Below are 72089 nucleotides of genomic sequence, written 5' to 3'. Positions count from 1 at the left end.
CTCTCCTGGGCTGCCTTCCTCAGATTTGCCTCCATAGCGCATTGGGCTTGCAGCTGACTCTCCTTCTCCCGGAGGTTATCTCTCTCCTTCCTCAATTTATCTCTTTCCTCCTTCAACTCTTTCTCATATTTTTCATAAATGAGAAGTCTCCCCTCCAACTCCTCAACCCTCGAGGATGCCCCCAAAGAGCTGAGGGGAGTCTTCTCAAAAATGTCCAAAAGTTTGCCACAAACACCCGCTGCCCTAAAGCTCTCCTCGGCCATGGTGGTGAGGTGGTTTTGAACAGAAACATCATCCATACTTATAAAAGGATAGATGTTCTTTCGAACGAATGCCTGAGCATCCGCCTTAACCCCACCATCAAAAGAAGAAGAGCCAGACTCTGAAGTCTTGCGCTTCTTCTTCTCGGGCTCAGTAAGAGTTTGGGCAGAGGGGAGTGGTCGAGGCAAACTGGAGGAAGAAATAATAATTGGTTGAGAGGGAGTACCGACATTCTTAGGAGGAGGAGGAGGAGGAGGAGGAGGAGAGATGACTGCCTTGGCACCTCCGGACCTAGCCCGGGACTTTGCTTTGGCCTCCTGGACCCTCTGGTAGGACTCCTGGGCATTCCTCTTGGCCATATCTACAAAGAAGCAACCAAGTTACAAGTCGGTAAAATGCAAGTCGGCAGAAAACAACTCGGAAATAAAGAATGCATGCACTACCTAGTTGAGATTGAACAAAAGTCGGTGTTCCCTGGAGAATTTTCCTGGTGTCCAAGTATGGGGCCCTCCCCCACGCTTCTCAAAAAAACCCCACGATGGCCGCCTCCACCTCATCCAGGTCATCAGGACCATATTTTTCACAAGAGGAAGGCGGCGACCAATAAAGGGGGAAGCGAGGGGAGGAACGCTCATCCAGGAAAAAGGGGTGGTGACCCTCCACAGATTGTACTTTGAAGAAGAAGTTTTTGAAGTCATGAAAAGACTCGTCGAAAAGGGTGAAAATCCTCCGACCTTGTATGGCTCGGAAGGATACCCATTGCTGTTTGTTGTTTAGCCCACTAAAGGGCTTAGTCATATGAAAAAGATAAAAGAAAATCCTCAGAGAAGTCGGGAAGTCCAGGGCATGGCTTATAAACTGATAGATCTTCAAAAAACCCCAAGAATTGGGGTGAAGTTGAGTAGGGGCAACTCTACAGTGATGCAAAACAGAAATCTCGAAATCCGAGAAAGGAAGAAAAACACCCAAGCGGGTGATCATGCATTCATACATAAAGAAAAAATGAGGGGCCGCCTCATTCTCTCTCCCAAAACAGACCCGGTCTTCAGGACCCGGGATTATCAATTCATATTTAGGTTCGTCTTCCTCCGAGGTACAGAGCCGATGATGAGTACGAAGGTGAGTAACAAACTCCGCATCCACCAACGGCTCTTCCCCCAGAACTGTAACATCAACCCAATCTACGGAGACCATTTTTTCTTTTCCTAAAGGTAAATGAAGAAAACCTACAAAAGGAAAAAAGGAAAAAGAAAAATCAAGAAGGTCTCTAGAAAGGAGAAAAGAACCAAGTAAAATCTACAAAACTATTCCTCTACGAAACTAAGTCATGCAAAAGACGAAGAAAAGAAACTGACCTCTTTTTGAAAATGAGGAAGCAGAAGTCTCCAAAGCTCGAAAGTATAGCACGTACGAACAAAGAAACAGAAGTTTGAAAAGATTGCAGAAACGGAAAATGGAAAGAGAGGGAAAGTATTTATAAACATGCCAAGGGACATAATGGTAAAAACGGGGCAGTCATTAATGAGATTGCACCGTTACCAAAGCCCTCAATACTTCCCCAACGGACACGACGCTTGAATTGACGTAACTGTCAGAAACAAAAGGTCGCGAAAATCACATCGGTTTCTAAGACCCGTGTTTCCTTCAAACAAGTCGACTACGAACCCGAGTTAATACTTGAACCCAAACTTTAAAGAAAAATTTGGGCTCAAGTAGGGGCACTGTTCATACCCTGGCCCAATGCAAAGGCCCAGATCCAACAAAAAGGCCTAACCTGAAGGATTAGAGCCTAGCTAAGTACCGACCTTCACATAAGAAGTCGGTATCAACCACGACTTGGTCTGAAGAAGTCGGATGTGAGATTAGCTGGCTGATAAACACTCATTCAAATGGGTAACCGCCCCTAAAATCTCTCTAACCGCTTCATAAAGCCATATCTTAACCTCCCCAAGATAATAGGGATGGTTAGCATCCTAAAGATACGACACTACTCCAACGGTGGTTATTGGCTCACCACTATAAATACTCTGACACCCCTCAGGTATCTCTAAGTCCAATACTCTCTAGACCTGCTTACACTCTTGCTAACTTAGGCATCGGAGTGTCTTTGCAGGTACCACCCCCCATTCATTCGCGAGCACAAGTCGGACGGAGCCTCCCGAGTTGCAGATCTTCCCGGAGTTCTCCTCCTTCACACACTTGGGCCGCCAAACGCCATCCACCTATTTAATCTCCGGTTACCTACCGTAACAGTGTTAAAATTTAATCAACTTAAAATGATCAATAGTTAGAAAATTTTTATTATTTGCAGTTAATGAAACTCATCTTTTATGTTTAATATTATTTTTCACATATATAAAATATTATTTGAGAGCTCATGCCAATAGCTATCCTAGATGTATTTTGGTTTTGAAATATTATTAGAAGTTAGTAGAATGATAACCTATTGACATATGATCTAGAGGTTTTATGAACTTCGTTTCATGAATGGCATCTATATATGAATTTTCTATCATTTTGTAACAATCTAAGAGTAAAACATGTATCCTTGTAAATATAATATGGATCATCACTCTTGTTGTCTTTATGACTCCAATTATCATACATTTTCTTTGACTATTTAAGAGAAGTAGTTGTTGGTAATTATCTTTATCATTTCTTAAAGAAACATTGGTTAAAATTTCACTTATAAAGTATTGTGAACAATTATATATGCATAGGAAATTATTCTTTTGATAAAGTGAACAACAATGATAGAATTTTGTAATTTGTATAACACAAAATTATAATAGCTAAAAATTATTTAAATATTTTTTTCGTATCAACATATTAAATAAAATAGATGCAGGGTACATGTTAAGATTTCAAATTTAAATAATTGAATATATGGAAACAACTTTGAATAGAAGGTCATCGTTACTTGCAAGCACATGGGTTAACCTTAACTTTTAATTGTAAAATATTTTTTTCCAAATAAATTTGACATAAGTTAAATTTTATGTATGAGAATATGACCTGTAATTTGGCCCAAAAATATATATTTGTAATATTTTGTCTTTTCAACAATACCATACACATAAGAAGATTCTTTGTAATGTAAATCATAGATTGGTCATTTTCCAAACGAAATGAAGGTCTAGTTAGAGATGGTTCTTTCTTTTAGATGCTATAGCCAAATAATTGTTATATTGCATCACATGCTCAAAATGCATATACAATTGAAATAATTCCTAATTTTATCAACATGAATTTTTCTAAATGAATCACCAATATTATATATAGTGGTTGTTAAACAATTGTTGCCCTTATGTTTAGTTTGACATTTTAGTTTTAAACAGCTCATTTAAGTTTGAAGTTGTGTATTTAACTCTCAGAAGGGATTTTCTTGTAGCTCGGCTATGGATGGTCATACATTAGTTTGATGACGTTGGTCATCTCTTGAGTACATGCGTTGTTGTTTGGCACAAACATATCAACAATTTACAAACAAACCAATGTGGTAATATAAATTTAAACTTCAAAAGAAAATAACCATAATATATAGAGATTTGTTTTTAGAAATTTCAGCAGAGTTTTATCTATAACTGGAATGCGCCACAAACTCTATCCATCAACAATTAACTTAAACAGCACCAGTTGTCAACAATCAATGAACAATAGTCAATAATCAAGAAGCAATATCCATAAATCCACTAAATCTACTAAACTAGAATCAATAATCAAGAACCAATAATCAGGATATATCAAACACTTTCAGCAGTTCAAAGCTACAATCCTAAATCCACTAAAACTAAAATCAATAATCAAGAATCACTAATCATGATATATCAAATAATTTTAGCAATTCAAACCTACAACCCTAAATCCATTAACACCATAATCAATAATCAAGAATCATTAATCAAGAATTATCAAACACTTTCAGCATATAAAAGACTTAAAGTAGTACTTATGACGTTCTCCAATCAAGCCAAATCGTCATCCGTATGATGGGAGATGGTAGAGGGGCATCAGCTGGCTGGCTTCCGTGGAAGGATTTTGGCATCACGGCGTCCGTTGCTAGAGGCGACATCGCCGAGACAGTGGGCTGCTGAGTGGATGGAGGTGGCGTTGTTGCCGTAGATGCAGGGACATAGTTGGGATTAGGCACCATGATGAACGGCTCTTCCGATGCACCTGCAACCTATGATGTCGCCAGGGTAGTCGAATTAGAGGAAGAAGATCCAAAATTATGAATTCAAGTGCGAAAACAAAGTGAACTTGCACTATAATAAAAACGCTAAGTACTGATGAGCGGATATTTTATACACTTTTTGGCACTATTTTCTCAGTATTTTTAGTATGTTTTGTTAAGTTTTATTATGTTTTAGTGCAAAAATCACTTTTTATATGCTACTTTGAGTCTTTGTGGTTTTTATATGATTTTAGGTGATTTTTGGATTAATCTGGCAAGTTTTGGAAAATTTTGATTCAGAGGCAAAGAAAGGACTGCAGATGCTGTCAATCTTGACCTCCGTGCATTAAAACAAGCATTTCTGGAGCTAAAGAGGTTCAATTGACGCACTCTTAACGGTGTTAGAAAGCTACCTTTCAGGGATTTCCATCAATATATAGTAGTTTATACTTTACTTTGAAAATAATGACCTAAAATGGGCATTGAATGCCCAAATCATCCCCTGCCCGGCATTCAACTCCCCAAAAGGAGCAAGCTCGACGTTGAACGCCCAAAATGAACCAAATCCGGTGTTCAACACCCTGGACACCAATGTAGTTTGAGTTGATGCCATCCTATAATGAAGTAAAAGAAGCTTTTTAGTCATGTGGCTCTACTAAAGCACCCGGTCTTAACGGGTTAACATGTTTTTTGTGAAAAAATCTTGGGAGATCATTGGGATGGAGTTCACGAAATCATTTTTTGACTTCTTCAAACTGGGATTTCTACACAGGAACTTAAACATGACATGGGTAACCTTAGCCTCAAAGATATATGTGCCAGAAGAAATGAAGGACGTTAGACCAATAAGTATGATGGGAAGCGTATATAAGGTAATATCAAAGGTTTTGGTCCTAAGGATAAATAAAGTGATGAGCTCCTTGGTAGGAGAAGTGCAATCTGCTTTCATACAAGATAGGCAGATTCTCGATGGTGCATTAATCGCATCAGAAATAGTTGCTTAGTTGAAAAAAGGCAAGAGAGGAGTAATAATTAAGCTTGACTTCAAGAAAGCATATGACACTGTGAGATGGTCATTCATGGATCAGGTTCTAAAACTTATGGGTTTTGGTGATATTTGGAGGAAATGGATAGTCGACTGCTCAATACAGTGGCCATGTCGATCATTGTAAATGGATAACCAACAGAGCCTTTTGCTATGGAGAAGGGATTGCATCTTGGCACTCCAATTTTGTCGTTCCTATTTATTTTGGTGGATGAGGTTTTGAATAAGATGTTTACAAGAGCAAGGGATATAAAAATCATCTCTAGCCTGGAAGTTGGTAGAGACAAGGTGCTTTTATCGCATTTACAATTTCTAGCGATACAATATTGTTTTGCCCACCGAATAGGAAGGTTTTATGAAATTTCAATGGGATACTAGCCTGTTTTGGGATGATGTTGGGACTAGTGATTAACTATTAGAAGTCCACCCTCATTCCTATCAATGTGCCTGAGAAAGTTGCATATGATTTGGCAGAGGTCATGAACTGTCTGCTTGGGAGACTACCAATCACATATTTAGGTATTCCTTTGGGAGTTAATCCCAAGCGTATTGAAACTAGGAAGCCGATCATTAAAAAGATAGAGAAGAAACTGTCAAAATGAAAGTCAGGGTTACTTTCAAGAGCGGGTAGGTTGACAATTATCAAATTGGTAATAAATAATTTACCGTTCTACTATTTGAGCTTATTCAAACAACCTAAGGTAGTGGCTAAGAAGATTATTTCTCTACAATAAAATTTTTTTGGGGTACAAAATAAGGGCGAACAAATTTACTAATCGTAGTATGGAGCACTATACAGAAGCCAAAGGAGCATGGATGGCTTTCTTTATTTTTTTTCCCTCGAGCTCTCGATTATTAGTAGACTATTAATTGATTATAACTGAATTTTTGTGATATGAGTTGGAGTATGTTTGATTATTATACTAAATGAGTTTTATTATGCTCAATTTTTAAAAATGATATTATGGCATAGTTGATATCTACATCATGTTTGATTATAACTGGATTTTTGTGATATGATTTAGAGTCTGTTTGATTATTCTTAGCTTTTAAAATATGATATTACAGCATGCTTGATTATATCATACTTGATATTTGATTGTTGAGTTTTAACTTTTTTACTTTTTGAATTTGATTGGATTTTGGTTGTTTAATTTGCTAGTTTTGAAAAATGCGAAAGAAGACTGCACCAAAACGAGTGAAAAGAGAACAAAAAATGATTGTTGAACTAAAATTTTGGAGCTAGAAAAGGGTTATCAATTCCATGAAAAAATGAAAGAGAGAAAACAAAAGAAAAAACAGCATAAGGAAGCCCCAAAGATTGTCAATAAAAAGGAAAGAAAGAAAAAAGAAAAGAAAGGGTTGGATACCCCGAAGGAGACAAAAGCACAAACTAGGAGCCTCCCAATTTAGTCTGTATGAAAATACTGGGATTGAAACTTTAGAAAAATAATTTGAGATGAAATAAGGAAAGTTTGAGAAAAATTTGGAACATATCAAGGGGGAAAGAATTGATTGTAAAAATTTTCTACTGAATTTTTACTATTGAATTTGACTATTATGTTAGCAATTTTTTTACTACTGAATTTGATTATTATGTTTATTGAGTTTGATTATACCCAGGTTTAGTGCTATATTTGACTACTGAGTTTGATTATACATGTTTACTGAGTTTGATTATACTCAGGTTCAATGCTATATTTTGCTATTGAATTTGATTATATGTGTTTACTTAGTTTGATTATACTCAGGTTTAGTGCTATATTCAAAGTTTGATTATACATATTTACTGAGTTTCATTATACTCAGGTTTAGTGTTATATTTGACTATTGAGTTTGATTATATGTGTTTATTGAGTTTGATTATACTCATGTTCAGTGCTATATTTGACTACTGAATTTGATTATACATATTTGCTGAGTTTGATTATACATGACTATTGAGTTTGGTTATCTTTTTCATGGTACAATCTAAAACTTAATGAAATGTAAATCTTGATGCAGAAGGAAGTTAAGTTAAAAGTTTAAAATGGTTCCCTGTACATATATATAAATTAAATGAAGCCATCTTTAATTAATTGAAGCATCAACATCAATCCTATTTATTAGTTACATTAGTTATTAGTACTTGTAACTCTTTTTGGATATAAAACAATAAAAACATTAGTCCTGTTATAGAATTTGAGTATATGACATCAAATCCATATGTAGATATCAAATTTCTGATCACTGTAAATTTTAAATGCTGTCTTAACCAAAGTGATTTATACATTCCAAATGAATGAGCCCCAAATCAACCACGAGAAGAATGGAGACTGCATACATCAATAACATTTGAAACAAGGCAACTTTAATGTGAAAAAAGGATTATATTTCTAAACCAATAATAACTCTGAATCTTAGATAACTCAGAATGTTGAGTGTAAATTCACTAATCACATGTAAAATCAAAATTAAAACTATTATAAAGGAAAAAAATGCAAGAGTTCTATTGCAACATGTAAAATCAAAATTAAAACTATTACAAAGATATTCACAAAGGTTAACACATATTCCAGCTTCTTATCCCTTTTCACAATAATCTTAGCTTTACAATTTTGTTTGGAAGTTAGATTTGTCTTCTTTAGTGGATCAATTTTTTATCTTTGATAACTATCTCTAGAATATACCAAGATTTGGTATGTAATCTGTCTATTTTGATTCCACTTAATAGTTCTTATATTCCATGAAAAAACAACCCTCTTTACATAATTGGTATAAAATGCTTCATAATCTTTTAAAGAGGAAAATGCAATTCCTATGCTTGGAACAACCTAAAACATAGATAATAAAAAATTTAAAATCAAATTAGAAATTAAAAATGGATAATAAAAAATTAAAATCAAATTAGAGCCATATGCATATGTAAAATTTCCTCAATGACTTATGTAAAACTCGTAAAATTAACAAATAATTAGTCAATAAATTAATTTTTAATCCAAAAAATTAGAAAATTGAATTTTATAGTTTACTGAGGTAGAACTAATTAAAATAGGAATTTTGACACTAATTTTAAATAATTTGGCCCAAAATTAGGCTGAATGGGCCAAACCAGGCCCGTATTGGGCCCAAGGCCCAACCTAACTCAAATAAAACCTAGAGAGCTTCAGCTCTCTTCCCCCTTTCTTGATGAAGCACACTGGAAAATACCTCTATGGAAAGGAAGAACACCTTCCAAAATTACAAACCCTCACTTATCAATCAAATCCACATAACTTTTGATCCGGAGCTCCGATCGTCGCACCGTTTGTGGCCACGTGACCAGTGGGTCAAGCTCTATAAAACCCATAGGACAATTTGGTTTGTATATCACTAACTCTTTTAAACCATTAATGATTATGAACCATAGTTGATTTTGTGGAATTTATGTGGAACTAGAGTGAGATATATGTGTTGGAGCAAATTGGGTGATATCAGTGACTAGGAAGTGGACCGTGGAGGTTAGATCTTCGTTTGGTGAGAATTTGAGACTTTGGACATTTGAGGAGCAGAGGTATTTTGTGGTGCTTTGGCATTAGGGAGAAATCGACCAAGGTATGGTTTCGGTTTCTCGTATTTAATATGTAATGTCTTATGAAAACTTAGGCTAGATGACTATAGGATAGGTTGAAATGTATGAATATGTTTAATACTTAGCACCTTTGATGATGATTGTAATATGAATTGAGTATTTGTTGGATGATTGTTGTTTATAAAGATAATAGGATGTTAAGTAATGAGGTAATGATGATTGACATAATGATATGAATATATATATTGAGTAGATGGATGATAATCTTGTTGGTATATTTAAGAAATTGATGCATGAGATTGTTAAAATTGAGGAAGGATAGGATGTGGAGGTTGTTGAGGTATCGAAAAAGTATACTGTGTGATGATTTTGAGTGTGGTAGGTTGAGTTTGAGTTGGTATATGTAGATTGTTGTTATATGATTATTGATGAATATTGATTTGAAGTATGATGAAGTGAGAATCTTAAATGAGTTGAGGAATTGAGAATTGAATAGTTTAAATAGTTGAATGAATGATTAAAGGTTGATAATCATTTGGAATTGGTTTTGAGTGTTTTGGAAGTGTCTTGGTTGATAGTGGTTTGATTTAAATGAAAATTTGGTAAAAATAGAAGTAGGTGTTTATGAGGAAAAATTTGGTTTTTAGCTGAACTTCGACAGGCCATAACCTGGCTTCTAGACTCCCAAATTGTTTCAAACTTGTTTCATATGAATATTGGGTTTGTGAAGTTTACGCCGTTTGAAGAACAGATGAAAAATGTTTTAAAACAAAAAAGTTATGCGCGTTGGAAATTTAGAGTGCAAAGTTGAAAATTCTACAGCATTCAGCATTTTTGCTGTTCTGCATACCTTGCGTATGCGATCACTGCACACGATGCGACCAACCTATTCAGGTTGGGTACCTCGAGTACGCGAGCAGGGTGCTTGTGTATACGAGCATAGAAAATTGTACGCCCACGCGTACGTGTGACCTTTTAAAAATGCACTCCCACGCGTACGTGTGACCCCTATTTTCAGCAAAGTGAATTTTATGTTGTAAAACCTAATTTCGAACTTCTAAAACCTCTATTTTTACTCCCCAGTGCCCTAAGTCTTAAATTAATCATAGGAAGGAAGTTGAATATTGAGAGGATAATAACTTGTGAGTGAAGAAAGATTGTAAAGGGGTGATGTAAGTTGAAAAGTTTAACGGGAAGGCTGGTTCGTAAATAAATGTGATTGCGGGCCCGGGTAGTAGGCAGTGGCGAGGTCCACTTGCTTCGGGTATGAGATGAGGAAGAAGAAGTATGAAAACTGAGTTAATTATGAATTTTGGATGAGATACCTGGGTAGTAGCAAGGATGGTGGTTCGTCCCGCTTGCTCCAGGTTAATGTTTGAAATTTGATAACAATGATGATTGATTTAAGCAGAATGAATATATGTTTGAGACCCTGGGCAGTAGCAAGGATGGTGGTTCGTCCCGCTTGCTCTAGGTCAGAGATTGTGATGCTTGAGTAGTAACGACAGTAGTGGTTATTCCACTTGCTCCAGGTTGAGCTTTTAAACACCCGCCTGGGTAGTAGCCGCAGTAGTGGTTATTCCACTGGCTCTGGGTTGAGCGAGTAGTAGCAAGGGGGTTGTAGCTCAAACCCACTTGCTCCGTGATGGGTGTTTCAATCCATGGTTAGCTACCAGGACGTATTGGGTTGGTTATATAACCGACAGAAAATATCATCAGCCATAGGACAGGCATATATCATATGCATATTGTTTGAATTGCTTGCTTGTGCATTAATTAGGATTGCCTAAGTGATTATAATATGCTATTTGTTATATTTTCTATCTGTATTACTTGTACTCTACATGTGTTTGCCATTGTCTGCTTGTTTGTCTTTGTATTTTCATCGGAGATGGAGGAACAGAGGAAAGGCGGAGAGATTTAAGGTTCTAGTTAAGTTTTGGTTAGATCTAAGGAATTGGTTAAGTTTAAAAAGCCTTAGAGAACCACCCTGATTCATGGTTTCTATTTTTGTCCTTTAAGTTTTATAATATGAATGTCGGCGTTCTAGGATTGCCTCTGAAATTTTCAGGACCTTATATCTTATGTGCGCGGCACCTTTACCATGCTATGTTGTTGATTTTTAAATGTAGGTCGAGAGGTACCTCGCTAAGCATCTGGAATTCTGCAGTGAAGTGGATTTTAGGGGTCTATTTTAATGTATAGTTTATATATGATTATATTTATAGAACTCTCCTGATAACTTGTATTATTTTGCACCTCTTAGAGGTTTATGGAGAACCAAGATTTATTATATATGTATTTTGGGTTCTGGGTTAAGTATATACATGTATGTAAATATTCTCTGGCCAGCTTTAGCTCCGCAGGCTGAGTTAAGAGCTTGTTATTTTGTATTCTTGACCCTCTGTTCTTACTTTATATATATATATATATATATATATATATATATATATATATATATATATATATATATATATATATATATATATATATATATATATATGTTTGTGAACTCTAGTTTTCTTCGTACGACAGTAATCTCTTTTCTGAGCGTTGCGCTTTTAATTTTGCGATTTTCTTTTTACCCATTCTTCATGGCTCCTAGTATACTACACTCTTTCGACTATTATACATATTTATATTTTATTTTAGAGGTTGTAGCGCCTCGCTACTTCTATTTTACATCCTAGGTATAAAGCTCTTTCTGGTAGGGTGTTACAACTTACATGTATAATCAAACTCACTAGTCAAATATAGCACTGAACTTGAGTATAATCAAACTCAGTAAACATGATAATCAAACGCAGCAGTCAAATATAGCACTAAATCCCCACACATTCATAGAATCAGCATCGTCATCTGATCTAAGCAAATGCAAAAATTTTAAATGTGTACACTACCAATTTTACTCCAATCCAGGGGCTAAACATTTTTCTCATTACACAAATTTATAACATAAATTTTTAAGGATGTAATCACACAACATACATGATGTAGTTGGGAAGCATTTCTTTCTGGAACCAAATAAAAGTACCTAAATGACGTAATGAAGCCACAAATCAGAAGCATTTGCATAATTAGATACATAGATCACCAAAACTCAACACACAGAATACATGGATCAGTTGGAGCAACTAGACTTTCCATCAGAAATCAAATATGTAGTTAAACCATTCAGGAATAAAAAATGGATAATCAAAAAATTGAAATCAAATCAATAATAAAAAATTAACATACGAAGTAAATGAAACACAAACTTCACCATTTGAGCTTGTGGATTCCATTAAATCAAAAGTTATAATAAAAAACCTAAGATAACAAGAACCAAAAACAACACTAAGAAGAGTTTTTATGAACTGCGAGATTGAAGTAGAACAGAGGGAAGCGTGGAGAAGAGAAAAAAGCGAGGAGTAAGGTTGGCGCGATCGAAGAGAAGAGAAGTGAGGAGTGAGGTTGGCACGATCAAAGAGAAGAGAAGTGAGGTGCATGAAATAGAACTCCTCTGTCGAGAAGAGAAGAAATCACGATTGAATTTGGCGCGATGAAAAAACTCCTAGCGTGTTGTATTGTCTTTGAATCCTAGTGCATCTTTATACGTAACCATATTTTTTACTGTATTCTAGTGAGAGTGGCTGAATTAGTGGCTGAAAAGTAATATATCAATAACATTTTTGATGATGCTAATTGGAATAGCATTTTACCCTCTCTCTCCTTCTATATTCTCTCCTTAATATAGTTACTCGGAGCATAACCTCTTTAGAACAAATCATCATATCTGACAATTTCTGAGGTACATATATTATTACCTTCTATCATTTTTTTTATTAAAAACTAATCATTTATCTAAAAAAAAATATTTGAGACTAAATTAAAATTTAGTACAAACTATTTTTTTGAACACCTCAGAAAATAAATATTCACTCCAAAACAGGTTTTGAATTGATTAATTAACTCTTGCTGTTGGTTAGGGACGAGGAGAATACATTTTGAATATAATAAAATGTTAAAAATTTTTAAAATATTAAAATGATATTGATCTCCTTCAAAATGTATCACCAATTCACCAACACAATTTTATTTGTCTTTCCGAATAAAGTAATAGTAAAATCACATAACTTGAAGGGTTTGACTTTTATATATTGGTTAAAATAAAAAAATAATCAGTTATTTTATTCTTATTTTTTATTTTATTTTATTATTTTGTTAGAGAATTTAGCTTTACTTAGATTATAAATAGATAAGATACATGAAAAAACAGATAAATTTTAACAAAAAACAAAAACAAAAACAAAACAAGAAATTGGATATGATTAAGAAAACTAATATACGGTTAAGACAAGGTTGAATACAATGAAGGCAAATTTTGGTGTCTTGTTGTTGTTTGTTAAAGATATGAATATATTAGCTGTCATTAACGTAAAAGATTTATATATAAAGGAGAAAAAATACAGAGTTTGAACCAATAAAATACAAGAAAATAACTTCGGACTTCTGAGACCAAAAAAAGGAGCATAATACCACATATCTGATCTGAGAAATTTTCTATAGAAGTTTAACATTAGAGTGAACTTATTTTCTCTCAACTTTTTCTATAGTACAAGTACGTAACATATTTTATCTGATTAATTTATCTCAATCTTTTTTGGATTGTACTTTTTCTTTATATAACAATAAATAATAATGATATGATAAGATATAATCCTAGTTGTTTCTGTGTTGCTGATCGTAACTCTATAGGATTAATTAGGAACAATAATAATTACCTTTTTGATAAGGTGTTAAGATCGGGATAAAAAAAAAGATATTATTGATTAATTATTGTTGAGATCAAATTTTACTTTATAATTGAAAGTCTGCATGATGTTATGAAATGCATGAAATTAATTGTATGTATAAATAAACAATTCTTGATGGAATAATAATATTTTCAGCGTGGCTGGAGTGCAAGTGGTAGAGGTAAGCTAGAAATCATCAATAGGGTTGACATTAGATTAATAAGGTGATCAGTAAGAATGGAAGGAGGGCCGGAGGCAGCGAGTAAGCAAGAGTTCATGGAATTCTGGAAAAGAGCAACCAGTTCGCCCTACATCATGCGCCTTGCTCTATCGGCTGGAATTGGAGGTCTCCTCTTTGGCTACGACACCGGTGTTATCTCAGGAGCCTTGCTTTACATTCGTGAGGACTTTGTAGAAGTTGATAAGAAATTATGGTTGCAGGAAGTCATTGTAAGTATGGCTGTAGCGGGAGCCATCATTGGTGCTGCACTTGGTGGATGGATGAACGACACGCTCGGCCGTAAGACCTCTATCTTAGGGGCTGATATTGTTTTCTTTCTTGGCGCAATAGTCATGGCTGTTGCCCCTGCTCCTTGGGTCCTCGTTGTTGGAAGAATTTTGGTTGGTTTTGGAGTTGGCATAGCTTCCATGACTTCTCCTCTCTATATCTCAGAAGCCTCCCCAGCTGCTATTAGAGGAGCTCTCGTTTGTATCAATGGTCTCCTAATCACCTTTGGCCAATTCCTCTCCTACCTTATCAACCTCGCATTCACCAAGGTATATATATTTACTCGGATAATAACTAAAAAAGATTAGATAATTTAACATATTTGACTAAAATGTTTACCATAATATGCAGACTCCTGGAACGTGGCGTTGGATGCTTGGGGTGGCCGGACTTCCGGCGGTGGTTCAGTTTGTTTTGATGCTGACCCTGCCTGAGTCACCGAGGTGGTTGTACAACCAGGGGAAAGAAAATGAGTCAAGGAAAATCCTGGAAAAGATTTACAAAGCAGATGAGGTTGAAGGGGAGATAAAAGCGATGAGAGAAGCGGTAGAACAAGAGAAGCAAGAGGAAGGGTTGATCGGTCAAACCCTTGGAGAGAAAATGAAGGCTGCTTTCAGCAACGTCGCTGTTCGAAGAGGATTGTATGCAGGTGTGACTGCTCAAGTCGCTCAACAATTCATTGGCATCAACACCGTCATGTATTACAGCCCAACCATTGTTCAGTTTGCCGGCATTGCATCAAAATCTACCGCACTTGCACTCTCCCTCGTCACATCTGGTCTCAACGCTATTGGATCTATCCTCAGCATGCTTTGCATCGATAAATATGGAAGGAGAAAGCTCATGCTCCTATCCCTTATTGCAATCATCATTTGCCTCCTTACTCTCACCGGAGTTTTCTATCAGGCAGCTACCACCGCTCCTCCAATTGACAACGTTGACACCCTCAGCTTCGGTGCTAATGCTACATGCCAAGCTTATCTTGATGCTCCCAATGTCTCTTCATGGAACTGCATGAAATGTTTGAAAGCTGAATGTGCCTTCTGTGCCAGCACTGGGGGCAATGTAAGTTCATCACTTCCATCTCTTTCAACTTATATATATCTATGTATTAGTCTAATCTAATCTAACATAATCAATGAACATGATGCAGCATCTTCCGGGAGCGTGCCTGGCGGAAACAAAGGAAGTCAGAGCAGTGTGCGGTGAGCAAAAGCGCGTGTGGTTTTCTGATGGATGCCCAAGCAAAATTGGAGTACTTGCAGTTATAGTGTTGGGACTATATATCCTAGCGTACTCTCCTGGAATGGGATCAGTGCCTTGGGTTTTGAACTCAGAGATTTATCCATTGAGATTCAGGGGAATTTGTGGAGGCATAGCAGCAGTTTCAAACTGGTGTGCTAATCTCATAGTGAGTTTAACATTCTTGTCACTCATTCATGCACTTGGGGCTGCAGGAACATTCCTCCTCTTTGCTGGATTTTCCACAATTGGACTAGTTGCCATCTATCTATTGGTACCAGAAACCAAAGGACTTCAGTTTGAAGAGGTTGAGAAGTTGCTTCAGAAAGGTTTCAACCCTTGTGATTGCACCAATCCAAAGATAGACGAAGAGAAAGCAAGTACTAGTAATTAAATAAAACGATATGATACGATGAAGCTGCTAGTTATCTTTCCATATAGATCAAGAATCGGACGATTCTCTTTTCTAGGAATGGAAATTAAAGGAGGAGATAAATATAATTGCTGTTTCAGTGCGTGCATTCTCTTCTTCAAAATCCATGCTGACAGAGCGATAGAGAATTTCTTCATGTATGTCAGATTTGTATCCAACACATTAAATAAGAAAAGAGGCACGTTGTATGAATACTTTTATGAAAAAATCTATGGAGCCAGTAGTTTTATTAAAATTTGGCCACCACTTAACCTGCAATAAAAAAATGAGTAATTTCATATTATTAGATATAATCTCACACCATTAAAAATACTAATGATAGCTATTTTGTTTTCTATACATCTTTAGCTTTTTCATAGTTACAATAAAATCACAAAACATTATCTTTATATAATTAATTTTTTTTTACAATAAGCCAGTGACGAATTATTCTGCCACCATAACAATATAGAATATTAAAATAGTCAAATATTTTTCTAGTTCACACAAAAATATATAAAGAATTTAACCTCTTATTTATTCTATTTATTTTTACTATTAGATTAAAACGTGCTGATATAAAAAGAGAATACAATTTCTTTGAAAAAAAAATTTCTCGATATATACATTAAAAAATTTAAATAATTTATTTTTAACAAAAAGTTTCAAATTAAGCACATAATTAACATATATTTTAGAGAATTAGGTTAAAATTTTCATAAATTATTTTCTTTCTCCCAAGTCTTCATTCCAGAGCGAGTCCAATACCACATTACAATTTACAACTTCAACAAAAACTCACCGAAACTATCATAAACTAAGTTGTTATTACATGGGTGCATGACTTTTAGGCTTTAATTTTTACACAAGTTCAATAAATTATCGAATTTTTAAGCAATATATACGTTATTTAGTAAATTTGTGGTACTAAGTGAAAAATGTTAAAAATCAACACTTAAAGGAAAACCAATAAGTGTATGTCAGTTAGATAATTTTTTTTTTCTCAAAAAATTTAACACCTCGCTATGTTGTTCACCAGTTTAATTAACTAATATTAACTTAACATTATATTAAACTAAACATCATTATTTGTAACCACTATAAATAAATAAGTAAAATCCTAGGCCATTATTCTTTCGGGTTCTAAATAGGAAAAAATAATTTCATCTAAACTTATATTACGCTTGAAAGACATACTAATTGTTGCCCCTAGATTGAAAAATCAACGGTATCGAGTCATTTTACTTAGAGTAAAGTGACAATTAAGTTTTTTATGACTTTAACTTTGGTCTAATTAGTCTTTGAAAAAAAAATATCAATTAGCTAGATCCTTCATGATAGTAAAAGATAGACATGAATATCCTTTTGTCAGTAGATAGTGCGAAATAAAAGAAGTTGCTCATGTATTTTATTATTTACAGTGGTGTGTATTTTGTTGTTGTCATATGAGTATAGAAAGAATATAGTTTTAGATATAAAAAGATTCATTACTTTTTGAGTTTGTCTATAGCCTTCAATAACTGCTCTTTATTTATCATGAATCTTATAAAAATAGAAGAAGTTTCGTTCAAAAAATTGTTATCTACGTAATAATCTTTTATAAATAAATATGTCATATTAGTTAATAATACATATAAGTACAACTATTAAGTTTTATATGTAATGAATTGACAGAAAGACAAAATTTACTCATTTTTTATCATAAAAGATTAAATTGATACTTTTTTATCCTTCAGAGACATTAATTTGATGTCAAAATCTTTATACACTTAATTGTCATTCTACTTTTTGGTTATTTAGAATGATACTTTAATAACTAGAATTCCGTAGTATATATTATATAATAGGTGAATTCTACTCAACCCCTTCTAAAATAACATGTAAGTTACTCTTTACGATGTGTCACACTTTAATTGGTCATTATCTTAACCATAGTTTGGTTATTTTTTAATTTATTATTTTAGATGGATAATTGTATAAAATTTTAAAATATTAAAATTCTACCCCGTTAATTGAAGCACGTTCTCACGCAATTTCTTTTTACAGTGCATCATTCCTTAACGGGTCATTGAATTCTCATGGCTCGTAACTTCTCCGTTCTTCCCAGTATAGCCAGCGCTGATTTCATTTCTATCTCTTGTCCTCTCACTCAATCCCCTTTTTTTTGCCATGACCCATGAATTACTTCTTACCAACATCAACATCATTAATGGTTAGTTCAGTTATTAAATTTTTTGTTTCATTCAAAAAATATATCTTTATTTAATTACACGATGAAATATATATTTATATTAAATATAATATAATAAAATAAATCTATTCAAAATACTTAAAAGTATATTTAAAATCATGAACATATAAATATAATAATAAAATTTGTACTCTAACCAAGTAAACATATTTTTTATTATACATAAATTATTTAAAAAATAAATATATTAAAATTAATAATACAAATTTAAAATAATAAAATCCAATTTTTTTTACTGTATTTTTTATAATATTTTTATTTTTTAATTTACAATTTATTAGTACTTTATTATTTAATTAATGATTAAATAAATTATTTTTATAAAAAATTATTTTTTATACTATCTTCGAGAAGAGACCAATATAATAGTTTAAAAAATAACGTAAAAATAAAATTTTAAATAAAAATATTTAATATTAAAATTTTTAAATACAAAAATAATTTGTATAAATATTTAAAAGATAAATATAAATATAAGTATAAAATAAATAAAACAGATAAAATGGGAGTACTAATGAGAAATAAATAATTATTTTTGTCTTCTTTATTTATTTTAAACATATATTTCATATTTATATCTTGAATATCTATACAATTTGTTTTTGTATTTAAAAATTTTAATATTAACTATTTTTTATTTAAAATATCATTTTTACATTAATTTTTAAACTGTTATATTGGTCTCTTCTTTAAGATTATACAAAAAATGATTTCTCATGAAAATAATTTGTTTAATCATTAATTAAATAATAAAATATTAATAAATTAAAAATTAAAAGAATAAAAATACTATAAAAAATACTTGTAAAAAAGTTGAATTTAATCATTTTAAATTTGTGTTATTAATTTTAACAATTTATATTTTTTTAAATAATTTATGTATGATAAAAGATATATTTACTTGTTTAGAGTACAAATTTTTATTATTATATTTGTATATTCCTGATTTTAATTATACTTTTAAGTACTCTGAATAGATTTATTTTATTATATTATTTTACATGAATATATATTCCATATATTATTTTTAATAAAAAAATTTAATAACCAAACTAACCATTAATTATGTTGGTAAGGAGTGATCAACGGCAAAAAAAAAGAATTGAGCGAGAGGACAGGAGATAGCAATGAAGTCGGCGCTGGCTATACTGGGAAGAACGAAAAAGTTACAAGCCATGAGAATTCAACGACTCGTTAAGGAATGATGCACTGTAGAAAGAAATTGCAACTAAGTCAGCGTTGCTTACGGGATAGAATTTTAATATTTGAAGAAATTAACAATTACCTATGTAAAATAATAAATTACAAAATAACCTAACTATAGTTAAGATAATAATCAATTAAAGTAAAACACATCATGAAGAGTAACTTACATGTTATTTTAGAGAGGGTTGGGTAGAATTCACCTATATAATATATATAATATATATGGAGGAGACCTATGTCGTTTGATGACATCGTGGTTTGTTGTGCAGATCTTGAATTTTATAACTTTATTTGTTCGGTTTAATTTTTGATGTAGAAATTAACTAAGAAAGAATAGGGTAAACAGCACAGCAGCGTGAACAAGTGGCATGGTGGGTCCTATAAAGAAACAAAATATCAAGTGCGTTGAATCAGTGTGGGTTCCACTCCTACATGCCATCCACGGTCCCTTCACACGCCATTCCATTTCTTACACATTGACTATTGTAGACTTTCCCGGTTTCTTTATTGAACCGCAAAATATTTAGTCCAATTTCTTGTTAATTTGTTATTTAACCATTAGTTATAGGGGGTGCACATGAAGAAATAGCAATTACATGAAAAAAAAAATCTAAAGTGAGAACCTAGATAGACACTTTCACCTAGCCAGCTATATAAATTTTAAAAGTTAAAACTAAACCCTAACACCAAATGAATTGAATTTGGATCTTTTAAATTTTAAATTTTTATTTTAAAGAGTAAAGTGTGATTTCTTACCCTTAAATGATTTCTTTCTTATATTTTTTATTGGTCCCACCTATAAAATAAATGGTAAGATATCACACTTTACCTTCTAAAATAAAATTCAAAATTTAGAAGATCAAAATCTAAATAAATTAAATCAGGGCTTAACTTGTCAAACATCCTGAGAGCCTGTAAGTATGAATACAAATATTTATTTGTTAATTAAACGAAGAATGATATATACACTATGTTAAATTAAAACTTTCGATTCTAGAGAAATAGAAACTTAGTTGATGAAAAATGGCAAAAGATTAAATGGTCCAATAACATTTGGACCATTAAATAATTTCAATAATAAAATATATTTTTTAAAAATTTTAATAATTATCAAATAATTTTTATTTAATTTTATTTATTAATGAATTTTTTATATATTATTTAATTTTAAAATTTATTCTTTATTTTATAAATTATCATTTTTGATTTCTTAAGTGTATCATTACCAATTAGAAACAACAACATAATAGATTTTCTATTAATAGTAAATTCCATAAATAATTTTTTCACAATATGAATCAACGAGATTTTATGTGATTTGTTGTTTTGATCCGTTAGCTGCGATAGAAAAATTGTGTTTGCTAGTAATTTAATCATTTATTTTGACACCAATCGATTATTAAGTAACAACTGATATCAAATAACTCGATTGGAAACTTATATTAATTGATTTAATAGATAAATAAATCCATTTTTTTGTGAATACCAATCGATTGTGTAACACTCTACCACGTATAGTCTTATGCTATAGTCATAAAATTGAAGTGGCGAGGTATTACGACCTCTAAAAATAAAATCATATATATAATATAGGTGAACTGAATATATATTCGAGGAGTCTTGAAAGAAAGCTTAAACAATAAGTCACAAAAATAAAAGCGCATCGCTCGCGTGAACATAAACTGAGAAAACAGAAAAGGATAATACATAAGTATAAAGAGTAGAATGTCAAGAGTTACAAAATACCGAACCTCCGACTCAACCTGCGAAGTTAAGGTTGGCCGGAGTATAAATACATAGATATACATAACCCAAAATATCCCAAAACAGATAAAACAACAACCTGTTTCTCCACATCGACCTCTAAGAGGAACAAAATAAAGTTATACATACAAAGGAGAATCTAACTACAGAATATAAAGCATAAGCTCAAAATACAGAGTCCCAAATGTAACACTTCGCTTGCAGAATGAACTCCAGATACTTACCGAGGTGCCTCTCGACCTGCATCTATAAACAACAACATATGTATGGTATGAGAACTAGAGGTTCTCAGCATGGTAACAATGCTCACATAAATAAGATATAAGGTCCCGGAAAAGACAGAGGCAATCCTAGAACTCCAACACTCAAATTGTAAAACTTAAAGATTTAGAACGGAAACCATAAACAGGAGTGGTTCTCTAAGTCTCCTAACTTAACCAAACTCTAACCAAAACCCTTAATCCTTTACCTTCCTCCAGTCCTCCAAACTGCGGTGGAACCACACAGACAAATAAACAGACAAAGGCAAACACAATTAGAGTACAAGTAATGCAGTGGGAAATATCACCATTAACAATGCTGCTTTGCTATTAAAATGGTGGTGGAGATACTCAACAAAGGATAAATTAATGTGGAAGAAAATTATATCTTTGTGCAATGTGGTCCCATTAGATGAACCAGTTAATGAGCATAATGCACCTAAGTCTAGTAGATCGTAGAAGGATATCATAAATAGAGTTAGAAGTAACCAACTATGTAAAGAATTAAGCTTAACAAGTCTTAGAATGTGTGTTGAAAATGGTGAAAAATCAAAATGATGGGAAGATAAGTTACTGGGTGAGTAGAGCCTCAAAGAAAAAATTCCCAAAGCTTTATTTGATTTCTGCTCAACAAGCAAAAATTATTGCTAACCATGGTTTTTGGGATGGCTTTAGGTGGGTGTGGAACCTAAGATGAAGAAGACACTCTTTTTAATGGGAATGTAAACACTGAGGAATTACTATTATAATTACATAAAGTATGTTTAAATGAAGGTACAAAAGATAAGCTTATTTGGAGTTACTTAGAGGACAGAAGTTTCTCAATAAAGACGTTCATCACTTCAGTGGCGTCAAAGGCGTTGGACTTTGCTAAAACACGTCATACTTTTGATAAAATCTGGTGAGGAGCAGTACCTCCGAGGGTGGGGATGGATGATGAGCTGGTTTCTGATCTTAGGCAAGCACAACATGATGAAAAGACTTGCCTAGATTAATGTGGTAGGTGCAGATGAGATAACCTGTGTTTTATGTATTTTAGAGAACGAAGATATAGATCACCTCTTCATCCATTGTAACTATGTTTCTTGTTTGTGGTATAAAGCCTTGGTTGTAGGCGGTATTACATGGGTTAAGCCAAAGGAGGTGAGAAGTTTATTTGAATCTTGCTGTGAGCAAGAAGGGGTGAGAAAGGGGAGGAAAAAGTGGATAAATTGTTGGTTTACAATAGTATGGGTGATATGAAGAATTGGAAACCAATTTATTTTTGAAAGAAAAGATACATCGTGGGAGGATGCATGGAAATTTATTGTGTATTAGCTAAAAGAATGGGAAATGCTTAACTAAAAAATAAAACAAAGACAATCAACTACTGTTGAAGGGGCTGCCAGTAGTCTAGGACCCATTGTGAACATTGAATTTGAATGTTCTTGGTGGATTCATGCACAATATGTTACTTTAAAATAATATATGGCAGTGGATGGCTATCTTGTGAATGTTGAAAATAATATTGTTGTGCTTTTATGTGAGTTTCTAAATGCATATTCTCAAGTTAATGCTTTGGTAGAGTGCATTGAAACATCCATCTAATTTTTGCTGGAGAAGTATAATGTGTCTCTAGAGCGGGGTGATTTTCAAAACCAATGATGCAGTCTTGGTGAGATGAGCCAAAGGACAAGGTGAGAACTATTGGAGGCTAAATTTTAAAAGAAATAAATTGAAAAATTTTCTACAAAGTTTTAATAATATCAAGGTTCAATATGCTTCACACAAGGAGTTCAAATTCATCAACAATTGAAGAAGAATGGTCAATAAATAAAATGAGAATAGTAAAGCCTTGTGGTGCTAATCTATGTTTTTCTAATATGCAATAAACATATTATGTTTGATTGTCTAGAAGTGGTCTTCATGGTTGCGGGACTTCGCCTATACTGTTGGTATTTGCTACTAGAAGATTTTTTTCATGAATTTTCACGTTTTTCTCCATGCCTCCTCTTCTTCTTCTTCTTTTTCCGTGCCTCTTCTTCTTCTTCTTCTTCTTCTTCTTCTTCTTTCTCCGTACCTCTTCTTTTTCTTCGTAATTTTTCTCTCTCGTTATCGTTGTCATCAACACCACCTCTTCCTCCTCCTCCTCTTTCTCCTTCTTTTTTCATTGAAATTTCTTCTCCTCTTTTTTTTTCTCTTTCTGCTTCATCATCAGTTATCTCATTGTTGAAGATAATAAATAATTCAGGTTCAAATTATCAATTGAACCAGAACGAAATTGATTATTGTTTTGAATCTAATCAAGTGGCTAAGGTGTGGTTCAATTTAGAAAAAAAAATATAGCATTAGAGGAAATATTTTTCTGCAGTAAATTTGGGTGTAGCACAAAGATATTTAGGTGTAACACGAAGATATTTGGGTGTATTTTAAGAATTTTTTGGTGTATTTTTATTTTGATAAGCTCTGCATAATTCAAAACTCTTCTTCTTCCTCCTTCTCATCTTCTACTGTTTCTTCTTTTTTTTATCATCATCACCATCTTCTTCTTCTTTTTTTCTTATTCATCTTTTTCTCTTTATTTTACCTTCTCAAGTTTCTTCTTGTTTTACTCTCTTAACAAGAATAAAAATAAAAAAATTAAACAAAGAAGAAGAAGAAGAAACACATAATGCTGCAAAATTACTTAGAAGATGATGAACTTACATTTATTTAACTAAAAGAAAGAAAGAAATAAGGAAAAGAAGAAGAAGAAAAAAACACAGTATTAGAGAAAATATTTTTCTGTATTTGCAGCAAATTTGAGTGTAACACGAAGATATTTGGGTGTATTTTAAAAATTTTTGGGTGTATTTTTATTCTAACATAATTCAAAACTCTTAATCTTCCTCATCTTCATCTTATACTGCTTCTTCTTCCTCATCTTCTTATTTCGTTTTCTTATAATTCTTGGGAGAAAAAATCAAATAAAGAAGAAAAAAATACATAATGTTGCAAAATCATGCAGCAACAATAACAGTAATAAAAAAAAACAATGATGAAGATGAAACACGCGAAGAAAAAGGAGATAAAACACAAAGAAGAAGGAGAAGAAGAAAAAGGAAGAAGAGGAGGAGAATGAAGAACGTGAAGAAGAAGTGTCTTTCATAATGGTGAGTGAGAGCATGTTTTGGAAATGGTTGACTGATGCACGTGTTATCATGCTCCAATGGGTGAATGTAATTTTTGTTAGACTTTGACGAACTTGTAAGACTTATAAGCCAAAAAAATTTGTATGTGTAGCATAACTCTTGTTGTATTCATTTCATTGTGGTCATCAAACGAAGTTCTCATTTATCATTTGATATATATGATTCGAGATTTATAGTTGACTTGTCCTCTTTATCATCAAATATGATGTGAAATTCATATCAAATCTAATTGTAAAATAAAGTGAGTCAAGTTAATGTCAAAAAATAAATGATAATCTCTCAAAATATAATAATATTGGAAAGAGATGTTTAAACTTGAACTGGAAATTAAGGCACGTCTTCATTTGAGAAAGTTGAGTGCAACAACGTGGCTTTCAAGTTTCAACAACCTTATGTCTCGTGAAAAAGTTGTATACTCCTTAGCTGAAAAGTGAAAATTGAAAACTGAAAATTCATACACACACCATGACTAACATTTTTTTTCACTTAATTTCATGCCATCAATGATGGTTAGATCAAATTTACATCATATCCAAATTATTAGAGATTTCATGATTTGAACTACCTAACATTAACCAACTAATTTATTTCAATGATAACCAATCAATTTTGATGTTAGTGAAAGTTGAGGGTGGAACTTTAAAGTTAAAATATCCAAATATTCAATGGTTGAGATTGAGATAAATATATGATTTCATGTGTAGGATATAAATGACAAATATGATTTTTGGTATGGTCATGGCATGTGTCAACCATAGCATCTACTAGTCTTGTCACTTCAATTCTTGATTTTCTACTTGTGGTGTTATTTCATATAGCAATATTACTTCATATTAGGACCTTAATGATTTGATTTTGTTTATGAAAATTAAGGCATAAACTTAGTATTAGGTCGTTCGACAATTGACTAATAAGGAAGGTTGAAACGTTGTTAAACAGCAATTATTTTTATGATTATCAATCAATCGGACAACAAAACCATGGGCTAAATAAAGCAATTTAATTAATGCATATATACATTACCATGATGTGTGAGATATTATATCAATTCAGACTGAATGGAATGTTGACTTAGTTCAAATGAGATTCATATTTTATTTAAGGGTTTACCCAACATGTGTCCTAACAATACATATTAAAATTATTAATTAAAAAATTTAATATAAAAAAATAAGTAAAATTTAGTTTTCAATGCAAATGTTGTATATTTATTAAAAATAAAACATTTAAAAAAAAATTAATAGTAATCTTAAGAGAGTTTTTACTCTATTTTACCAAGCATACCCTTATGGCAAGGTGTTAATCCTCTATCTCAAAATAATATGTGGTGTTAGTTTCATCAGAAAAGTGTGCTATATTGTGACAGCATATCTTCAGCGAATGCATATATGTAGTAGTTATATGGTAATCATCAAAGGGTCTTATTCACTACGTTTTTAGAAGTATCTGAATCATGTCCTTGTATACTAAAGAGGAGTGTCTTATGACATATAGAACTGAATATTTTGTATTTGCATAAATTTGTTCAGTAGTTAGTATATATTAAAAAAAATTAAATATTTTAAGAATACTGGTATTTCAATAATTTTAATAATTTATCTCGACCATATATATATTTTATAGTTGAGGTCAAGTTAAAAGTTAAAACTACTAGAAATATAGTATTCTTGAGATACCTAAAATGCTTTGGTATATATATTATGCTCAAGTAAGTATTCACACATTCCAAACCAGATTCTTAAGGTTAAAAATAATGAGTTACTCAATTGAAGTAGCTTTCAATACCTTATTTTCCACATAGTTAATGTACTACTAATATCAGATGTTATGCTGCAACTTGACGTTGTATTTATTATGTGAAGATATTATCCACTTCAAGAAAATTAGAGCGTGGATGTGAATAGTATATTGATTTGAAAGAATACTAATACATATAACTTGTGTTTGTATTCTTTATAATCATTTTTCTTTCGTACAGTAGACAGATGCAAACTTTTACACGACTAAACATGGTATAAAATCTAAGTAAAACGAAATTCACAGTCAATTCAACAACAAACAATAATAGCAAAACTTTATTCCACTAGGTGAATTCTGCTGTATTTTGTATGAATCAAACAACGTCGTTAAATTCTATCGCATATCTTATCGACTGTTTATACATAAATTCTTTTTTACCATTTTATATATAGTCTTATCAAATTTTTCTCTGTCTTTTGATCCTTTTATCTTTTATTTCATTCATTTTCCTAACTGAATATTCTGTCGTTGTTCTATCCACGTGTCCAAATTACTTGAGACAAAATTTTACTATTTTTTCAACGATAAACGTTATTTCAATTTATAGTCAATTCGATGTTAAAAAATTGTTTTATCTGCAAAACAAAATGAATTCACTTAAAATCTCTATATTATTAGAATTACTCTGCAAAAAGGGAAAGTTTGCATGTGTGGTTCATATTATCACATAGCAAACGTGGAGAATTGGCCACGTCTCTACATTTTGTGTTTGTCTTTCTTATTTTAACAAAGACAAAAAGCCATAGTGCCATTGGAGAGAGGGGGGCATGTGCTTTGTATTTTGTAAAGTTTGAGGGCAGCATGATATCAGATTTGGAATTATATTTCCAAAAAGAGTATATAATAATGTTCAATTCATTGGATGAGAATATTATATATATAATTGCATACATACATACATTAATTATCATAGCTTAAAAGTCAAAATTCAGTGATGTCTGATATAAACTCACTATAAGTTTCATTCAAGATGGTAAATATAAATTGGGAAAAAAAAGTTACTTAACTCAAACTTCTAAATAAATGAACTTGCAGTGTCATTATCATGAGTCTATTTCAATAGTATGGTTGAGATTCCATTTGATTTATTGTTGTATTGAAACAAAATATTCTAGTGGCCCTACTGCATACTAATGAGCACTCTCTATGATTGCAAATAACACACAATCTATGAGGTCAAGAAGATTAGAAGAAGAAAAATAAAATAGCTTCATACAACTTGTGTAGTGTAACTCTGAAGTGAGTTATTCTACAGAAAAATTTGCATAACATTGAAAGAAAATGACATCAATGAACATGACAAATAACACATCCCTTCAATTACAACAGTTGTGGTCCTCTTCCAAAATTGATTGTTTGATACCATTTCTTACTCTCTTATCCTACACACACTGTGACTCTCTTATCCTGCGCACCCCCTCCCTCCCCTTTCTGCTACTTTGTCCAATAGAGACAAAAAACTTAAAAAAAAAAAAACAAAAAAAAAAACAAAAGATTAAAATTCCTTATACATAGACACCCTTCTAAAAATTTCTCCATTTTCATTCTCTAAAGTTGAACCATAATAATAGAAATAATAATATCAATATTTTGCAACCATGTCATCATCAAGTGGAACCATTTGGAGCTATGAAGAAGAGAAAGCATTTGAGAATGCCATAGCCATGCATTGGATTGAAGAAGACTCAAAAGAGCAATGGGAGAAGATTGGTGAAGAAGTTCCAAGCAAAACCATAGAAGAATTGAAGCAACATTACCAGTTACTAGTGGAAGATGTAACTGCAATAGAAGCTGGTCAAATACCATTCCCAAACTATACATCAGAAGAAACTACATCTTCAAGTAAAGATCTCCATGGATCTTCCAAGTCTTCAAATTCTGATAAGAGATCAAATTGTAACTATGGAAGTGGATTCTCTGGCTTAGGACATGATTCCTCAACCTCTCATAATGGTAAAGGATCCTTGTCAAGATCATCAGAACAAGAAAGGAGAAAAGGAATTCCATGGACAGAAGAAGAACACAGGTAACTGACTTTCTTTCCAATTTGGAATTTTGGATTCCTTAAACATACTCTATGAGCTATTTGTACTAAATTTCACAAAGTTTGTGATGTTTCGAAACATGGGTAACTAACAAAATTTGTTTTTTTTAAGGCTATTCTTACTTGGTCTAGACAAGTTTGGAAAAGGAGATTGGAGAAGCATTTCAAGGAACTTTGTGATTTCAAGGACTCCAACACAAGTAGCAAGTCATGCACAAAAGTACTTCATAAGATTGAACTCAATGAATAGAGATAGAAGAAGGTCTAGTATCCATGACATTACAAGTGTCAACAATGGAGATGTGGCCAATAATCAAGCACCAATTACAGGACAGCATGGAGGCACAACAATCTCATCAAGCACAATAGCTATGGGACAATCAATGAAGCATAGAGCACAACCACACCATCATCATCATCATATACCTGCTGGTTTAGGCATGTATGGTGCACCAGTTGGGCACCCTGTGGCTGCTCCTCATGGCCATATGGCATCTGCAGTTGGAACTCCGGTCATGCTTCCTCCCGGACCGCACCCTCATCCGCATCCACATCCTCATCATCCACCTTATGTTGTTCCTCTTGCTTATCCAATGGCACCTCCAACAATGCACCAATAACAAACTCTTTTAGTTTTGGTTTCTGTAGTTAGTTTTTTTAGTATGGACTCAGAGCAAACTTGTGTTAAACTTGAAACACAAGGGAATGAAGATAGTAGGGTCTGTGATGTTAAATTCTAGTCCACTCTAAAGTAGTTAAGTGTAGTCTATGCATAGAGTTTGTTAAATCCAATGGTTATGGTTATTAGTTTATATGGATTAGAGTCTGTTTTCTAGTTTGCTTTCACCCTATCCCTGTTAGGTGATGGGTGTGATGCTGAGAATTTCATCTTGGTGTATATGAAGATATGTATATGTAAACTTAAATACTGAGAAGTTGAAGCAAATAAATTTATTTCTGATCTTATCAATATCTCCCTAACTTCAAGACCTCACCTCAGTTTTTTGTGGCCTTAGAGCATAGTCAATATGTTCTGATATGGGAATAGGTACGCGGTACGCCACATTTAAAATATTTTATATAAAAAATATACTTATAAGTTATAAAGTTTTAGTATATAGATGAAATGTCAATTGATACGCAGTAGGTTACTTAATTGGTGAATTCATGTAACTATGTTTTAGAGTGCTATTAGAAGACACAACAAGGTATAACTGCATCCTTTTATACAGAAAAATAAAAGATTTCGTTATTGGTGAGTGCTATTGGAGGAGAAAGTAGTGGGAAAGTCATAGAAAGGAAAGAATTGGTGGCTCAAAGTATTGAAAACTATGTGATGTCTTTCTATGCTATTATTACATCAGTCTCCATTCTCTCACTCATTGCACAGGTAGACAGGTATTACTGGAAGCTTCAAATTATTTCAGACAAGATCCACATATTCGGTTCAATAAAATTTAAGTTCATCTATCTAATTCGCTCAACATCCTTAGATTTCATTATAAAATCAAATGCCGCAGCTGATATTTATGAGTTACCCTGACCAAATGGCAGCTAGATATCATTCAGACTGAGGTAAATTACATCAATCTCCCCTTTAACCAGTGATATTAGGCATTTATTTATAAGCACAAGATATTAACAAGGACACGAAAATACAAAATTCTATTTGATAGAGAAGATGTAGATACAAAAAAATGTGTCAGGAAAAAAATACAAAGGCAGTAGTAAGATATACAAAACACTAATTTTAATCTCTATTCTTTATGTTATAATATCTTGTTTTATTTTCAAAATCAAATGTAGCCTTACATACAATGTTCTCTTTTAAAAAATAGAAAAGCATCTTACAAAGGTCACTGTGATTTTATAAATATCATGTGTATGATTACCCTCCAATGATTTTGGTATAATTTGTCCTCTAAAGAGGGTTAGTTTGGGTTCGATTTGTGGATCTTTCACTATGATGTATTATGCTTAGTTTCATTAATTGTGCTGTGTTAATTTGGTGAATAAAACCTTTTGCTGCACATGAGCTTTAAATATAGTGTCTTTCAATTTGGTATTCTATAGGATGGATAATCAACAAGGCACCCCACATCCCTAAGGCTGTGTTTGAAAGGAAGACGGAGATTGAGAGATTGAGACTAGGAGATAGAGAGACTATGAGTGAATTAAGTCTCTGTATTGTTATTGGTGTAAAATGTGTTGAATTGAGTTATGTATCAATATTATGTTTAATTTAAAATAAATATGGAGATTGAGGAGTATATTTAGATTTTAAAAAGTTAAATAAAGATATTTTTTATAAAAAAAAAAATATTATTGAAATTTCAGTCTCCATCTTCAAATTTTCAATCTCTTGTGTCCCCACTTTTTGAAGATACTGAAAAGACTGAAATTTTGGAGACGGAAACTGAAATTTTAATTCCAGTATCTTACCACCAAACACAATACTAAATCTCAATCCCCCAATCTCAGTCTTCCTAACTAAACGCCAAGTTAATGTTTGTTTCCAGAGACTACAACTAAGATTATGACAGCGTTTGTTTGCGAGACAGAGCAGACACTAGAAGACTGAGACTTAATATTGTATTTAGTAGTTAGAGCCTGAAATTAAATTTTCAATTTCGTAACACAAAATTCAATCTCTTCAGTAGAAGACTGAAATTTCTAAAGACAAATACTAAAATCTTAACAATTTTTTCAAAAATACCCTCAAATTTTCAAATTCCAAACTTACCGCTTAGTCCTTCTGCAGTTCTGCCACTGCTAACACTTTAGAACCACAGCCATCATGGCACCACCTCGCCCCTCCAAATCCATGGTGATCAGCACCATATTTGACAATTGCGGCGGCCACGTCTAATTTTGCGTACATGACCGCCTCTCTACAAAATCCTCCTCAAATTCCCCATCTCTACCAACCTCATTCACGAAATGTGTAAAGGCCTTCTCCACATCACACTCGAATGCAATCTCCACCAACCAGACCTCACCACGTGTCCCCTCCGCTCCGTTCCAGTCTGGACAGTTTTGCCTGGCCAGTGCCGCCACCACTCAGATTATTAGAGTTGCTGCTGCTGCTACCATTGTTGGTGAGATTGGACAGACAGTGAGAGTGAGAGGGAAAACAGAAATTGAGATAGAGAGATTTAAAGAGACAGTGAGAGGGAGGTGACTAAGGCAAATACGGTAGTGGTGGTGGCTAGGAGTGGTGGCAATACCATGGGTTGCAGTGTTGATGGAGGGAGAAGGGTTGGGGGGTGTTGTGATGATGATGAGTAAAGTATATTTCAATATTAAGGGTGTTTAAGTAATTTTATTTGTACAGAATGCAGAAACATATTTTAGTTTTTACACTTTACACCAAACACAATATAAATATTTAATTTAGTCTCAATCTCAATCTTCCTATGTTTGGTAAATACTAAAAACTCATGCAAGGGCATTAGAAATAATAGTAGTCCCTTTCTGTAATTTGATGACTTAACTGTTAGCTCAAACTTCTTTCCCATCCTTCCACCAACATGAAAGGCCATAAACTTTTCATTTGCAATGTTATGATCATGGTAAAAGCAGAACTCATTGTCCTAACAAAGAAGGAATATACAACATTCTAACAATTACAAGGTACACTTGTATATCAAATCTTCAGATCCACAAGGCCAACAAAATCATTTTGATTTTACACTAAGGTGGCCATTCAAGAAATGGAACAAGAAACTTTTTCTACCCCACTGCCACCACATAGGAGCCAGGACTCTGCGCTGCTTCTTGACACGTTTTCCTGCAAAAATTATCAATAAATTAGTAGTATGAAGGCATTTCATAAGTGAAGCTTCACTAAATGAAACACGGCTGTGTAAAGTCAAAAAATACAAATCACAAGCAGTTCCTCACTCTTTAGTCTGCGATACTCAATTCTCCATTGTGACTGCACATCAGTAAAGATGGGTCCCAAGGATGGCCAATAATTCTTTTGAATTTTGAGGACATTCATGACAGTTTGCAGGCCGGCTGCAGAAGGAACGCTGTTTTCCGGTTCACATTCAGGATTATCACCCAGCAATACCTACTCCCACATAAGCCAAGCCAGGAACAAAAATTTCAAGGAGAAATAAGCTGCCATGTATTGTTCTCACCATTATACAACAGATTCATATATACAAGACAAAGAATTAATGAACCCCTCAAGAATGCATATCACTGTAAACAGTAAAACAGTAATAGAATTCACCTTGATTACTGCAGTGGCAGATGAAGATATGGAACGAAGATTGTAGCTGCGATCGGTGGTTGATATTAACTATGAATGAAATACAGCCAAATAACAAACAATTATGAAAGGCTTTTAAGCTACATACCCGCCTTCGAGAATAACAAGCATTTTTCCACCAGAAAGGGTGTTCAACATATGTGTCATCTGTGCATAGCCTGACGGAGTAACCTGCATCATAGAATGAAATTTACAATAGTTGAATTTGGTTATGTCAATTCAAGTATTTTGAATGGAATTAATTAATAGAAACTAAAGCACAAGATTGTTAAGAGGAAAATGAGTATTAGGTTGATTATATATGATAATGAGTAATTTTGTTGCATGGTACCACTGGGAACAATAGCCAAATTGTGTTTCACAAAACAAAAGATAAACACTTGAATAACAAAATCCTTACATCGCAACATCCTAGGGGATCACCTCTTGCAGCATCAAAACCTGCGGATATTATGGTGAAATCTGGAGCAAACTCAGAAGCTGGGGAAAAAAGAGAACCGTTATTATTTTAAGCAGCGAATGATTTACATTTAAAAGATAGGAGGAGCAGGCAATCTAAGAAACACAAAATGTGTTTACTTAAAGTAGATTTATATTCATCACTTCACTTTCTAAAAGGCACAGCTAAGAAATTATTGCCCATGCTACCTACAAGAAATCAAATATACCTCCCATATGCCACAAGATGTACTAACCTATAGGAAGGACAACATTCTGAAATGCAAAAATATAATCATTATCACCAACTCCTCCTCGACTCCATGGAATATTTACACAAAATCCTTCAGCACCCCTACTACCAACCTGAAATAAAGAAAACAGACTAAAGATCACTTCTCATATTTCAAACAAATAGCCAGCTTTTCTGCTATAATTCGTTAAATAATAAATATAGAGGCCAATTGTCTATCAAAATTAAGCAAGAAAACTAACCAATAAAACTTTTAAAGATGCATAACATTTCAAAAAAAAAGGCTGCAAGGGGAGTTCAGAACAGAAAATAAAAAATGAAGTCCCAACAGAAAATTCATCTTGCCAAGGGCACATAGCAATAGCAACTGTACCGTTATCAGATCATAAGTCCATGAGTAAGAATCTTGTTAGATATAAAGGTAGTGGTGTGTATTAACCTAATGACTGCTTTTTTGCTCAAGTTCACAAGTCATCTCTATGACCAAGTGGTTCACCTACTCTTTTAAATTTAGCAAAAGCTAAGGTGATGTTAACCTTTGTCCTTGCTTCATGCCCAATGGGGTCTTGCTTGTTACAAGATAAGGAATGTTATATATAAAACCATTCATGTGCTTTCATTTATAAACTTATCCTTTTGGGACAGTTAGTTCATGGAACATCACTCATGAACACATTCCAAAGGCTTCTGTGATCACGACACAAATGACTAATGCAATGTAATACTTTTCTTCAGTAAACCTGGCTGAAACTTCAAAAAAAGAATTCTACAGTCAAGTACCTCATCAGCAGCTCCAGTACCAGGATAAAACAAACCTCTCTCGTGTCTATGCAATGATATATACAAGACCTACATGACAAAAAAGAAAAAAACTCATTAGCACCACTAAAAGCACAAACGAGTTGCTAAAAAGTTAGGAATTAAAATAAAATACCAAAATGATGAAGTCCAAATATTTCAATTGGAAAAAAAACAAAGGAGCACAATTATCATGTTGCTAAAAGTTCACAGCATAACAAGTACAGAAAAACACAAATAAGAAAAATAACTATATACAGCTCACCGATTTGTTTCTATTAAAAATTTCCTGTGTACCGTTTCCATGATGAACGTCCTGCAACAAACACGAAAGAGAATCAACAAATACTTTGATAACAATGAATGGCCAATAATGCCTTCAAAAAGTCAAAAAGAAAAAGAAAAAAAAATTGTTTACACCAAGACAGAGAATCGTCATTACCCAGTCTAAAATTAGCACCTTCCTAGCCCCTGCTGCCTGAGCTGCCAATGCTGCTACAGCAGCATTATTGTGAAGGCAGAACCCCATTGCATGTGCTACACCAGCATGATGACCAGGAGGCCTAACCTGATTTAATTGAAAACAACAGTTAAATCAATATTAAAACTTAAATTGTCTGACATGAAATGGCAGCTATTGGCAGCAACTCAATTATTCATACCAAAGCAAATCCGTTTTTGGCATGGCCAGAAACAATTGCTGATGCCAGATCAGCACACAACCCAGCAGCCAACCTAGCAGCAAGGGCGGAATGCTCATTGGCATATGTGTCTGCAGTGAAATAGCTGCAATCACACGAGATGTTAATCAAAATGAAAATACTTGTATAAAGAAAAATCAAGAGTATTACTGCATACTGAAGCCAAGACATTCAATAAGATTCACTAAATTTTCTGTCCAGTTAGTGGATTAGGATCTAGGAGGTGGAAGGATGATAACTTGAAAAGAGAATTTCATTAATGAGCAAGTCAAAAGGCAATTTTGGCTAATTTACAGAGGGGTAACCAGAAGGGAAAGATAATTAGAGAGACAAAAATATTGTCATACCTAGAAAATGCCTGGCTTGTAACTTCCACAGAATTAATTTGCTCCAAAGAATGAACCTTCAGTTATAATATGTAAAAGGGTTAAACTTGGATCATGTTTCAAAGTACTCAATTGATTTCCAATTAGGGGGAACACAAGAGACATTAATGGAAAATTGGAGTTTCAAAAGATTATTCTTGAACAGGCAGCTTCTCTATTATAAACCAAATTTCCCCCCATAATTTACCACTAAAAGTAAGTCCAAACATTGACTGCATTTGTTTTGGTGGTCCTATTCTGTCTCGTTCATCACTAAATATATCAATGCATAGAAATGTACCTATGACAACATTCCTATTCATCCAAGAAATGTGGAAGTCAATTACCATAACAAGTTCTTCTCGAGTTATTTCTCTAGCAGGAATTGGAAAGCATCTTCCTGGAAATATACCTGCATGACTCAAATTATTCCTCGTTGATTACTTGACCGATAATACTATCAAACATAAAATAAAAGTTGAAAGTAAAAAAGGTAATAATGCTATGCAATAAACTTTGTTTCTTAGAGAAAATGGATGACAAACAATTTTACAGCAGATAATTACCAGCTCTAGCAAGACTAGCAGCAATGGCTCGAAGACGATCTGGCCTTTCAGGATGAAGACTCGGTTTCTTTTCAACCTATGCAGCAAACGAGACAACCACCAGGAAGTACACTATCTCATCAAGAAAAATATGAAGGCATAGAGCCAACAAAAATTATTATTTGGTATAAATAAGGTGCAACAAATGGCTTTCAGAATTCATGCAAACGTTATTGTTGCAAAATGTAGAGACCATGGCTCAAGCAATCTATCTTTTTCCGAGATCCAAAAATGGAAAGGAAGGAAAGGACAAAAAACAGAATAACAACAAACATTAGACACCACAGGCTATGAGAGGTACCACACTTTTTATGATGAAAATGGCCACACTATATACTAACCCACTATAACTTGAGGCAGATCATACTAGTCATTCAAATTCCATAAAACTAATAACAATTTAATTTAGAACTTCTCAATACACAAGTGGTTCTTACAAGTTACGTGCTGACTAATTTATCACAACAAATACACTCTTTTGCCAAACTTAATATGACATAAAAACAAGTGCAAAGTTTTGAGGGTCAGACAGTACGCCCTTGGTTAGGAGGATCTATTCTCCTCTTCTCATTGGGAGTTTGTGACACCATTTCCTCTTTTTATGGAAGGAAAATGATATAGGTTGAGGTTAAGGACTAGACCCAAATGCACTCACAACAGGCTGATTCCATGGCTCAAATGAATAACCTTTAAGACAAATGGTGACCACTGACCACTTCAATCATTGTATTATTCCTATAAGCTATAATAGTCTTTCCCTTTACTTTGAATCTAATAGATTACTTTGTAAAAATACTATTCCCATATGCTATAAGTTATTCGTCAGTGTAAGAATGATTTTGACACTATGATGAAGACACCGAGGGGGTTAAGACACTTTGAAAACTATGGTGGATGGTAAAGTATTGCTCCAAGAAGCCACTACCTAAACTATTGTGTCAATAGATTTACTGCATCTTCTTTGATGTCTCTCTCAATTACTCAGTCGCTCTTTGTCAAGTACCCATAGCTAGCACCTCAACTTTGCACAAATTAAGTATGAAGTAAGGAGCAACCCATTTTTAGGCCCCATTTGAGGCCAATGGAATGCCAAATTTCTGTGAGTCCCATATGACAATTTTCAGAAGAAATGACTTATGTTCTGTGGATGTCTTTAAGATGAATAACGTAGACAATAAAATAGATTTACAAGGTAGGGTACAATACATTTGTTGGTAAAACAATTGCCAATGATGCAGATTCTCTTCCTAAAAAATAAAGATCCATATTTTGGCAATCCTTTCTTTCCTTCAAATTTCAGAAACTTGTTAGATAGTTAAAAGTGAAATTTTTTATAAGATTGCATCCAAAAGATCATCCACCATATATGAGAAGTTTTTCCATCCAAAATGTATTGTGAAAGTTCCCTTCTACCATTTTTAGTGTTTCCAAAATCCAAACCCTTTAACTTCCTTATATGAATAGTTCTTCTCCGAGATTTCTTCTCCACCTAGGCAAACGAAAGTTTAAGGATTCGGAATCACCATAGAAAGTAAAATGAGAATTTCACAATACTGTTGATTGAAAACTTCCCACAAATAAACTAGTCTATAATTCAACATTTTCATATAGCACAAAACACGAACCATGAAACAAGCAATTTCATTTTATTGCAAATAAAATGAATTGTGTATGGCTATATATTTAACCCAAACTGATGAGGACTAATGTACTAGTAGGCTAGAAACGAAGCATGGCATCAACTTTGAAGTGCAACAAAAGGGCAGAAATGAAGACCAGAAACATACTTCTGCATGTAATAACATTCTCTCATCAAAGCCTATTGCTGTAGAACTAATTGTTTCTGAATCCTGTGAGCCACAATCTACAACGAAAGTATAAAACAAAAATGAACTTGGGGTATAATATCATATCATAACAGAGCAAGAAACTACATATCATATTTTTTTAAAGAGACATTTAAACAAGCCATCAACATTTCCACATTTGCAGCACCATAATTATGTCTTTTCTTGAATTGAGGTTTTTAGTAATGCTAAAAAAGGTTAGAAGATTTTCAATATATCAGCATCTATAGTTATGTCTTCAGTTTCTATTTATTCAAGGCATCTTAACCAGACTTAACTATAGCTAATGACTAGGATTGCTATTAGCTAGCATTTCAGCCTATACAAAGAATTTTTTACAGCTGTACACTTTTTCAGAATCTTTTAAATAACCTGTTTTCTTCTATATTCACTATTTGTTAACCATAAAACCAAACCACAACTGGTTGCATATCATATCTCCTTGTAAACCATTATCCCTGCTTAAATTTCTAGAGTGCTACTGGTTTAACCTAGGCATTCCATCATACCTCACTCCACCCCAATCTCAGTGCAAAAAAAAATGTAGATTTGCAACCACCGGAAGATTATAAATTTTAATGATATTAAAATAAAGTTCATAAACTAATCATAAAACATCCTTGGGAAAGGCAAAATAACTAGCGATTAACACAACCAATTACAAGCTGGAGAATGACAATTTAACTTCGTTCCTCCCATAAACATGCCCAAGAAAAGTGTATGGAAAGAAGTTTTGACTTGGGTGTAAGTTTATGGTTAACAACTTATCAGCCAGACGCACACCTGTTAGCCCTTTTATTTTTGGCTGGACCCCATTCAGATCATCATCATCTGCTAAGGAAGAAGCGAAAAACCCAAAATTTACGATTTTAGAATCCTTATGCTCCCCACATATCTGCACAATTCAACATAGAAGGCAGGTATAATTATTCACAAAATAATAATAAGTAATGGGAATGAATAGACTAAAACTTAACAGTTTTACCACAGATTACCGCACAGGTTATGATCAATAACAAACAAGCATTGGACAAGGTAGTTTCTACTCTATGAAAACACCCACAATAACAAACATACATCACAAAGAACGACGCCGTCAAGGTTAGCCATTGTACAATTTTTACAGAACCACTTGATAACTTCGACCCTGCTAACTGGCAGTTGAAAGGGCTCCCAGTCACTGTCATCGTCGTCCTCATCATCGAACGCATATTGGTTTAGATACATATCCTGAAATGTTAGATCCTTCTGGTGGCTCTTTGCAGGCTAAACAACACAACCAAACCACACATAGAAACAAACCATGTCTTAGAAGTGGCATTATACAGTGAATCAAGAATAGTATAAATGCAAACTACTGAGTCAAGCTTGAGACTTACGGCTACGGGTGGGCGTGACTGTTCTCCAGGGTCTACCGTTACTGCATTGCTTCCATCAGAGAGCAAGTCTTGGCTTCTACCTACAAACCGTTCAATGGGAGCTTGTTCAGCTTGCTTGTGAACACTGTTCTCAGCTTCCCCATTGGTGAAACGGCTCCCTCCGATTGCTCCAGTACCCATTTAATTCATTCAATAAACCCTAGTAGTATAGTTTAGTAGTACATTTCAGCACGGTAAGCTAAAGTCACCAATTGCATGTCAACAATAACCATTTTTAAAAAATGAAAAAAAGAAAGTCCTGACTCGGTAGACAAAATTTCCTTAAAAGAAAAAGAAAATATATATATATATATATATATATATATATTTGTTTTTTCAACTTGTCAGGGAGAAAAACAGGATATTACGAAAGAAAGAAAGAAAGAAAAAGAAAAAGAAAAAGAAAAAGAAAAAGAAAAGAAAGGACGGAGTAGGGAAGAAGTGGGTTTACCTGAGAAGGGAGTGGGAATTGCGGGAGAGAGAGAGAGAGAGAGAAGGCAGCAAGTGTGTATTGAAGTTTAGATCGTTGAGAAAGAGAAAAGAACAGAAGGGAAATGGGAGGGAGAAGGAGCACACAGATAAGAGGGAGTGAGAGCAGTTACCGGTTTGAAGAAAGAGAAGAGGGAGGGGGCAGTGCGGAAAAGGGAAAACTTCAAGATTCACCGCAGGGAGTCGCGTGGCGTGGACCTTAGGGCACAAGTGGCCCACCCTATAAACTACTTTACTGTTAAACTTAACACCCCTTCCTTAATCTGTTATTAGTTTTGAAGAAATACTGAACTAGCCAAGCGAAGAAAAGAGAAGGGGGAGGAAGAAAAGAAAGAGAAATATAGAATTCGAATTTCGAAAAGATAACGATGACAAAATAACAAAATAGAGGTGGTGAGCATGGAAATGCTAAAAGCTAAATTGGTAATTTTATAAAAAAAATATATAACTATAATAGGTGTATATTAAAATTAGTTATAATTATAAAATGTATATTAAAAATAAATTAAATTACATATATATATATACATAAATATATAATAGTTAATTTTAATAATTAATTTTAATATATAAATAATATTTTTAAAAAAACAATTAGGAGAAGTACTATTTAATTTTAAAAATTGTATTAAATTAGAGAATATTTCTAGTTGAATCACAAATTGAACATCTAAAATTGTTACTTATGAATTGGTGAAATTATTTAAAAATTTAGTAAATTATTTAAAGAGTTAAGTATCAAAGTGATCTTTAAAATTATATTCGACTTAAGTGGTTCCTAAACTTAATAGTTACTTATTTTTGTTTCTAAACTTATATTCTGGAACTTAAAATCGTTCTTCGAGCACTTTTTGTCCATGAAACGCTATCGATAAGCTAATCTCGACTCGTTGCTGATATGCTGGCAAACTAACGGCTAGCTGATGTGGCGGAAAAAAATTATTTTATGACAATTTGATTTTTGAACCGATTTTAAAAACCCTAATCCACTTCACTAGCGCTATATCTTCTCTTTTAATTTGTTTTTTTGGATTATCTTCTCTATTTCCAATTTAAATCATGATGGCTAGCGCGAGTCACGCAACTAGGAACCCGAACAACTAACGCTCCAATAGAAGCATTGCAAGGAGAATCACTGGAAATAGAGATTCGTGTTTGTTAGATTGGTGTGAGTGTGGGTCGCAACTAGGGGTGAAAACAGGTCAGGCCAGGCCAGGCTTTGCTCTTAACAGGCCTGGCCTGTCATACAGTTGATTGGCCTGAGCCTGACCTGCAGCCTGTTATAGGCTCTTTATAAAGTACTAGGCCTGACCTGTTATTCAGCCTGGCCTGCCCTGAAACCTGTTAAAAAGCCTGATAATTTTTTTTTACAAAAATAAAAATATTATTTAAAAAATTATTTTTTAATAAAAGTTGTTATATATAATATGTCATATATTTAATGTTTATAAAAAATTTTAAACTTCTAACATATTTAAAATATACAAAAATATTTATAATAAAATATAATAAATTTAAAATATCTCATAATTTTATTAATAATAAATAATTATTTATATATTTAATTATATTTTAACAGGCTCAGGCAGGCCTGACAGGTCTATAAGGCTAATTAGTAAACCTGGACCTGGCCTATTAATGTATTAAGGCTTTTAAAAGAGCCTGGACCTGTACCTATTTTATAACAGGTCAAGCCAGGTCAGGCCAAACACAGGCCAGGCTGCAGGCCCCTAGCAGGCCGCCTGACCTTTTTCCACCCCTAGTCGCAACTAGTTCTGCAATGGTAAAGGACTGATACTAATTCAATAAATTTTTTTTTCAATTGCCTAAATTACAATATAAGTGGTTCTTCTTATTTTGTTATGTTTCTGGTTATATCCTTGGCTCATGTTGTTTAATGTTTGTTGAATGTGGTTGTAGATGGTAAATAAGAGTTGATGTGACATGTTTCTCTGTGGACAGATAAAATTCAGAAAGATGCAACAACAATTAGTGATAAAGTGAGCCTTTAATTGAAAGTGAAAATTGAAAGATGAAGAGTGTGTTTGGTTTAGTGTTTAAAGTATTAAACACATATTTAATTTTTTTTAAAGCTTTACCTTGTTTGTTTGGTTTTTTTTTAAATACAAATATGATTTTATAATCTAACCCACATTTGTGTACAATTAAAAATTATAGATTTTGTGTTTATTTTTTTCGTTAGATCATTAATTAATGAAATTTATTGTCTATCAATCAAATTTGTCATTCATTATTTATATTGTAATACCCTACCATACAGAACTTTACACCTAGAATATAAAACAGAGTTGAGAAGGCGCTAAGACCTCTAAGGATAAAATTATACATATAATAGCAGAAATGATGTGATAAACTAGGAGCCATGAAAAATAGGTAAAACAAAAATTGTGAAAAAAAAAAAGCTCAACACTCAGGAAACGTGATTACTTGCGTATGAAGAAAACTAAGGTTTAAAAGCATAACTAAATAGGAGATAGGAATAGAGAGACAAGAAAACGATATAACAAGCTCCTAACTTAGCCTGCGAAACTAAAGCCGGCCGGAGAATATTTACATATATATATACATATCCCAAAATCCAAAATACAAAGATAAACCCTAATTCTCCATAAACCTCTAAGAGGTACAAAAGTAAAATATAGATATATAGGTAGAATCTACACAGATATATATAACAAAACAGGACAGAAATATAAACCCAAAAGCCCACTTGCGAGGTGCTTCTCGACTTACATATGAAAAACACAACATTGTATGGAATGAGAACCAGAGGTTCTTAGCATGGTAAAAGTGTAACGCATATAATATATAAGGTCTTGGAAATGTCAGAGGCAATCCTAGAACGCTGACACTCAGATTATAAAGCTTAAAAGGATTAAATGGAAGCCATAAAAGGTGGCCTTCTAGGATATCTAAGTCTAACCTAACTTAACCATAACTCTAAGTCTTTCCTCCTTTCCTCCATACCTCCATCTCCGATAATTCGCATAGACAAACAAACAAACAAGGCAAGCACAGGTAGAAAACAAATAGTTCAAGTAACAATTACAACAATTAGCAGAATATAATCAATTAGGCATTTCCAATTAATGCATAGCAAATAAAGAATACATATGCATATGATGAATGTCTATCCTACTGGCCGTGAGCTCACGTGTCGGTTACTTTACCAGAACCTGACACATCTGGTAGCTATCCCAGATATTAGTCTCTAGGTTGTGCATCTCCAGGAGGATCATAAACAAAGGAAAGTGCCTTTCCACCTTCTCCTGGAGGTTTCACGAAGGAGAGTGCCTTTTTCACATTGAAGGAGTGTGTCTTTCTACCTTGCAACCAGAGAAGAATGTGGGAGAAGCAATACGAAGGAGAATGTCTTTCCACCTTCCCCACATCCACATCACGACAAGAGAGGGAACTTCCGTCCTCAACTTGCCATCCAAACATATTTTCAAGTTAATACGCAAGCGGGATCACACCCAGACCTTGCCATCTCGACCATTTCGGCCACATACACATCTCGACCATTTCGGTAACACACAATCATCCCAAATCTCATCATTTATCATCATCATTTCCTTACTTTCATTCTTTATAGCCATAGTTTAGCATGGTCTCATACATACACCTCATATCATTGCAATTTATACCTAATTCATCATTTAAGATTATTACTTCACCCTCAAGTTATCACCTTTTCCTAGCTTCAGCTCATTACTAGACTTACTACTATAGTTTATGGCTAAAAGAATGAAAACAGGGATTTAAAAGTTTGAAATTAGGCTTGGAAAACACAAAATACAGTTTTACCAAAACAGGGGCCACGCAAGTAAGGAGTAAAATTTTGGAAAGATGGCCAATTCATTACAAGTGCTGCAAAACTTATCGGTTAATCGCGGGTTACTTATATTTGTTTTGTATGGCTAAATGACGAGAGCTGATAAGGTTGGGAATTAGCGAGTAGGCTCGGGATAAGATCGGTTCTGGTTTGTTTGATGGCATTGTAAGAGATGAATTCGTGATTGATCGTGATGAAAGCTAGCTGTGTGTGAGTCAAGAGCAAGTACACAGTTGTATTTAAGTTAAAATGTGTAGTAAAGCATGGAGGGCTTGAGTAATTTAAAAGAATTATCAACTCCAATTGTTAAAAGGGCTTCCAAATTTAAACAAAACTATGAACTAAGAAGTAGAATCGGGAGAGCTACCAAATAACCAACTATAGTGTTGAAATAAGTTCGAGTAATAATGAGTATGGAAATGTTTGGGCTGCTAACTTGTGATGTAACCATGGTACACCGATTGACAAAGGTGATATTGTAATTGGCTTTTAGATTGAGCTGTAGTAAGTTTATTATCGAAAGCCTTTATGTTGTTATCTTCCTCTTCCTCTGACATCATCGGTATTTTGCATTGAGAGTGCTTAATCGAACGGACTTCATTTCTACTGCTCACTTCATCTAGCTTTCCAAGTTTTGTCGACTTTAATAGTGTTATTATACATAAAGTAACCAAGAATGCTTTGGTCCTCGACTCTAATCTTTCTCGCTACTCACTCTCTCTCGCCACCTGAGCAATTTGCAGCTAAGCTAAATCCGTGTCATGCCTCTTCCTCGCAGTTTTGGGTTGTTAAATTTGGCACCTACAATTTTGATTTTTCTTAAGTATGGGTAAGTGCGATGTCTCACTCCTACAACGCAATTAAAATTCAGGGACCAATTTCAGCCTGCCTTCTCCTCGTTGTGACCCACCGTCACCTTGGGACCTCCTACGTGGATAAACTATAACCCTATGCCTCTGATTCGCTTATCTTTAAGAGTCTCGGTCATTCATCCAACACCAACCAAAAACTTCACTAAACTCTGCAAGTTGTGATGTCAATACCCTACTCAGAACGATTTGGTTTGGTTCTAAATCAAATACTAGGTTTGACATTTCACTGTTAGATCTTTCTTCCCTATCCTAGGCTATGAGTAATCATGGTATCCTAGAAGGGTGGGTACAATGCTCCTTGAACTCAATCATTGCAATTACCTTAACATTGTGATTGTGATCGATCTGCATCATGAGTTTCCCCCACATGGACTAGAACAGTCTTTAACTAGATGCCCTGGTGATCCGTACCGGTAACACAGACCTTGCTTGTTTTTATGCTGCCTATTTGGTCGGTAGTTCTCTGTCTTCTCAAATTCTTGACTCCTTGGTGCTAAGTTCTGATGGTGATCTCTTTGATGAAACTCTCGGTTGTCATTCTTTGCCACGGCTGCATTCCTCACACATTCTTCAGCTATTCGGCTCTTGTTCACAAGTTCAGAAAACACCCTGATCTCCATAGATGCAATGAAGCTCAGAATATCACTCCGAATGCCACCTCTCGTACTTAATGCACTTCCACTCTACAAAATCCTCAAGCGCACCTTGGCAAATGCGAGAAAATCGGCACGGTTTTTTGAATCTATTAGTATACTCAGCAACAGTCATTTGGCTTAGTTTTAATTGAAGCAATTCAAGTTCTTTGGCATTTCTAGCTTGGAAAATACTTTCTGTAAATTTCTGTGTGGAACACTTCCCAAGAGATTACAACACCGTCTGGTTGCAGGATACGCCGTGTTTCCTGCCACCAATACTGAGCCTCGCCTTGCAGCTGATAAGTTTCAAATTCAACCCACTTCTCTTTGGAAACCTGCTGAGCCTGCAGCGCCCATTCCATTGCCTGAATCCAACTATCCACCTCGGTGGGATTTGAGGTTCCCCTGAAGGTCAGAGGGTGAACCTTCAGGAAAGAGGAAAGCATCATAAGGCCTTCTTCGCCATTATTTTGATGGTTCCCATTATTCATCTGGTTCTCCAGCGCTTCGCCTGTCGCCTGCATCGCCGCAGTCATATTTTCCAGGGCAGCCATGAAATCTACAGCATCATTCCCTGTCGGTTCGGGATTAGCATTCCCTAATCTACCTCTACCTCGCCCTCGACCGCGTTCGCGAGTCAACATCTGGTTCCTATACACACCAAACAAGTGATATCAAGATGATCAGTCTTAATATCGCAAGTCTAGTACTTCAAGTCCCAAATGCATGCTCATGAACGTTTATGCCACATATATCAGTTAGATATTCTAATAGCACATAGACACATATACAGAGAATGCACAGAAACATAGTCAGTCCGTCCCTCAAGCTCTACAGGAACGAACTGTACTGATACCATAATGTAACACCTACCACACGGAGCTTTACACCTAGGATGTAAAACAGAGGTGGCAAGACGCTACGACCTTTAAGGATAAAATATATACATAAAATAGTAGAAATGATGTAATAAACTAGGAGCCTTGAAAAATAGGTGAAATAAAAATCGCGAAAATAAAAGCGCAACACTCAGGAAATGTGATTACTTACGTATGAAGAAAATTAAGGTTTAAAAGCATAACTAAATAGGAGATAGGAATAGAGAGACAAGAAAACCATATAACAAGCTTCTAACTTAGCCTGCGAAAACTAAAGCCGATCGGAAAATATTTACATATATATAAATACATACCCCAAAATCCAAAATACAAAGATAAACCCTAATTCTCCATAAATCTCTAAGAGTTACAAAAGTAAAATAACAAAAACAAAGCTCCAGACGCCTTGCGAGGTGCCTCTCGACTTGCATCTAAAAAACACAATATTGTATGGAATGAGAACCGGAGGTTCTCAGCAAGGTAAAGGTGCCACACACATAATATATAAGGTCCTGGGAATGACAGAGGCAATCCTAAAACGCCGACACTCAGATTATAAAGCTTAAAAGGATTAAACGGAAGCCATAAAATGTGGTCTTCTAGGATATCTAAGTCTAACCTAACTTAACCGTAACTCTAAGTCTTTCCTCATTTCCTACATACCTCCATCTCCGATAATTCGCATAGACAAACAAACAGACAAGGCAAGCACAGGTAGAAAATAAGTAGTTCAAGTAACAATTATAACAATTAGTAGAATATAATCAATTAGGCATTCCCAATTAATGCATAGGAAACAAAGCACACATATGCATATGATGAATGTCTATCCTACTAGTCGTAAGCTCACATGTCGGTTACTTTGCCAGAACCTGACACATCTGGTAGCTATCCCAGACATTAGTCTCTAGGTTGCGCATCTCCAGGAGGATCATAAACGAAGGAGAGTGCCTTTTCACCTTCTCCTGAAGGTTTCACAAAGGAGAGTGCCTTTCCACATTGAAGGAGTTTGCCTTTCCACCTTGCAACCACAGAAGAATGTGGGGAAAATAATACGAAGGAGAGTGCCTTTCCACCTTCCCCACATCCACATCACGACAAGAGAGGAAACTTCCGTCCTCAACTTACCATCCAAACATATTTTCAAGTTAATATGCAAGCGAGATCACACCCAAACTTTGCCATCTCGACCATTTCGGCCACATACACATCTCGACCATTTCGGTCACACACAGTCATCCTAAATCTCATCATTTATCATCATCATTTTCTCACATTCATTCTTTATAGCCATAGTTTAGCATGGTCTCATACATACACCTTAGATCATTGTAATTTGTACCTAATTCATCATTTAAGATTATTATTTCACTCTCAAGTTATCACATTTTCCTATCTTCAGCTCATTACTAGACTTACTACAATAGTTTAGGGCTAAAAGAATGAAAATAGAGGGTTTAGAAGTTTAAAATTAGGCTTGGAAAACACAAAATACAGTTTTACTGAAACAGGGGCCACGCGTACGCGTGGGTGTGAGAATTCCTTGTTTGCGTACGCAAGCTCCCTGCTCTCATACGCGTGAATTCCAACCCAAAAAGGTTGGTCGCGTTGCAAGCAGATGGTCGTGTAAGCAAATCCCAAGCCACACGTACGTGCGGGCATACATTTTTCCAAAAACTTTACTCAATCTGAAAAAGCTGCAAAATTTCAAACTTCAAATCCAAACTTTCGATGGACATAACTTTTTCATTTTAAATTATTTTTCTTCCGTTCTTTGAACGGCGTAAACTTCGTAGATCCAATTTTCATATAGAACAAGTTTGAAATTATTCGAGGGTCGGAAGCCAAGTTATGGCTCGTCGAAATTTGTCCAAAAATCCAATTTTCACAAAAACCTAAAACCTCAAATTTTTATCAAGCCATCCTTCAAAAATCAACCTATCATGTCTAAATTCAGCACAAACTCAAGCAACATCACAGCACCTCACTTCCCATCCTTCCTCCATCCAATTAAACTCCAATTTAAACAACTCTAGTACATGAACTTTACACTTATATCAATAAGAATATCAGTAAATCAATGCCTATACAAATTCATTATTATCAACATGGCAATTATCATCATAGCATCATTTAGCACTCCATTTTCCATACAAGGCCATTACCATAAATTTGCCAATCCTCAATATACATATCATTCGACATTCATTTTTTTTATATCCAATATCATCAACAATCAACTCCTAACTTGATTCACAATTATTCTCAATGCACTAAACATTTTAACATACACTTGCATTCAAATCATATCCTATAGTCGTCTAGTCTAAGTTTTCACAGAACATTATATATTGAATACGCGAAACCTAAACTATACCTTGGCCGATTTCCACGTATTGACCAAGGCCAATTACCAAATCCACACACACAGCCCCACAAGTTCCATAATCATCAAAGTCTTGGCACCAATCCTCCACCAAGCCTCCAAATGTCCACAAGTCAAGTTCCAGTATATATACATATACACCTAATTTCACATATTCATATATAAAATTCAATACTCATATACTAATTCAAGAGATTAGCTAGAGTTCTAGTATTCTCACCTTACCCAAGCGTCATATAAGTAAGAGTGAATATTTTCCTCAAGCCAATTGGATCCTAATACATCAAAGTGGCAAAAATTCAACACCACTTACATAATTTCGAAAAATTGGGAGAAGGAGAGGTTGAGAGTGATGAAGTGGCTTACCTATGAAATTGTTCTGATGGAATCGTAAAACTTGACGCGATGGACGCGTGGCCGCAAACAGTGCGGCGATCAGAGCTCGGAATAAGAAGTTATGGAGGTTTGAATTTTTTATCAAGGGTTTTTATTTTTCTTCCCCCTTCTCAAAAGGTTGCAGGGTGAATGAAGAGCAATGAGAAAAGGGGAGCTGGGTTTTGGGTTAAATATGGCTGGGATGAATTGGCCTTGGGCCCATTTTAGTTCGGTTCACTCGGTTCGGTTCGTTTGGCTCAAATTTGAACCAAATTCTTGGAAATTAGTGTCAAAATTCTCGTTTTAATGAGCTCTTTTCTATTTTAATATAATATTCATATTTCTAATTTTTTTTATTAAAAATTAATTTATTGACTTATTATTTACTAATTTTTTGGAGTTTACATCCTACCCACCTAATTAAGAATTTTGTCCTCAAAATTCAAATTCAGTTACCTGAAAAGAGGTGTGGTTAGTGGTCTCATTTCGGATTCAATACTTTTCGATCTTAATCACTTGGTCTCAACTGCTCACCGCTCCTAATCTTGTCGAGATAATTTCCAAGAAAGTGCAACTTCCATTTTCTAACTATCTAGGTCTTCACTTCCAATTAAATCATTTGGTTGGGATCGCGTAATTAGAATCTTAATTTGAATTTCACTAACCCTCTCTCTATTGTTTTGGTTTTCAATTTAGAATCTAAGTTGTCAAATTTTTTGGAGTTGAGTTGATAACGGGTGATTAAGGTATTGCGTCATCTTAATGTATAACCTTTATCTAAAAGTGATTTTGAATAATATAATTCAAACAATATTTAGTTTATTATAATTTATTTTAATATAAAAATTGCTAAATATAGACCGTGTTAACGCCAATTTATTTTTAATCAAAATTAATTTTATGCAAACGTCAGAAATTAGGATTCTAAAAAAATTAGTTATTTACATGCATGTTGCTTATTATTTCATTGTAGCTATTCTATTGTTCTAAGTGGGATAAATAATTTAACCAATTATTTTCTACAAAAAATAAATGAGATGTGCTTATATACATTTTATTCTTGTACATCTTTCTAACTTGCAAAGAAATTAAAATTTATAATGTTTCATATAACTCTTACTTGCATATTCGTGACAAAATAAAACAAACTCAAATACTAATCAATTCACCAAAATTAATATTTATATTCATAATTTAAAACACAAAACCAAAAATAAATCACTAAGTATGTGAAAATAATGGCAAAATGTGTGACTCCTGGTTGAATAATTTCTTTTTATTTTGTTTTCTAAGTCAAGACAAAAAAATCATTAGATCATATGATTATAAATAAACATAATAACTTTTAAAGCATGAAAAACAAAGTCAGCTATATAAAGTATACTTGCAATATCTTTTAAAATAAGATAATGCAATAGACAGTACAAGGAGACCAAAAAATATTTGAATATTTTTCATGAATGAATTTTCAACATATACATAATTAGCAGCGTTATCAATGATCACATGCACAACGTTACTAGGCCCAACCCACTCAATAACATCAGCGAACAAATTAAACAAGGTATCGACAGTTTTTATCATATCAAAAGCATCAACAGACTTAACAAATGACATACTAGTAGGACAATAAACTAAAAAGTTAATTAAGATTCGTTGTCTTTGATCAGTCCAATAATCTATCATCAATGTATAATCGGTGCTTTTCCATGAGCTCCTATAGGTTTTAACAAGCAACTGATGCTCTTTCTTAAGATCGGTCAGCAAATGAACTCTCATTTCATCATATGACGGTTCCTTGAAACCAGATCCAATTGCAGCAATACCATCCAAGGTAGGTTGACAGTAAGGTGATTGAATTACACTAAAAAAAAATACGTGCATCAGTGATCTATTTAGCAAGCTCCAACTTAATCTTGTGCACAATTTTTTTACTAACCAAAACACTTTTCAAAGTCAGTTGAGTTCCTAGAGTGCTCTTTTCTTTAAAACAACTTTCAATTTGTGTAGCAACAATAACTCTTCTCTTTCCTTTATCTTTTGTTATTGTAAGAACAGCAGGTTGTACAGAGTTAGACGATTTAGACTCTTGTGCTTGTATTTCCACATCATAAGATTCTTCCTCAATTTTTTTATCTTATTTTTTTATTTTTTATCAAAAGCCTTTTAAATTGAAGTTCAACTTCTTTAGTGGCTTTGTTATATACTTTAATTTGTCTAGAAATTTTTGTAATGTGATATTTCATTTTATATATCCCTCCATTATAAGTATTTAAACAAAAGATATAGGTATATTGCACTTTGTGGTTTTTGTCATACTTCACAATGAAATTTTTTAAGCCAAGTCAAATTTTATTTTTTTCATTTTTTTATAAAATTTAAAAAATAGAAAATACTAAAAATGAAAATAGACAATGAAAATATAAACCAAATGTATTTTAAATTGTTCTTGTTTTTAGTTTTTGTTCTTCTTGTGTTGGCTGTGATTTTAGTTTTTGTTCTTGTTATGTTTGCTATGATTTTCACATTGGTCATAGGTGTTCAGAGGATTTCTTTTTTTTTTTTGATCAAAATTGAATTTTTAATCTTATAAAGAAGGAAAAAAATCATACAAAATTTCGCCATCAGTTCTAAAATATTGATAAGCAATCCAGGCTATCATACAATAGCTTAATCAAAAGAGCTCTTGGTCATTACTATCACTTTATAAGAGATTAAAGGCACAGTTTTAAATTTACAGTGGAGAGAAACATTTCTATTTGTGTTCATATGAACCAGCACACCATTTCTGAATATAAATTTTAAATTAAGCTTTAGTGATTCATTCATTACCTCATTGCAGTTTCATCCTGGCTTGTTTAGTGAGTAACCCACTGATACAGAAATTGATGAACACAATATTTCTGCATAACTACCGATAAATGCATTAGGTCGTATTAAGTAATAAAACTCACTTAGAGTGAGGTCGATCTCACGAAAATTAAAGGATTAAGCAATCAATAGTTAATTGATTATTCTAGTTAGACAATCATAGTTGGGTGATTAGCAAATAGAAAATGTAAATAACTTGAAATTAAAAGAAAGCAATAAAGTGATTGAAAAATAAATAACAAGAATATAAAGTGCAAGAAAGTAAAGTGTTGAAAAGTTAATTGGCAAGAAATATAAAGTACGAGAAATGTAAAATACTAAGGATGAAAGATAGATTACATTAGGGATTAGAAATGTTGATTTCTCCTGAATTAATGATTCTCAACTTCTTCTCTTATTCATGCAATGTTAGATCTTTGGCGGATCATAAGTAATTGATCTCAAATTTTTTGGTTACTCAATTTCTCAAATCATGATTAAATGTCAATTCCTTGATCCAATACCAATGAAAAGAGGTGAAACTTAATTTCTAATCCAATGCCACACAACTCCTAAGATCCCAATTTCGGAGATATTACATGTCATAATATCAACTCCGAATCAAAATCAAATTCATTGTGAGAAGAGAGTTTCAAACTGAATTGCTATGATTCTTTTTCCAAGGTTCACATAAAATTCTAATAGATCTAATTCCTCTTCCGATTGAATTGGATCTTTGAAAAGCGAAAACTCTCTCTTAGATAAACAAAGCACAATATCTAATCCCATACCACACAACTCCTAAGACTCTAATTTTAGAGAGATTACATGTCACAATATCAACTCTAAATCAAGATCAAATTCATTGTGAGAATAGAATTTCAAACTGAATTGCTATGATTCCTTTTCCAATGTTCACATAGAATTCTAATAGATCCAATTCTTATTCCGATTGAATTGGATCTTTGAAGAATGAAAACTCTCTCCCAGGTAACAAAGATAGAATCAAGAAGAGAAGAAAACAAACATCAATTCATTTAAAATGCAAACAGAGCTCCTCTCCCAAATGAGGAAGAATTAGCTACTCATTGCAACAGAATTACAAAAGTGGGTAAGAAATAGAAGTGGAAGAGAAAAAGAGGATGAGAGTGAGGAGAGGCTCCGAAGACTCCCCTTCCGTATAGTGTCTACTTTAAATGATGAAACTAAGGCCTATTTATAGGATATCCTAAATTACAAATTCAAATGAAATTGAAAACAAATTACAATCAACTGAAAATTAACTACTTCTAGATGATTCTTGTAGCCTTGATTTGTTGACCATTGTGGGCTTGCTTACATGAATTTTGAGATGGACTTGGATGAGAGAAGTGGGTCAATGTGCACTCCAAAGGTGTCTTGGTGTCACCTTGAAATAACTCTCCCTTTAAGTGGCGTTGCCAATGCCAACTGGCGTTGTTTGGGGGATAACGCCCCCTGTGCTGGACGTTGCCAACGCCCATATAATTTTTGCAAAAAAAAAGTTTCTGTGCGTATGCACCAATGTTCTGAAAACTAGTCCAATCACGAACTGGCAGTATTAACAGTTCGGTCAAGCATGCAAAATTGCTGAAACAAAAACCGGTAAAAAAATGATGAACCGTCCAAGAATCGGTTGGTTGAACCAGACTGAAAACCGGCCGGTTTGAAGAAAACGGGGTCGTTTGCACCTTTGGCCTACTGATTACTGAACTGAACCACTTCACTTCTCACTCCTCTCAGCCTATGTTCTGCTTGCCCGAATCATTCACTCTCCCTTATCCAACCCTAGCTACTCTTTTCGACCCACTGCCGCCTCTCCGTCGAGCCACTGCTACGTCCATCCATCGAGCTCGGCCGCCGTCCGTCCGTGTAGCCACTGCCCCCAAGTCTCCAACTCCCCTGCACTCTTCTTCCGCGAGCTCGCCCCATCCCCTACTATTTGCATCTTCTTGCCGTCGTCTGTCGGCGTCGTCTTTGAAGGTCAGTGAATGTCTTGCTCGCTTGTTCTTCAGTTGTTCAGTTGTTCTTCGTTTTTTTTTCTACTTTTTTATGCTCTGTTTTTGTGATTAGCTCTGGTTTTGTGTGTTGCGATTTTATTGATTAATGAATGTTTTGTGATTAGCTCAGGTTCTTTACTGATTATTGATTTTTTACTAATGTGATTAAACAGCATGGCAGTTAGATTACCTCCAGAAACGGTGCCAAGAATTGGGAATCCGCAATATTATTTTTTATTTAGGATTTAGGATTCAATCAAGAATTGGCTTTGGTATTATTTAGGAGGAGATTTCTATTTTTGGCAGTATTTAAAAAACAATCGTGTATGTGAAGCTGAAAGTGAGTGACATATTGTTTTCATGGGTAATTCAGTTTGCTGCATTGCATTACTAAGTATCTTTGTTCTAATGAATAAGAAAAAAATATAAATTGATATGAATCGAACAGGTCTTCTCTTGTAAATAGGTTTTGCACTTGACTATAGAATAAGTAACTGTTATTATTGAAATTATTACTTAAAATGGATTTGTTATGCTGCTGCTATAAATTAATTTCTTTCTAGCTCTTGACCTCTTGTTAGGAAGTTTCACATGCCACATACTTAATTCTGTGTTGTATGTATTGCAAAGGGTACAATAAAGGTAGGTCGGTTAGCAAAGGAATTAGCAGCCAATGAAAATATTAAACGCAAAGCCAAAGGACTCGTCTAGTGGGTTATGTAACAAATTAAGTGTCAATTTTAGTTGTGTCATTCCTTTAATAATTATTTGGCAAAAGAATTTCTCTTATTGCTCAAAAGAATTCCTTTCCTTATCTAATATCTATACATGGAAAACATAATTTAAATCGTATGGGTAGTAATTTGTACTTCTTTCTCTGTTGCAGCATTCTTATAACTCCTAAATGATATAAATATAGTGAAATACATTGTTTGAGTGAAAGTTTGGATCAATAAATTGCGTAACCAAAATAATCTATCTGATTGCTGTGTATAATCTTTAGGCTATTTCTTGTGTTTTTCATTTTACAAAAATAAGTTTATTTTTCTTTTTGAGTTTTACACTAGTTCTCACTCTTTAGTACTTGTTTCAAATGAATATAACTAAGTTGAAGTGAATTATTCATGTCACTGTATAAAGGTTCGAGCTGGAATAGTTGGATACCCTAATGTTGGAAAGTCATCATTGATAAACCGTTTAATGTGCCCTGCAGCCCCAGACCAGGAGTTACCTTAATTGTTCATGAACTTGTATTTCAGTTAAAGTTGAAACTAATGGCTTCTAATGTTGAGTACTTAACAAGTTTTTGCGAATTTTGATGATTGATGACAAATTTTCATGTTGGAATTTAATATTTAGATATTCCTTTTTACGATTTAACTTTTGAGTTTATATTTTGATAAGGTCATATAGTTTTGGTTGATGACATTTCATGTACTATTTTAAATTTGGAAGATATTTTAAGATTTATATTAGATTATAATTGTATTTTAGGATATTTATTTATAATTTATTTATCATTTTATTTTAAAACGGTTTTTTCGGTTGAACTACGGTTGGACCAGTGAACTAGTGATTAGAGAGGTTCGATGACCGGTCCGGTTCTCAGAACCTTGGTACGCACACTTCTTGAAACTTCCAATATTAAGTGTCGCAGGCGTGTTTGCAGGGTAACGCCAGTTTATCTTGGTGTTACCAACACCAGCTTGGCGTTCCTTGGAGATAACGCTCCTTTTGTGGGTGTTCTTGCATCTTGACCTGCGCGTACGCACACTTTTTAATTTCTTCAGTGTTTGTACATACGTACAATTGGGTGCGTACGCACACTTTTCAAAATCTTCCGCTGCTAGCGTTGTTGCACGATAATGCTGGTTGAAGTGGGTGTTGCCAACTCCCATAAATTGCTTCCAGGGTTCACTTGGCGTTGTTTGGAGTAACGCCCTTGTGTCTAGGCGTTGCCAACGCCTGAATTTAAGCTCCAGAGGTTTCCTTGATATGCACTGGCGTTGTTTTGAGCTAACGCCAATACATCCTAGCGTTGGCAACGCCAGGGCCTTCCTTCCAGGGTGTTTTGGGTGTTGTTGTGAGGTAACTCCCCTTAAACTGGGCATTACCAACGCCCATATATTTTTCTCAGAGTTGTGTTGCTGTGCGTACGCACATTCCTTGAATCTTTGGTACTTGTGCGAATGCACAACCTTCTGTTGGCTTGCTCTACTCCAAGTGCTTTTTGTTTTTTTTTTTTCAACTATTTTCTATAAAATTCATCAAATCAAAGAGATCAAAGCAATATATGACTTAAGTACACAAATACATCATAATTAATCATTATGAATTTATTTTTTTGTGAAAAAATATAGAAAAACACAACATAATGCGCATGCATTACTCACTCAGAGGAGCTTTTTATTCAAGGATTTAGAGTTTTAGAGTTGTACACTATTTTACATGTTATTACTCTTGTCACCACTTGACTGCCTATGCTGTAATGAACTAGTAATAGACACATTTGAATGCCTTTTATTGTGATAATTGTCACTTTATTTGGTTCACAAAATTTATGAATTGGATTGAACTTTTCTTGATTCAATATAGTTTGATCAACATTGACTTAACCAAATAATTTTATGGCTGCCTTGGTGTAGTTAATTTTTGTTGGTGAATAATGCATTTGGGATTAATGCCTGCCTTGGTAAATTTTTAACCAGCGATGATAAATTTTAATGTTGTTTTTTATATTTAATTTTTTTATTATTTGACTTTTGTGGATTTGAATGAGATTGTAATACTTTAATTGATGTAAAATTTGTAATTTGAATGAAATTTTAAGATTTATATTATAATATTATTATAATTTGTATATTTATTCATTTTTATATAGGATTTAACTAATATGTATCTTTAGAACACATGATAAATTTATTACTAGTAGAAGATTTTAAATTTTGTTTTATTCAATTGATAAAAAATAAATGTGTTAAAAATTTAAAGTTTTTGTATTTTTAATAAATTTTTTTAATTTATAGTCTTAATATATACAGATTTTTTATATATTATAAATCGTTATTATAGTTGAACTACAATTAAATCAATTGAATTATTAAACTAATAAATTAGTAGTTAGAATAATTTGATGAATAGTTTGGTTTTCAAAACCTTAACTAATGCTAATTGAGTACAAAAATTTTAAGTGTTATGAATTATATTTTTTCAATAAATGACGTTTTAATAAAAAATTAAAAATATTTAGTTTGTATTTTTATTTTTTAATATTTTATTTTTAAAATTAAAAAAAATAATAAATAAAATTTAAATTTTTTTATAAAATTAAAAGAATTAAAAATAAAGACAAAAATAAAATACAAATATGAAAAAATTATGTTTTTTATATATTAATTAAATTTTATAAATATAGTATAATACCCAATTATTAAATTTTATAGTATTTTATAAAATTTTAAAAACAGACAATAAGCATGGCCCCTAGAATTTTAGTACGCCGTTTTTTTAATTAAAGAAGCACAAAACGTAAAAGCCCAAGAATAGCCTCGGACTCCATCTCTTCACGTCTCTACAGTTATTCTTCGTCGTTTCTGCAGAGTCATAGCGTCGCCGCCGTCACCGTTGCCGCCGCTGCTGCAAGAGCTCTCGCCTCTTTTGTTCTCTCTGTGAAAGGTGCACAATGTGTCCCTATCTGTTATGTTGTTCTTTTCATCCTGTCCTATTTAATCTCTCATTGTTAATGGGCAACGAGTGTGTGTTGGTGCAATAATTTCATTAGGGTGTCTAAACTAGTCTGGTGTTTCTGCCTTTAGATAAAGCTTAATTTTATTCTACCACTTATATTCATCAAGCTTAATCTTGGAACTACACGATGTTGTTGGATGAGAGTGAGTTTGATGTCCACTTGAAGCTTTGGGTGCTTCGAATTCCTTGCCAACATTGCAAACTCGCCACTCGAATACTCAATGGGTATTCCCCCAATTCTCTCTCTGTCTCTTCATTTGTGTGTGTGTGTAATTGTGCGTTTTGCAGCTTTTATATTCCTAATTAGAATTTGAGTTTGGTTGGTTGTGATTGTGCAGTTACATGCTTGATAAGCCCCGGGTTAAACCCATCACTGAGGACCCGACATCTCGTAAAAACCGTTACATTATTCTCTCCGAGAAAGTTCAGAACCAAGGTATGAATCTATGTTTTAGGCAATGAATGAGTTAAAGTCTGCACTGATGTTCAGGTATGAGCTTGTGAATATATATAATTTGTGTTCATGAAAAGTGATTATGAGTTGTTATTTGTTTTGCACTATTTAATAATGAATTTTGGTGAACTTCTTGTTGCTGACTTGATTTGGATGTGGAGCAGATTTATCTGATATTCCGAAGGAAAGGCTCGATGAGCTTAAGGGCTTGTGTGAGATTGAAGTTTTGCCCTACTCATTAACACTAGGGTATTCATATTGGAGTTCTGGTGAGTGGCACTGTTCTCTTGAAGCATGCTGCATAGTCTATGGCAATTATTGCATGGGCCATGGAGTTCAAAAAACTTTGCTAGGACTACATTAATTAGATATTAAACAATTAAAATTTTTTGTACTTCAAATTCGCTATCAAATATCATCTCTTAAGTATTGGCATACCAAGTTTGCATGGACCTATTCTTTCCTTTCCGATCTGATGGAAAACATGCATCTCTTTTACATTTATGCTAGGTAATGTTTTCACAGGATCAGCATTCATATGATGCTCTCTTTGTAATGATTGAATTGTTTTATATGTTGCCCCTTTCTTTCTTCCTGCTCATGTTTATGACCACCTGACAAATATCTTTGTTGATAGATCATGTGCTTAAGCAGATACTGCCTGCTGGAGTTGAGGTTCCCTCATCCTTTGAAACAATAGTTAAGTATTTATTTCATTTTTTTCCCTGGTATCTGTCTTGTATGGCTATATTACTATAATGATTCTGATTCTGATTCTGATTCTGATTCTACTGTTCTTTGATGTGTGTATATCCATCCAATTTTGCTTGTTCTTTGAAATGAGCTAAAGGCATATTCTTTTTTAGTTGTTAAACATTTATTCTTTCAGGGTGGGATTGTAACTTCTTAAATTTTATTAGTTGGTCAGTCACTAATGCTAAGCTAACATTTGTCCTACTAATGCAGGTCAAATTGCCCATTTAAACCTACACGATGAATTACTTCCCTACAAAGATGTTATTGCAAAGGTTATTTTTGATGTATGTTTTCTTACTTCCGGCTTTAGTTTTAGCTTTTACTTTTCAGTTACCTTTTCTATTTACATCCACTAGATGAACTAGTCACACTTAATTGTTAATTGTTAGATCCTTCTGCCCTTTTCATCTTCGTCTGGAATAGCACTAGACCAGCTTTTGTTTAGGTATATGAACATAATGCTTGCTGCAGTATCAAAGTTATGAAATTTATGATGCGTCCTTTCTTTCTAACATTTTTCTATTTTGAAAAGTAGGCTTTGAATCCTCTGTTCTATTGGATGTGAGGGCCTTATTTTATTGCTGCTGTCTTCATATCTCTGTGCTTCATGCTTGTATAAAGCAAACTGAATTTTTATTTTTACCAACAATAGATAATACAATAATGTCTGTTTGTATGTTTGAATGGCATGGCCTATGTGACATAGAACTTCATTCAGTTATTCGTCCACAAACTCAGTCTTTATAGTGTCAAGCATATTGTTTTATACATATTTCTCCTATTATTGTTCATGTTTTAATTATTTATGCAGAAAAACTATCCAAGAATCAAAACCGTTGTTAATAAAGTGGGAACCATTACAAATGAATTTCGTGTTCCAGAATTTGAAGTTTTAGCAGGAGAACATGATATGGTTACAGAAGTGAAGCAATATGGTGCCACTTTTAAGCTTGATTACAGTTTGGTTTATTGGAATTCTAGATTGGAACATGAACATAAAAGATTGGTTTCTCTGTTCCAACCTGGAGAGATCATTTGCGATATGTTTGCGGGTATAGGTCCTTTTTCAATTCCTGCAGCCCAAAAAGGATGCCTAGTCTATGCAAATGATTTGAATCCAGATAGCATTCACTATCTGAGGATCAATGCCAAAGTCAACAAGGTCGAAGATCGCATATATGCATACAACACGGATGCTAGAAAATTCATCTCCCAGCTGATGGAGATGCCAACTTCTGACGTTAAATTAGAATGTAACGTTCCATGTCTGAATACATGTGAGTCATGCAACACAAAAGATGATGTTGAAACAAGTGCAGAAACTGCCTTGCTAATTGGTAATATCTTTACAGGATATAACTGCAAATACTGGTTTGATATCTTAACATGTTACCTAACACTGATATTTTTCTTGCAGTTGATAGAAAGGGCATAGGAGATTGCAATAACAACAGTTTAGAGGATGTAGAATGTCCATCAAAGCATGATGATACATCTGTAACTTCTGCTAAGAGATCTTCTAGTAGTTCCCATGAAGGTATTCTTGATACCACTGTGACACCCGAGGATATCACTAGTACAGTGGCTACCTGATCTTATAGTCTCAAAATAATTCTGCAACTTCTGTTCTGGAAATAAATAAATTTAACATTGTTGAACAGTACCCCTTCTTAGTGAGAAACAATTAAAGTATTCAACATACTCTTAAGACTGAAATTAAAGCCTGATAAAGTTGTTTTTGTTTACAGAGAATGGAAAGACTCGTGAAACTGATAGCTTTGAAGGTGGCGGGAAAAGAGGAAGCCAAAACAAGAGAATGAGAGGTTCCGAGTTCACTGACACAAAAACTTGGGAGCATATTGACCACGTAATAATGAACCTACCAGCATCAGCTGTTCAGTTTCTAGGTACAGAGGAGTGATGTCATTGGAAGTAATGTAACTTATTTTTTTTAAGGAACTTTCGTGTAAGACTCTTGTTGTCTTCCTATGCTAGGAGTTTCATAACTCATTCTTTGCTTTGCAAAAAACTCTCATTATCTTTGAGATTTATTGGCAGATATCTGACTTAAAAAAATGTTCTGCCAGATGCATTTAGGGGATTAATCCAGATGAAATATTGGAAAGGAAATCTACCATGGGTCCACTGCTATTGCTTCATTAGAGCAACTGAAACTCCAGAGACGATAATAGCTGTGAGTTCCTTCTACTAATGGTATTTCCCATTTTCTTTTTCCTATGTTTGGTAAGAATATCAATGATTTCATTGATTTGTGGTATTTACAATGTTTTGCCCATTCGGGTGGCTTAGGAGCCTGGATTTTGTAAGACAGTTCGCAATGTACACTGATCAAACTCTTGCTTCACTTATTTAGACAGTTAATTTTGAACTTAATTTTGCAGGTGGCAGAGTCTGCTTTGAGTGCCTGTATACAAGACCCAATATTTCATCGGGTTAGGGATGTAGCTCCAAACAAGGTATCAGTATTCAGTACTATAGATCACTGCTATTCTATTTGATTTGTGTTTGTAGAAACTATAAAATATCTGTATTCATGGTCTTTTTCTATTTACTTTGCAGGCAATGTTTTGTTTAAGCTTCAGGTTGCCAGAAGCATGCTGTAGGGAAGATGATCAATAACAAGAGCATGCTTTCTTGTTGCTGCTGAAGAGATATTAGCTTTGAATGATTTATTGCTCTAGTTTTCCGGGTATAGCAGGGCCATGCTTGTGTTTAGATCTATCTGACTCAGAAAAGCATATTAAAAGTGAAAAATCAGCAAAAAGAATAGGTCACTCTTCAAATTGTTTCCATTTCCTCTTTTCCCTCCTTCAAAATGAAACTTTTCACACACACACATACACACACTAACTCTAGGGGCTTGTTGATTCTTCTAGAAAGAAGTTCTTAGCTTGCCTAATCATATGTTGTGATGAAGTAGTGACTGTTTTGAGCAATGATTAAAGCTGTAGATATTTCCCCAATTATATGAGAGTTAGTATTTTACAGCATCCTACTTTAAGTTTTCAAGCTTTCCTTAGTGATTGATAAAAAATGTTGGGATTTAAGTTTGGGCAGTGTTTTACTTAATTATTATGCTCTGTTTTGTTTCCAACGCTATTGTCCTTTCTTATTATTAGGAAAGTTCGAGTTTTTGTTCTTGGAAGTTATTTGAGAACACTTATCTCCATACTATGCAACTTTGTCTTTGGTAGTTATTGTTCTCAATTTGGAATTATGAGTTGTCAAGGACCAAAAAAGAAAAGAAATTACAAGTAATTATCAAGTTTAAGCAAATAAAACTTTCACAACTTATCATAGCCACTATCTATGATGAAAAGAAGCCTAGCAAAAAGGAGTAATATCTTATTATCTCATATTGCTTTATTTCTTTCGGCTGAAACAATATATAACTAAATGTTACTTGCTATGCATACTCTTTGCTAATGGAGGATTAGATTTTGAAGCAGGTCAAAGGTAATCCTCAATATTTAAGTGGTCTCAATTGGTTCAGATGAAAACGCAAAATAACAAGAAAGGAGAAATCAAAGATGTGGGAACATAGTGGATTATACAAGTGGACTAGTTTATACTTTGGTTTATCAGTCTATTAATCAGAAGCTCCAGTTCAAAAGTTCATACATGCTTTTAACGATTAGTTGTTGATTCGTTAATTGTTGCAATTTGGAAAGTGCTCGCAGTTGAAAACAAGTTAATACCGTAATGAAACAATTTCCTAATCCCCTAAGCTTGGAAGATAGCTGTATCCTATCCATGAAGAGGAGGGAAAAAGATCCTCTAACAATGTAAGTAAAAAAAGATACTTTTATTCTGTCAAAAAAAAAAAAAGATACTTTTATGTTTGCTATCATTTTTAAAATTAAGTTGCAATTTAAAAAAAAAGATATTTAAAATATTTATGAAAAAATTTTAAAAAGTAACATTTTCTATAATATGCTTTTTTATCAACTTTTTAAAATAAATATTTTTATGACTAAAAAATTAAATACATAATAACTTATTTATAAACTATTTTTAATATAAATCTGTATGTTTTTAAGTTTTTTTAAAGAATTTAATTAAATTAATTTATTTATAAATTAATTTTATTTTATTTTTGCTTCTACTTTTAGCAAAAATTGATTTTACATTATTCTTTTGGTCTAAACTGCAAGAATTTGAAGCTGAATATACTTTACCTACGCTAGCTTGACTTAGAAGGATCCAGTATAGGGTAATCATTAATCATTGTTATATATATACTTTCATTCCTAAATACTTGGGTGGGATAATAATTTTGCCAAGGCACTACGTGAGTGACGTAAAACGAACTAATATACTAATATAAATATGCCTGCGAGGATAAACACTCCCTGCTGAGACAATATGATTTTCTAAAACTGAAATGCTTCTAATGCGAGGCAAAAAGGGAGCCCCTACACTCCTTTTTTTTTTTATTAAAGTTTTACTTTGTTATATATATTATAGTAGATTATATAAGTATTTAAAATGAGTGGTATTATTTGATACTAACTCATTGTGTGTGTATATATATATATATATATATATATATATATATATATATATATATATATATATAATATTACACACACACAATAAAGCAAGATAGGATAATAACTTAATAAGATAATAGTAATGTACACGTAAATTTAAGGTGGAAAGTGGGCGATTTGACGACCCTGTCCCTCTTCTATTCTAGTCAATTACCAGTCAATGCTAAAAGAGTCTTTGAGTCTTTGTGTCCCCATTTTGCATGCATTTATCTTTCAAAGCAATCCCATTTGAATACGTGAGCATGAAAAAGAATAGTGAGATAATAATTCTCCATAAACATTGTAGCTTTCAAATTGATATGTTATATTCTCATAAACATTTAATGTATAGGTTCTTTTTTAATATATATATATAATTTCTTAATACAATCTTAGTTATGAAATATGAACTAAATGCTATTATTATTATTATTATTGAACAAGAGTTTAAGACAAATGCAACACATGCTGGCAATGTCTGGCACTTCTTTAACTGAATTAAGTAACGAATCTTTGTTCCAATTCCCTCCTATTTATTTTTCTTTAAAATTTTCTTGTAAACCAATTCTTAGTCCTTTGTTTTACCTTCTCCATGAAGTCACTGAAACCACACGCTCACACACACACACAAGAACAAACACTAAGAAAGAAACCTTTTCTTCCCTTTTCAACTATAAATTCTGAAACCAAGAATCATAACCTCCCCCCTTTCTCTCTTTCTCTTTCAGTTTCTTCCATTTCATTGACTCTCCAATTTGTTTGGTTTCTTTTTCTGTCATTATTCTTTGAATCTCTGCTTATTCCAAAGCATAAAACTCAATATAGAAAGAAAGAAAGAACATGGCAGAAGAAAAAGCAATATTCCTCATTGTATTGTCAACTATGTTCTTGTGTGTTTCTGGGGTTGGAGTAAACTGGGGAACAATGGCAACTCACCAGCTTCCACCAGAGAAAGTGGTTAAGATGCTTCAAGAAAACGGTTTCGATAAGTTGAAGCTGTTTGATGCAGAGGAATGGATCATGGCTGCACTTATAGGAACTGATATTGAAGTTATGTTGGCTATTCCAAACAATATGTTGGAAGAAATGAGTAAGAATCCAAAGGTTGCAGATTCTTGGGTTGATGAGAATGTCACCAGTTACTTGTACACTGGTGGAGTAAACATCAAGTTAAGTATATAGTTCAATCTTTGATCACACCATTTTTCATTCTTTCTTTGAATTTTTCTTGGTCAAATTCTTGATGGTATATTCCAAACTTTTCATTGAAAACAACTGTTAGAATGGAAGAGTTTATATCATACTTTAAAAACTAGCATTCTTTCTTCTGTTTTGAACTCTATGTTCTGCTTTGTGTGACATGGTTCTGAATTTGACTCTTGAAGGTACATAGCAGTGGGGAATGAACCTTTCCTTAAGGAATATAATGGCAGCTATCTACAATCAACTCTGCCAGCTCTGAAGAACATTCAAACATCACTGAACAATGCAGGGATTGGATCAAGGGTGAAAGTAACAGTTCCATTCAATGCAGACATATACTATTCCCCAGAATCAAATCCAGTTCCTTCAGCAGGTGACTTCAGACCTGAAGTTAGAGACCTCACAATTGAGATAATCCAGTTCTTATACTCAAACAATGCACCTTTCACAGTTAATATCTATCCCTTCCTTAGTCTCTATGGAAATGATCATTTCCCATTTGATTTTGCATTCTTTGATGGCAACAACAAGCCTCTAAGGGATGGCAATTCGGTCTACACCAATGTTTTCGACGCGAATCTCGACACGCTTCTCTGGGCTCTAGAGAAGGCAGGGTACCCTGAGATGCATGTCATGGTTGGTGAAGTCGGGTGGCCAACTGATGGTGACAAAAATGCTAATGTCAAGAATGCAGAAAGGTTCAATATGGGTTTGCTCAAACATGTTATGAGTGGGAATGGAACTCCTAAGAGGAAAGGCACAACAATTGACATTTATCTATTTAGTCTTATTGATGAGAATGCTAAGAGCATTGCACCTGGTAATTTTGAGAGGCATTGGGGAATCTTTGAGTTTGATGGCAAACCAAAGTACCAACTTGACTTGAAAGGTAATCTTTTATTTTCAGTCAAATATATTGTTGTATTTGTATCTTACATATAAGATATTTTATGATATCTTATATTAACATTGGTGTTTGTGCAACATAGGTATGAATGAGAATAAGGGTCTGGCTCCTGTGGAAGGAGTGAGGTACAGGGAGAAACAATGGTGTATCTTAGACCCTGATGCTGTTGACTTAAACTACTTGCCAGATAGCATTGACTTTGCTTGTAGCCTATCAGATTGCACTGCTTTGGGATATGGTTCCTCTTGTAATGGCCTTACACTTGAAGGGAATGCATCTTATGCCTTCAATATGTATTATCAAGTGAACAATCAGAGAGATTGGGACTGTGATTTTTCTGGCTTGGCTATTGTAACAGATGAAGATCCATCTCAAAAGGGTTGCCAATTCCCTATCATGATTATTTCTCATGCTTCTTCTTTGGCTATGTATGCAGGTTTTGCCGACATGTTAAAGAGAACTTTGTGGTTATGTATTTTTGTTATGTCCTTTTTAGTCCTTTAGATGATAAAGATTTGTAAAGTCATTATTAAAGGGGGAAAAATGTGATCTCCTAGGATTTATTTTTAATTACTTTTACTTTCTTTTGAAAAAACAGCTATGCTTGTAAGTGTGTAAATTTCTTTTATGAGCAAGTTGTTGAAAGAATTCTGGGATATTCTTATTGGGACACTTTCTTTTTGCTTTTTCATTTTTATGTTTTTTTTTTCATTAAAAAAATGTTATGCTATTGCAAATTGATAATGTGGATTATCAAAGAGTCTTTTTAGAGATAAGATGTGTAGTTATGTTAGCAGCATGTGTGTAACAATCTAGCAAGACTAATTGAATTGACACAAGTTTACTAACGAGTAATAAGCCAAATCTCACTGTCTATTTAAAAGGAATCGAAGACTAAGTTATCTTAAGTTATTATGTTAGATAAATTGATTGTAGTATTAGATATAGTGCTCTATTTTAAAGAAACAAAAAAAAATTGGTCATGCTATATTGCCATATAAAAGAATAAGTATAACAATTCTTCCTCATCTCACAGTTGATTTAAGAAGGAATAGATCCAACGAACAATAATCAGATCCAATTATGTGGTTCTTAAAAAATATAAAAATATACAATAAAATATTATTTTGACTCTTAAGATTTTTTTTCTAATATTAAAATCATCTTTTTATTTTTAAAATTGTTCCAACGTTACAATAATTTTTTAAAATGGTCATTTTCTTAAAATATTAATTTATAAACGAATTTATTCTTAATAAAAATAATATACAAAAAAATCTCACCCCATTGTAATCCCAAGACACACTATAATATCCCATTATGGTGTAGTTTAGTAAAGTATTTATTTTTCAAAAATAATTTATAAAACTAGCTATTAAAATATAATTCTTTAAAAATTATAATATTTATTTTTGGTAAAGTAAATTAAAAATAAATTTTTTGATAAGTACAAATAACAACCATTGTATTTAGTAAAATAACTTTTAAAATTTAAACATATTAATAAACATAAATATAATAGTAAATTTTTAAAAATTTATTAATATATAAAGTTATATTAAAACTTTTTAAATTTTGATAAGTACAAGTCAATTTTGATAAGCTCCACTTTAGATATTTTTAAAAGTACTTCTATCTTTTAAAAGCTGCAAACATAAAGCATATAGTTTTTTTGAGGTGAAAATTCAAGTTAATTTTTTTCGTATGAAAAAATATTGGTGTTTTTGTTGGAAATGAAATTATTTGATATAATTATAGGTGGGTAGATTTTATAGGTGGGAATCAACACGTGAGGGCGTGTTGCCTACGTGGCAACATCTTAGCCAACATGCGAAGGGCGTGTTGAACACGTATCAAGTTACAACAACATGTTCTCTACATGTTGTATCAGCATTTTCTGCACATCCACAGTACTGTAATACACTCCAAATATCAATATTCAACCAAAACACAATTTCTATTTCTATATTAAAAATAATTTCCGCAAAAAGTCACATGCAGTTGTCCTCATGTGATATTGATAATTAAAAATCTTTAGATAACAATTTAGTCAAACATGTCAAATCATTTAGCAATCTTTAACTAACAACTTCACATAAAAATAACTACACATAAATTTTTATTTCTTTTTTATTTATCAAACACAAAAGTAAAAACTTTTAAAAAGCACAAGCACTTTTTTAAAAACAACTTAATTAAACTAAACCTACATCTGCCACTGTCATTTCACAACTAATCCTAATTCCAATTCTTCCAAGATCCTAACACCAATGAGCAGGGGATTGAAGAGATTTTTGTTTCATAATTAACTTTTATAGGGATAAAATTACTCAAAAACTAGTACTTTTAATTTTAGACAAAAATTTTAAAAATTAAAATAATATTTTATTTAAAAATCTAATTATCAATTCAGCCAGTCTATTCTATAATATTAACTAAATCACCAAATTGGTCCTCTAAATTCTGCTCGTGTATTAATGTTGTCCTTTAGTTTTCAATTGCACTAAATATACCCTCTAGTTTGAACTTCAAACTACATACAGATCTCTCTACCCAATTCCAACGTGAGTCAACAAGCGGGCACTGACCTGGCACTGCTACTGCAATGTAAGACGTCTAAAACGACGTCGTTTTGCTTATAGGCACGAAATGAAAAAGAACGGTATTGTATTGTTGTGCAGGGGGTATTGAAAGATTTTTTGGGTAAGGGTGATCATTCACAATTCTTTCTTCTTCTTCTTCTTTTCTTAAACTATTTTGTTTCCTCCTCCTCCAGAGAATATCGTGACAGTAGGACACCTTCACATTAACGATTTTTTTAGTTTGTTAGTATGAGAAGGAAGGATGCCAACCATAGAAAGTTGCTGAAGCAGAGGGTACGATCATGGTGAGTATGAACGATGTTAGCAATATTGTTGCCAATTGAAAAAAAATTTGGGTACTCATTGATCATTCTTCATTTGAGTTATTTTTTGAGGTAATTTCATTCGCATTTGTGTTTTTTTGAGATTATTATGCTGTTAGGTTTTTTGTGGTTATTATGTTAGGGAGGGATTTCATTTGCTTTCTTTTTCGATGTATGAAACAGGAGATTTTTTTATGAATGTTACTCATGTGAAGTTTGATACACTGTTAGTGTTGCATGTATTTAATTTATTTATTTATATATGTTGCAGATGGATGAAGTTTTGGATATTATGTTTCATCATGCAAAAGCTTTTAAAAAGGATGTTGATGAAAAGGTGGGGTACTATCTTGATAATAGAAGCTGCTTGGGTGATCTTGAGGTGGATAGATTAGATGTATTTTATCTGAGAAACTACTTTAAAGAGCTAGGTTATGACAGAATGAAGGAAGTTTGGTGGCTTGTACCTGGGAAGAGCATGGAGGTCAATTTGAGGAAGTTAAACACTGATGTAAAGTTAAGAGAGATGTGTTGGATGGGTTCACAAAGCCAGGATCTTATTGATGTTTTTATTAAATATGAGGTTTCGTCACCTGAACTACTGTAAGGGAAGGAGGTTATGATTTATGTTGATGATCAAGTAAGGGATGTTTGAGAGAGCAAGCAAACAAAAATACTACATCTGTTCTACACCATTGTACTAATCCCAATGCTGAAAAGACTCCCACTGTTAATATTAGTTGACCAAGTGACCAAGTACCCAAAGTCTCAGTTACGGTGCCTAAGGAACAACAACTAAAAAAGAAGACTAAGATAGTCCCCAAACCAACTCAAATAAAAGTGAGCAGGAGATATTGCTTGAGGTCTGCTGCTGTGATAGATTACACAAAAGGTCAGAAAAAGTCACAGGGTAGCAATATACCTGTAATGTTGTCCTTTGATGAAGACTCCTCTAATTCTGATGAGACTGCAGAAGATAAGCCCTATAAACCAGTTAAGGAAGACAACTCGTCTGATTCATATGTTGGAGACCCTATTCCTTCACGTAAGCAAATATGTAGAAAGGAAAATACAAATAAGAGTGATGAAAAGGGTAATGGTAAGGGTTTGGAAAGGAGAAGGAGAAGATATGTGTTGATGATGACGCTTTTGTAGAAGATATTTCTGATTTTGAAATAGATCTAGATTCGTAGGAGGTGGTGGTGGACGAAATTGTGATCTACGTTCTTTGGATTTTGAATGAAAGCTTTATTATGGCACTGGTTGAATTCACAACTCCGTTCAACTAACCAGCAAGTGTACTGGGTCGTCCAAGTAATAAACCTTACGTGAGTAAGGGTCGATCCCACAGAGATTGTTGGTATGAAGCAAGCTATGGTCACCTTGCAAATCTCAGTCAGGCAGATTAAAATAGTTATGGGTTTTCGAAAATAAAGATAAAAGAATAGATTAAATAAAAGGATAGAAGACTTATGCAGATTCATTGGTGGGAATTTCAGATAAGCGAATGGAGATGCTGCATGGCTCAAGGACGCCTGCTCTCCTACTGCTTCTACTCAATCCTTCTTACTCCTTTCCATGGCAAGCTTTGTATAGGGGTTCACCATCAACTGTGGCTACTTTCATCCTCTCGGGAAAATGATCCTATGCGGTTGTCAGTCGCACAGCTAATCGTCTGGAGGCATCACCCATGGCTGATGGCTACATCCCATCCTCGCAGTGAAAACTAATGCTCACGCACTCTATCACAGTACGGATAATCACCGGTTGGTTCCCGCTCCTACTGGAATAGAATCCCTTGATTCTTTTGCGTCTGTCACTAACGCCCAGCAGGTTACAAGTTTGAAGCACGTCACAGTCATTCATTACCGGAATCCTACTCGGAATACCACAGACAAGGTGAGACTTTCCGGATTCCCAGGATCCTACTCGGAATACCACAGACAAGGTGAGACTTTCCGGATCCTCATAAATGCCGCCATCTATCTAGCTTATACCACGAAGATTCTGTTGGGAAATCTAAGAGATATGCATTCAAGCTCTGTTGCATGTAGAACGGAAGTGGTTGTCAATCACGCGCGTTCATAAGTGAGAATGATAATGAGGGTAATCTGACTCATAACATTCATCATGTTCTTGGGTACGAATGAATATCTTGGAATAAGAATAAGAGAGATTTGAATAAAAGATAATAGAACTTCATTAATACTTGAGGTACAGCAGAGCTCCACACCCTTAATCTATGGTGTGCAGAAACTCCACCGTTGAAAATACATAAGCAAAAGGTTCAGGCATGGCCGAATGGCCAGCCCCCCTAACGTGATCAATGATCTCCTAAGATGAAGAATAAAACAAAACTGAGACCAAAGATGTCTAATACAATAGATAAATGTCCTATATATACTAGACTAGCTACTAGGGTTTACATGAGTAAGTAATTGATGCATAAATCCACTTCCGGGGCCCACTTGGTGTATGCTTGGGCTGAGCTTGATCAATCCACGAGTAGAGGCATTTCTTGGCGTCAAACTCCAGGTTATGACGTGTTTTGGGCGTTCAACTCCGGATCATGACGTTTTTCTGGCGTTTAACTCCAGACAGCAGCATGAACTTGGCGTTTAACGCCAAGTTACGTCGTTATTCTTCGAATAAAGTATGGACTATTATATATTGCTGGAAAGCCCTGGATGTCTACTTTCCAACGCCGTTGAGAGCGCGCCAATTGGAGTTCTGTAGCTCCAGAAAATCCATTTCGAGTGCAGGGAGGTCAGATTCCAACAGCATCAGCAGTCCTTTTGTCAGCCTTCTTCAGAGTTTTGCTCAAATCCCTCAATTTCAGTCAGAATTTACCTGAAATCACAGAAAAACACACAAACTCATAGTAAAGTCCAGAAATGTGAATTTAACATAAAAACTAATGAAAACATCCCTAAAAGTAGCTTAAACTTACTAAAAACTATATAAAAACAATGCCAAAAAGCGTATAAATTATCCGCTCATCAGGTGGCAAGCCTAAAAATTATGATGCCTATGATCCTGGGATTGATTCTGATGGTGGCAACTTCTAACATTCGTTGGAGATGAAGACTCCACAGAATTCTAAAGACAAGCTAAAGGAAAAGGATGAATTTGATGAAGTATTTCCAGTTTTTAGGGAGGGTGCTAGGTTTGGTGAGTTACATTTAGAGGTTGGAATGAAGTTTAATACCAAGTGAGATTTCAAAGAGAATGTTAAGGAGTATACCATTCAAGAGAAAAGGCATATTCGATTCAAGAAGAATGATAGGAAGAGGTTAAGGGCAGTATGCAAGGTGAAGGAATGCAACTGGGTTACTTTTGCTTCGAAGGATCATGAGGATACTTGCTGGCAAGTGAAGACATTCATAGATGACCAAACGATGAGGTAATTTTTTAGAAGATGTATGTCTGTTTAAATGGATGCAAGAATGGCTTCAAGTCTGACTGTCGTCCACTCATTGGACTTGATGAAGTTTTTCTAAAGGTTGTGTTTAGAGGCTAGATTCTTTTAGCAGTTGTGCAGGATGCTAACCATCAAATATACATAATCGTATGGGCAATTGTTGAAGTTGAGAACACAGCGAATTGGAAGTGGTTCGTGAAACTATTGCACCAAGACTTCGGAGATTACAAGATACATGAATGGAACTTTATTTTTAACATGCAAAAGATATTCTGAGTTGGTAAATATTTAACTTATTATTGCCATGATGTTTGTACTGTGTCATATTAGTTGCTATTACTATGTTTAAAGGACTTGTTTAGGTGCATAATAACAAAAGTGAGTAACTTTTATGGTTCTATAATATGAATGTGAGGGACTGTAATGGTGAGTGAACAGCAATGTGAGGGACAATTATGGGTCACGACACTGAATAGTTAATGACTCTTATTTAGAATAATCATGGGTATGAATGGCTAATTGTATGCGTTACCTTTGGATTGTAGGGCTTGCTTCATGCTGTGCAGGAGGTGATGCCTAATGTGCATCACCGATTCTATATATGACATCTATGAAGAA

The 72089-nt window shown here is 33.7% G+C and overlaps 5 protein-coding genes across 11 annotated transcripts; 4 read left to right on the top strand and 1 right to left on the bottom strand.

The window, feature by feature from the left end:
- The first annotated feature begins 14042 nt into the window (after positions 1 to 14042).
- Positions 14043 to 15949, top strand: LOC112770610 (inositol transporter 4-like). Its single transcript, XM_025814960.3, has 3 exons — positions 14043 to 14582; positions 14665 to 15378; positions 15467 to 15949. The coding sequence occupies exons 1-3, from the start codon at positions 14043 to 14045 to the stop codon at positions 15947 to 15949; spliced, it is 1737 nt and encodes a 578-aa protein (XP_025670745.3).
- An 11937-nt stretch (positions 15950 to 27886) lies between these two features.
- On the top strand, positions 27887 to 29428 carry LOC112708724 (transcription factor SRM1). The gene is made up of 2 exons (XM_025760667.3): positions 27887 to 28444; positions 28575 to 29428. Exons 1-2 carry the CDS (start codon positions 28017 to 28019, stop codon positions 29080 to 29082), a joined length of 936 nt encoding a protein of 311 aa, XP_025616452.1. The 5' UTR covers positions 27887 to 28016; the 3' UTR covers positions 29083 to 29428.
- Positions 29429 to 31913: 2485 nt separating this feature from the next.
- On the bottom strand, positions 31914 to 40056 carry LOC112708693 (histone deacetylase 15). 2 transcript variants are annotated; one of them, XM_025760659.3, is made up of 18 exons: positions 39769 to 40056; positions 39128 to 39326; positions 38826 to 39014; positions 38532 to 38643; positions 37689 to 37765; positions 35863 to 35938; positions 35644 to 35708; positions 35279 to 35334; positions 34893 to 35016; positions 34673 to 34798; positions 34496 to 34546; positions 34213 to 34281; positions 33437 to 33545; positions 33142 to 33221; positions 32830 to 32912; positions 32703 to 32748; positions 32366 to 32537; positions 31914 to 32252 (listed from the first exon to the last, which is right to left on the bottom strand). In XM_025760659.3, exons 2-18 carry the CDS (start codon positions 39305 to 39307, stop codon positions 32140 to 32142), a joined length of 1728 nt encoding a protein of 575 aa, XP_025616444.1. In that variant the 5' UTR covers positions 39308 to 39326; positions 39769 to 40056; the 3' UTR covers positions 31914 to 32139. The 2 variants fall into 2 exon arrangements, with proteins under 2 accessions (XP_025616444.1, XP_025616443.1); XM_025760658.3 differs by having other exon boundaries at positions 39618 to 40036.
- Positions 40057 to 53257: 13201 nt separating this feature from the next.
- LOC112708647 (tRNA (guanine(37)-N(1))-methyltransferase 2) lies at positions 53258 to 61493 on the top strand. Of its 6 annotated transcripts, none has more exons than XM_025760656.3 (13): positions 53258 to 53508; positions 57125 to 57200; positions 57380 to 57497; positions 57611 to 57708; positions 57891 to 57995; positions 58364 to 58426; positions 58693 to 58766; positions 59294 to 59819; positions 59900 to 60019; positions 60231 to 60389; positions 60570 to 60676; positions 60885 to 60959; positions 61063 to 61493. In XM_025760656.3, the coding sequence occupies exons 3-13, from the start codon at positions 57400 to 57402 to the stop codon at positions 61120 to 61122; spliced, it is 1485 nt and encodes a 494-aa protein (XP_025616441.1). In that variant the 5' UTR covers positions 53258 to 53508; positions 57125 to 57200; positions 57380 to 57399; the 3' UTR covers positions 61123 to 61493. The 6 variants fall into 6 exon arrangements, with proteins under 6 accessions (XP_025616441.1, XP_025616439.1, XP_025616440.1 ...); XM_025760654.3 differs by having other exon boundaries at positions 53262 to 53508; positions 57103 to 57200; positions 57341 to 57497; XM_025760655.3 differs by having other exon boundaries at positions 53267 to 53508; positions 57341 to 57497.
- Positions 61494 to 63613: 2120 nt separating this feature from the next.
- On the top strand, positions 63614 to 65917 carry LOC112708631 (glucan endo-1,3-beta-glucosidase 8). Its single transcript, XM_025760652.3, has 3 exons — positions 63614 to 64204; positions 64421 to 65127; positions 65228 to 65917. The coding sequence occupies exons 1-3, from the start codon at positions 63876 to 63878 to the stop codon at positions 65647 to 65649; spliced, it is 1458 nt and encodes a 485-aa protein (XP_025616437.1). The 5' UTR covers positions 63614 to 63875; the 3' UTR covers positions 65650 to 65917.
- The last annotated feature ends 6172 nt before the right edge of the window (positions 65918 to 72089 follow it).

The sequence above is a fragment of the Arachis hypogaea genome, chromosome 1 (assembly GCF_003086295.3).
Source record: "Arachis hypogaea cultivar Tifrunner chromosome 1, arahy.Tifrunner.gnm2.J5K5, whole genome shotgun sequence".
Taxonomy (NCBI): Eukaryota; Viridiplantae; Streptophyta; class Magnoliopsida; order Fabales; family Fabaceae; genus Arachis; species Arachis hypogaea.
The sequence above is the reverse complement of the archived record's forward strand: the minus strand, read 5'-3'. Positions and strand labels throughout refer to the sequence as shown.

Coding starts and splice junctions, on each gene's coding strand:
- LOC112770610 (XM_025814960.3), top strand. CDS start 14,043: ATGGAAGGAGGGCCGGAGGCAGCGAGTAAGCAAGAGTTCATGGAATTC. Junction 14,583..14,664: donor TCAACCTCGCATTCACCAAG/GTATATATATTT, acceptor CATAATATGCAG/ACTCCTGGAACGTGGCGTTG. Junction 15,379..15,466: donor GTGCCAGCACTGGGGGCAAT/GTAAGTTCATCA, acceptor AACATGATGCAG/CATCTTCCGGGAGCGTGCCT.
- LOC112708724 (XM_025760667.3), top strand. CDS start 28,017: ATGTCATCATCAAGTGGAACCATTTGGAGCTATGAAGAAGAGAAAGCA. Junction 28,445..28,574: donor TGGACAGAAGAAGAACACAG/GTAACTGACTTT, acceptor GTTTTTTTTAAG/GCTATTCTTACTTGGTCTAG.
- LOC112708693 (XM_025760659.3), bottom strand. CDS start 39,307: ATGGGTACTGGAGCAATCGGAGGGAGCCGTTTCACCAATGGGGAAGCT. Junction 34,282..34,495: donor TTTTTAATAGAAACAAATCG/GTGAGCTGTATA, acceptor TTTGTCATGTAG/GTCTTGTATATATCATTGCA. Junction 33,222..33,436: donor GAATGTTGTCCTTCCTATAG/GTTAGTACATCT, acceptor TTTTTTCCCCAG/CTTCTGAGTTTGCTCCAGAT.
- LOC112708647 (XM_025760656.3), top strand. CDS start 57,400: ATGTTGTTGGATGAGAGTGAGTTTGATGTCCACTTGAAGCTTTGGGTG. Junction 57,996..58,363: donor GTATTCATATTGGAGTTCTG/GTGAGTGGCACT, acceptor CTTTGTTGATAG/ATCATGTGCTTAAGCAGATA. Junction 60,020..60,230: donor TTCTAGTAGTTCCCATGAAG/GTATTCTTGATA, acceptor TTTTGTTTACAG/AGAATGGAAAGACTCGTGAA.
- LOC112708631 (XM_025760652.3), top strand. CDS start 63,876: ATGGCAGAAGAAAAAGCAATATTCCTCATTGTATTGTCAACTATGTTC. Junction 64,205..64,420: donor ACTGGTGGAGTAAACATCAA/GTTAAGTATATA, acceptor TGACTCTTGAAG/GTACATAGCAGTGGGGAATG. Junction 65,128..65,227: donor GTACCAACTTGACTTGAAAG/GTAATCTTTTAT, acceptor TGTGCAACATAG/GTATGAATGAGAATAAGGGT.